The 55,405-nt window shown below is 40.8% G+C and overlaps 1 long non-coding RNA gene and 1 other non-coding gene across 2 annotated transcripts; one reads left to right on the forward strand and one right to left on the reverse strand.

The window, feature by feature from the left end:
• Nucleotides 1–7,503: 7,503 nt before the first annotated feature.
• LOC101801589 (uncharacterized) lies at nucleotides 7,504–42,368 on the forward strand. Its single transcript, XR_003495062.3, has 6 exons — nucleotides 7,504–8,553; nucleotides 9,085–9,213; nucleotides 17,829–18,088; nucleotides 18,795–18,872; nucleotides 20,914–21,007; nucleotides 38,674–42,368. It is a non-coding gene; the product is annotated as an uncharacterized lncRNA (long non-coding RNA).
• Nucleotides 20,831–20,936, reverse strand: LOC113842983 (U6 spliceosomal RNA). The gene has a single exon (XR_003495889.1). It is a non-coding gene; the product is annotated as a U6 spliceosomal RNA (small nuclear RNA).
• Nucleotides 42,369–55,405: the final 13,037 nt, after the last annotated feature.

The following is a 55,405-nucleotide window of genomic DNA, read 5'->3' on the forward strand; positions in this document are numbered from 1 at the left end:
CTTGACTTGTCTTGGTACCTACACAAAGGTCCCACCTATGGCTGAGGTATGAGGGGAAATACAGCACAGCCTGATTCCATTGTGATGGGCTCATGTGAAAATGGTACTGCCATTCTTTTGCAGGATTTGACAGAACGTGAGCTACAAGAAGGGGAAAGACACATGAGCTATAAAATCAGGATTTTTTCCACTTTTCGTATTTGGTAATGAAAGAAGATGGGACATTGGGAAATGGGGGAAGTATTATGCTGCGTCGCAAAGTCTGTTTCCCCCTATGTCTCAAATGCCTATGTTCCCATTTTCAGGTACCTACAGTAATTTCAAAATAAAGAGTTGTGGTAAAATACACTCATGATCAAAATACTGTGTCAGTCAAATCCATTCTGTGAGAGAGGCATCCACAAATCCTGTGATTTGTGGGCTCTTTTCCTTTTGTTTCATTCTATGACCAGTTCTTCCCTTGTCTTGGTTCTTCAATATCTATTGGAATTAGCTGTTGACTGCCAACAAACTGAGTTAACTTCAGGTTAACCTATACTATAAGGCCTTATTCTACTCTTTGGAGACTCAATAGAGGCATCTCCTCACTTTTGGAACCTCTAAAATTTCTGTTCTTTCATACAGAGTTGTTTTGAAGAAAAAGTAGTAGGTGTATTGAAAGCATTAGATGCTGCAAAGTATTTTATAATTCTTAAGGCTTTTTTTTCTTAGTCTCTCAGCCCTTAAAATATCTCATTTATGTTTTAAGCTTTACCTCGCTGTGAGGGCAGGGCATCCATTTCTTCAGTCTTGAAGTGTAGTTAGCACTCTAAAAATAATGTTAGTTTTCAATTTTTCCAATGAAAAATAAGTCTATAAACGTTGTGTGACCTGGTACGGTCATGACAGTGAGACTGGTCATTTATTACTTAGTCAAAATATCTCCAAGTGCATATCAATCTTTCAAATCTACACACCCCTTGTCTATGAGTAGTTTTCATGTTTATTGCATTGTGTGATGGGTGAAAGAGAAAGTTTAGGAAATGTTATTGCTTCATGCAATATCTTAATATACATCTACCACCCACTGTGCATATCTAATGCACTATCTACCACCTAGTAGAGACTGAAATTGCACCATAACAAAATTCAGCAGCAGTTTAGAAGAAAATAACTTCATTTTGTGAATAGGCCTAAATCTCCATGTCTCTGTTTGGCAAATCCACTGAAGTCCTACTTCCCCTGCCAACTCTGAAGTGTTCAGTGTTTAATTTATACTTGTGATTACTGGACTGATTCATTCAGATCATCTTTCCAGAGGTGATGCAAGGCATAGGTGTTTTTTTCCTTAAGTCAATTCCATTTCCTAGGCCTTAACTGAGTTCTACATAATAGTGTCTGTATGACTGAAAAGATGCTGCATGCAACTGGCAAAAATGAAATTAGTCTATGCAAACCAATCCATGCGATTAGACTTACTGTTTATGCTTACAGTTGCCCTTATAATCCATAGGTGTCAGTTTTTCCAAAATTAAGTATAACACTTTGCTCCAGGTAGCAATGTGATGTAAAAGGCTTGGCAGATGATTAGTTAATAATATTGCTTAATCTGTTTCTGTAATTTAATTATCAGCAGCTGAAAGTGCCTATTGCAAAGTAGCTGCTCTAAGGATGCTTAATCTCTTTGTAAAGTGCTTTTGAGATTTACTGATGAAAGTTAGGTGGTATTACCATTATTGTCATAAACCTGGGTGTATACTACAAAATATTTTTGAGTACTCACTTGAATTTGGATTTTAAATAGCCTGCTCTAGCCAACTTGTATTTCTTTCAAGCTTCTGCCAGCAAAATTTGTGAAAAGGAAAGTGTACAGGGTATATGCATTTAGCTTGAATTCTGCAAGCATTAGTACTGTGGGGTTGATAGTTGAGATATTGCTGGGTGGTTGTTGTTGTGAAGCAGCTAATGCCATGCAGAGTATGATCAGTCTTTACGCAGGGATGTGTAGGGGTGGATAAACACATCTGTTGAGCTTTCCAGTCAGAAACAAATGCAAGTCTATCTCCTAGGTTAAAGGTAGGTAAAAAAAGGTAGGCCTGACAATATTTGTTAGACTGCACCACTGATGGCTAAGGATTGTTATTCTTCCTGGCTCTCCCCTGCAATTTGTGTCCTCTGACAGGGAGTACTGTACATCTGGTGAAGAATATTTCAAGTACTGCACATGCGAGCAGGACAAAACATAATTAGTCACATATTTGAAATCTTTTGTTCTTACATGTATGTATCCAAGTCTGTGTGAAGAAACCACAAGGGCTTGGTCAGATCCAAATACCTGTGTTTACTGAATATACACAAGCACAGGAGGCCTAGAAATTTGTGCTGATACTCTAGCTGCTTTCTGGCACCTCCTGCAAAAGAAAAACAACTGTGGAGGACAGAGTACAAGAGTAAGGAAGTGTTATTTACAGGTTTAGTAACTTTTTTTCTTAAAACCCATAACAGGAGGATACCGATGTCACTTAGCAATATTTTAAAGTTGCTGTATGTTTCTAGAATGATCGTTATGAGACACCTTGCATGTACCCAGAGGTACTGACTTTGTTTTCAATGGAGAAGGTTGTTTCACTTTTTTTTTCTGCTACAGAAGAGCCAGTACATTCTCTGGTATTAGCAGTTTTCCTTCTCTGGTAATAGCTATCCTGACCCAAACCGCTCTAAATGGGCAGGGATACTGTGAACAATAGGACAGGTTTAATTGGATATGTATGGTTGGATGCAAGTCTCAGTTCATGGCTGGATCCAGGAGTGGGTCTTTCTGAGGTTGCTGAGACTACCTCATTGACAGGTAAGCCTTTACCTTTGCTTTATGTGATATAATTTGATTCCTCATACTTATCAGTAAAGAATATCCTTGCACTACAACAGTATTTGCATAAACAGCAGGATTAGCTTGCATTTTGACAATTCGACAAAGTAATGCCTTACTGTAATTGTACCAGTTGAACTGTCATGGGTAACCTGTGTTACTATGCTATTTGGGAAAGTGCTGAGGGTTAAGGAAGATGCTTGTGAAGTAATTGGGAACAACCACTTATCTTCAGCAGAAGAATTACTTCAGTGGTGCTACAGATACAGGATTACTTCTTGAACCACTTCATGTTGTCTTGTGACTCCAGGTTGGGTCTTGAGGATTAGTAACTATTTTTCAAAGGTCTATGATGACTGCCTGGAGGACAGCATGGCAATGCATAGGATGCAAAGCAAATCCACATGTCAGACTTCTGTGCAAGTTTACTGCTAAGCTTTGCTGTGGGGATGTATGTGGTAACAGGGCTCAGCCCCTTCCCTTTGTGAAGTAGCCCAGTGAAGTAGCTAACACTTGCTTAAGTGGGCCCAAGCTGACCTTGCTCCCCATGCAGCCCAGAAATCCTGTGCAGCCTGGCTGGATGTTGGTATGAGGAAGAGGCTTGGGTTGCACTGTGTAATACATCCCCAGGGAATGCTCTTTTTATCCACCATAATGCCTCACTAATGGAGGCAGGAGGGATATAGAGCTTGTAGCCCATACCCCACCCTGAGAATTCCCCCTGCCTCTCAGGCTCTTCTTTCTACAGACACTTTTGAAGCCTGCTGGTAATGGAAAATTTGATGTCTGTTAAGTCAAAATGAGAGGAACAACAAAGTAAAGAGGATGCCTTAGTGCTTACTTTCCTCTCAGTGGCTCTTCTGGGCTGCGGTTGACTGTGAAAGAGCCCTACTTCATTCCAGGGAACCAAATGATGTTTATGTGAGAGGAGAGAAAAATGTGCTATTAGAGGATTAAAGATTTAATAGTCAGAGATGCTCTGTAATGAACTACCAACACTAACTAGTTTCTGCTGTTTTGACAATCACCAGGTGTTCTGCAGTAGCATGATTTGCACCTGCCTGTGTTATTTCAGTAGTACAGAGGCTTTCCTCCCCACCAAGCTATGTTTGCTCTGCAAATCTCCCCTGAAAAGAATGGGAGCAGTTGATGTTTGGCATGTTGTCATGTTTTAACAAGGCCAAGTGCAAGGTCCTGCACATGGGCTGGGACAATCCCCAGACACACACTGGGGGATGAGTGGATTGAGAGCAGCCCTGCAGAGAAGGAGTTGGGGGTGTACTGATGGATGAAAAATTGGGTGTGAACTGGTAATACTCGCTTGCAGCCCAGAAAGTTAATGTATCCTGGGCTGCATCAAAAGCAGTGTGGACAGCAGGGCAAGGGGGGTGATTTGCCTCCATCTGCTCTGCTCTCCTGAGACCCCACCTGGAGTGCTGCATTCAGATCTGGGGTTTCCAGCATAGGAAGGACAGCGACCCATTAGAGCTGATCCAGCAGAAGGCCACAAATTATCGGAGGGCTGGAATGCCTCTACTTTTCAGAAAGGCTGAGTGTTGGTGGTGTTCAGTCTAGAGAAGTCTCCAGGAGACTTTATAGAATCATTTCAATGTATAGAGATACTTTATACCAGAGCCCGAGGTGACAGAACAAGTGGCAATAACTTAAAACTGAAAGAGTGTAGATTTAGATTGCGTTTAAGTGTAAGGCCACTCTTGCTGTGCAGGGGAGACTGCCCAAGCTCGATGTTTGGGAGACCTGGAGTGCACATGTGCCAGGTAGGCTCCCTGCAGACCTGTACCTTGGCCTGGTTTAATCTCTCCTCTAGAAAGCAATGCGCTCCCTCCAAGATGAATGTGCATGCTGAGCTCATGCTAGCAGTGGGTGTGCAGACTTGTTGGTCTCTACAGTATTCAGAGTTTGCAGCAGGTGTAGTGGCTTGCTGTTAGTACTACTGACTGGGTTTCAGGAGTGACTGTGGCTCACATTCAGGAGAATGGAGGTCTCTGAAAGACTCCTTTGTTCAGAAAATTAACAAAATTATCCTTTTGTTCTGCAGCTGACTTTTGCCTGCTAGAAGTCTGCTTCTGCTTTTGATGCATTCTGGGGTGCTTTTTCCCTTTTATTGCCAGTTCTGTTAAATATCACAACTCTGTTCCAAGGTGCTGGTCAATGTAGGGACATAGATAAGGAAAAAGAGGAAAGCAGCTGATGTTGAATTTGGGTTTGGCTGTTTGTGCAGCTATAACAGTAATGTCTTGCAAATTTCATCACCTGATTTGTTTTTCCTTGTGCCTAATGCTCCTGCTCCAAGCCTGATTCTTTCCACTTTCATGATAGACCACTGTATTTCAGTACACCAGCACCAACACCATCAAAGACTGGAGAATGTTATGAGAAGATCAGAGGAAGCAACAGTCATTCCTCCTATACTTTTTTTTTTTTTAGACACAGTTCCTAGAAGCCAAAGGTGTGGTCAGACAGCGGAGTGAGGCCAGTATTTGTCTTGCCATCAGTGTGGGTGCTGTCTGCCCCCATCCCTCCCAGTCCCAGCAGTGCTGTGCTAGCTCTGGTGCATCTGTTTGCACAGACTTGTTCAGCCTTCTAGTCTGTATATGGGTTGTTCCCCCCCCCGGCTTAGCTTCCTGGTGGGTTGCTGGCTTCAACAGGTTTATCAACATAAGCTGTGCGCCAGTGGGAGGGAGGGTTAGTTCAGGGAGGGGAGATGGATTGGGTTGGACCTGCTCTCCTGTGGCGTCTGTGAGCCTCTATCAGCCCTGCTGAGCATCGCACCACACCTTCAAACAGAAAAGCGAAGGACACTTCAAATATTCTTGAGATAGAGGTCTAGATAATAACAATAGACAATAAGAGCTGTGTACTGCTTGCAAGCATTTTTGGCAGATAGTTGCAATTTGGATATCAGTCTGAAGAGCAATGTTAGTTCCAGCTGTTACTGACACAGATATATCTAAGTGCTTTTTCTTTTTTTTGTCAGACTTCACCTCAATCGATAGAGCTTTATCTGTATTAATTGCATCTTATCATAAGCACAGTGGCCATTTTGTAACTGCTGATAATTACACTTCAGAAATATGATACTAGGATTGGCACATTGTTAAAATTACTGCTTCTCCCAACGTTGCATTTCAAAAATGTGTATTTGCTTCCATTTTTGGAATCATAGAATCATAGAATATCCTGAGTTGGAAGGGACCCTTAAGGATCATCAAGTCCAACTCTTGACACCGCACAGGTCTACCCAAAAGTTCAGACCATGTGACTAAGTGCACAGTCCAATCTCTTCTTAAATTCAGACAGGCTTGGTGCAGTGACCACTTCCCTGGGGAGCCTGTTCCAGTGTGCAACCACCCTCTCTGTGAAGAACCCCCTCCTGATGTCAAGCCTAAATTTCCCCTGCCTCAGCAGGTCCTGTCACTGGTGTTAATAGATTAAATCAGATTAATCTGTTCTTGAGTCTTGACATTAAACTCAGATGCACATGGTCTCATGTATTTTTGAAGAAATAAGCCTTTCTATTAAAAGCTTAGGTTATCCTTTTGCCCTCTTCTCTCTAAGCTGGATCAAATCCAGAATTTCAAAGTTATGGGTCTAAGTTAGCTTAAACTGAACTTCTATAAGCAATCACAGCAGTAGTTGGGAACATGGTTGTATCACAGTCTAAGTCTGCCTAGGTTTTGAAATGTTAAAACCCACAGATGTGACCAGTTCCTATTAAAATGTGTGAGCTGCAGCAACTCAGTCAATAAAAATTGGAGCCTCTCTAGTATCTGCACTGGCATTTTGAAGGCTAGACATGCTTTCTTGCTCAGTCTTTATTCAGAAAGCATTTAAATAAGTAATCCTATTCAGCAGAGCATTTAATTTGAGTGCCAAATTAAAAAGGTCCACTAGAGTTGAGTATGAAAGATTTCAAAGTGCAGATTAAAATGTTCTCCAGCTCTTAGCCACATTAAGGCCACTTGTAGGGTAAAATCTAAGGCCAAATTTGATTCTCTCGTTCAATCTTAATAGCTAAAGCTGAGCTCTTAAGACTGAAGCATTTATAGAATTTTATTCATGTTTTCACAGGTGCTGAGTACTTCTGTTCCTGGTAGAATTGAGTGGCACAGACACCCTGCAGCAAAACAAAAAGGGTTTTATAGCATATTCCTGGCAGTCAGCTACTGCTAGTGTATGGGCAGTTAGCCATCTCTCTTACAGCGTTTCTAGAGGGCTATGGTACAATATAATGAAGCTTGTTAATGAAGGGCTAAAGTCATGCTCTGATCTTTTTGAAAGCATGCCTGAATTGTCCACAGTCTTCTGTTTATCAGCTATTGCTAAAGTTCATTTATTTATAACCATGACAAATAACCCTCATGTACATTCCTCCAGTGATTTATTGTGCAATTGTTTTGCATTCCTCAAATGTAAAATAAACCATTGGAGTAAGACGTGATGCAAGATAATCGTTTGTAAGAAATAAATGGACAATTCCTTGAAATGAACAATGTAACAAACAAACCAGCTGCTCATACACTACTGATAAGATTCTAGCTGAGAAGTTATGATACTGATGACTTTACCCTGAGATGTAAGTTTTATTGCAGGAGAGATGATGACCATGTCACTTTGTCACATTGTCGCTTAGCTTTCCAATAATTCATAGTCCTGCCTTAAAAATGAGGCTGTTGTTGGGCAGCCTTGTTCTAGGGCCTGCCTCTCATTTTGACTTTTAGCTGCAGAAAGTGGTTTGTGCAACTTGATCTGGTTTCCATTATGTAAAAAGGGGGCCAGCTCAGGCATTCTGTGTGTGGTGTCAATGATCATGTTTGTCTGATCTCTACTTCTCCAACCCCCAGTCTAATAACAGTTCATGCACAAAGAAGGTGAGCTACACTTAAGACACCATAGGAAAGACGTGGAAGTCATGCATCTCCTGAAACCTTTGGAGGAGACAAGACTGGGACTGCATAACGAGCCGTTGTTATGCAAGGAGGTGGTGTTTCTCTGGCTTCACTGTCATCATCTGTCCCAATTAAACTCATGAGGCAAGAAAACACCTTAAAGTTTCTTGTTTATTTTTTATGTGAATAAGCACATTGCATTCCCTCATAAATTAATAGATGCCCAGTGTACTACTCAAAGGGATTAATCTAAGACAAAGTTGGGACCTTCACAAATATTAGTTTTGAAGATCTTTGAGGTAAAATGACTCCCTTAGCTAAAGGTATGTCAACTAATATGTTGTAGGAACTTTACAAGATATCCTATGGTTTGTACTGTCATGCTCTACTGGATAATCCAAGTCCTAACCATCAGAATAAGCATATGAGTGAGCATGTGATGCTGGCTGCATTATTGTTGATTTTTGCCACTGTTTTATTCAGCTCCAGCTGGATCCTGCTATCACCCTGCAGCAGAAAACAGGCATGCTGGGAAACCTGCTGAGGTTGCTGGGATCTTCCAATGATCCAGGGTGGCCCTTGAATGAAGCTTTTCTTGCTTGATTACATGAGCTCTATGGGGAGTTCACCCTGCACTCTCTTGCCTTGAGTGGGCTATTTTCTGAGGTATTTCTTCTACTTGCCTGTTTGCAGGCAAGTAATCCTTGTAACCTATGCCTCTGATAGATCAGACTGGCTGCGACTGACCAGTAGGTTCAAGAGCTACTAGAGAAGGACACACCCATATCTCTGCAGGTAAGTACCTATAAACACACCCATGTGAAAATACATGTGAACAAGTACATTATGATCACACCTGTTTTTTGTAGAAGCCAGTTAAATGGATCTGTTTGCCTGAATGCTGAGCGCCCACCCTTGCTATTAAGAGTACGCTCATTCTCTCAGGATCCTGAAAGTCTGTAGTGAAAGTGTCTCTTAGATAAGCTTAATACTGATTAACATTAATATAATCAAGCTTCGTTTCAGCAAGTGCTAAAACAATGTACAGAGCTCTAACATTACTGGAAATTTGTGAAATAAGCATGCTGTCTCTTGGTTGTTTTGTTCCTTTTAATATCAATTGTTTAGGAAAGAACTTTTCTGAAAAAGGAAATCAAGAGCATTTCTCCATCCCTACTGTTGCTGCAATAACAGGAAAGAAAATTCACATATGCAGAGCTCAGCAGATAAGGGCTGAATTGTAGTGTTTTTGTTGTTTGTTTTTTAAATAACTGGTGGGCAAGTGATCCAAAAGAAAACCAAATTGCTTACCTCTCTAATTCACAGTGAACTGAGCCCTCAATCTCCTGGGATCTACACAGGCACTGGGATGGAGAGCCCCATGGACAGGAGCTTCCGGAGACCACTCTCCTGAACCAGCAAAATGACTTCAAGCCAAGCAGCTCACAGCCATGGGTAGGCAGCTGTAGAACCATCAGCATAAAGTGACCCAGCCACTCAGGGAAGGCTAGGGTGGCTGTCTATGCCTCTTCCAGGAGCTTCTGTAATGCAGGGTCTGCAGCTTTTCAAATAAAATATCACGCTATCAGATGAAGGAAGTAATCCAGGTAGTCTGTATGCTCTTTGCCTTGATAGTAAGGTCAGCTGGTGGTAGTCTTTGTGCATGTGACAAAATTCAGCAGCATTTCAAACTCTGGAACTGGAGCTGCCTTGCAAAGCCTGTGGGATGGAAGTTAGTGCATTGAGAAGCTGAGGGCAGTGCTGCAGTATTTGGGGGTTTGGGTCAAACACAGTGGCTAAATAGTTTCTCAAATGTTATCAGCAGTGAAATAATCACTAGGCTTGACTATTTAAATGTCTTTCTTTTTGAGATGGTGGTAATGCTCAGAGTGGATTTTCACTATCTGTAGACTCACACTTCTCAGATGGTTTCAGGCTACTTGCAAAGTTGGATGCTCTTGATGTGTGCTGTGTTCACAATTTCCAGATTGTTTATAAATTTTGGATGAGAAAAATGAGGGCTTAAGGTGCTGTAACCATGTTTCTATGGCACACCAAGGGCAATGCTCCACAGCTCACCTTGTCAGGAGGTGTACTTAAACAGTACTTGGCTGTTTCCCTTTAGGTTTCTGCATTGTGTTGCTTCTCTAACACTTTCCATTTAGTTTCTTAGGTTAGTATGTAATGCTTTGTTCCACATTCATGTTTGAAGATCCTGTAATAATATCAGTGGATTTCATTTAATCCCTCCTTTTCACCTAGCTTGAGAGCTAATCCTACTTTCTGGCAGCCTCTTATTGCCTGCTAAAGCTGGCACTGCAAAGCATATGTTTTCTCAGTTGGGGCTTGCTCTGTGGCTGGTGTGATTTGGTATATGGGTATGATACTGTGTCAGTAAAAGAACTGCAAGAATCCATCTTCAGTAGTAAAAACTCAAGTGTTTTAAATGACAGAAATACCTGCTGACTACTGTGTCTTTTCTCAGGTTTGGGCTCAAGACACAAGCACTCGTTTCTGGGTTTGTAATGGTGGGGGGAGGATGTAGACTACCCTTCTGTAAACAAGGGCCTGTGGGAACTCAGGATTCCTGCTCTGAAGAATTTACTATTTAAGAAATAATGTGCTTCCATAGTGCATATGTCTCACCCAAAAGTCCAATCATGCAATTCTTGTTAAGGACAGAAATTAAGCTTGTTAAGGTAGCCTTATTAATCCATTTACACATTTTTTGCTTTTAGGCTGGGCTGCATTGCAGACATGTTTGCAGGCTTAAATGCTTTGAACCAGTTTGTCTTGACATAGCAGAGAAAGTATACTGTTAGTTTGTGTGCTTTTTTGTTTTGTTTTTCTTTTTCTAATGGGGTGGTGGTGGAATACTTTCAATGGCATCAGTCAGGCTGGGATTCCTGTATGAATTTTTCTATTGCTTAAAATGCCAAAGTAGAAAATCTGTCCGTACTAGTGACTGATAGCTTGCTGTCACTGGCCCTGATGCTTGCTTCTCTCCACTTGCCCACTGTCCTCCACAACATCTCCATCTGTTGTATTTCCTACTTGGGAATGTATCTCTTACCTATCTTTGTTTACATAAATTGTTTCAGAGAGGAAAAATGTTTTATAAAAACAAACAAGAGCTACTTAAGTATAAAGATAAAGCAACAGTTTTATCACTAATAATACTGATGCAGTAAATTTTTGGCTGCTTGTGAAATCATGGATGATGTTATGCTTAATACCTGTGATATCTGAATTTCCATCCATTGGGGTGTAACTTACAGAGCTGCTTGCTGCTGTGACATGTGGCTGAGCAATTTTTGTCACATCTTATCAGGGAAATACCTGCAGTACAGCCATTTTAGTGTTGTTGCTTTAACTTAACTGGGAAATGTCATCTTTAAATAACCTGGAGGAAGTAACTGACCTGGCAGCATTGTTTGTGGAAGGCAACTTCTGTAAATGTTTGGCATCTCCAGCACTTGTGTTGATTGTTTGCAAGTGGGTGGCAAGATGTAAAAATGAATATCAACTGCTAATGGTAGCACACAGGTTCACATGGTTGAGTTTCTAGATGTTCACTGCAAGTTCCTCAGAAAAGTTAGCCCAAATCCTCACCATGGCCCTTGGCACGCAGCTTCAGAGCAATGCCTCTTTACTAGTGAATCTTCTAGAATAATTAATTTATACTCATAATCAGGGACAATGGGTGCTCCCTGCTGTCTAGGGGCTAACTGTAAGCTTCAAATGACACCTTCACAGGGATGAGTGCAATTAAATTTTCCATTGTAGGTCTGAGTGGCTAAAATTCATTGGAACTTGGTCAGCACTAGTGTGGTGATGCACAAAATAGGCAAGACCCATTCTCACTTACCATAGTAGTGAGAAGCCTTAGCCAAAACCTCCAGGTGTTGGCAAGGCTGTGGAGAATGCTGGCTGCAAGTAACAAGCTCTATGAAAAAAAAAATCTTGATTAATAAATCATTGGAAGCTTTTTGTAATGCCCAGTTTAATAGAATTTAAAGATGAGAGAGGATTAACTGAGTAACAGGAAGCATCCTGCAAGAATTTCCCCCAAAGCACTGAAGGTGAGTGAGAGAAGGGAGAGACAGAGCATACACAAGTTTGCAGTTGTGTTATGCATGCCTCTGAGGGGTGGTGCACGGTCCCTGCCAGGGAAAACCCCACTCACTGCATCCCACACAAGCTCTGCTGGGAGAAACCCAGGCTCGCCAGGGAGCAGGTGGGCAAACCCTTCCTTTGCGTTCAGCTCATAAGTCAATGAGGCATGTTTCATTTCACACCATTCTCCTTTTCCCTTTTTCCTCAGCCCTGTAGTGAATCTCTCTGTCTCTCTGAAAGTAAGGCCCCTTTTGCTAGACAGCCCCTGCAAGGGGCAGGATTTTCAGAGCAATGCTCAGAAACTACATAACCCAACATTAAATATATTTTATGAAACAAACCATTTCCTGACCTCGTTGAAAGCAGTTTAGTGGCAGCACAGCTACCCATAGGAAAGATAATAATAAAACCTGTCTTTCTGCATCGGTATTTTTATTTGAACTATAAAACACTGATGAGAAAAAACAGCTGTAGGCATTAAAAGTAGTTAACCAGAGAAAATGAGTATTGCTTAAATAGGGGAGCTTGACAGAGAATAAGTTATCAAAGGCATGATGATGCTTGGAAAGTGCCATGAGAATGACAATGATTTTCTGCCACGGAAGTGGAAGTATGGTTCTCTTGAGCCACAGAATGTAATAATCTGGAATAAATAATTCCCTCCCTTCTCACACAAGTGCTTCTTACTGCCAAAAAGACAACTGTACTGTGGACAGGGGAAAAAATTATTCCATGAAACTCTGAATAGCACTTGGTCTCTAGATAGCAACTTAAAATTGACATATCAAAGAAAAGGCCTGCTAGCATCTCTTTAATTAATGTCCACAAATCTCGTGACCCTACTGATAGTGCCAAAACAAAAAATGTGTATTTTTCTCATTCCCAAGGTGAGATTGTTATGTGAGCAAGGCAGCAGCTATGTGAAAGGTCCCAGAGGAGCAGGAAAGAGCAAAATTGCCCTGCTGACTGTGGGCTGTAACTGGCATGGCAGGGGAAAAGGAAGGGGAAAGTGTTTGAATTTTCTTCCTAGCCTCTAAAATGCTGCAAAACAATGCCAATTCTCTATGTAGCATGATCCAAATTTGGAAGAAGCTCAGCTTGCAAAAGCAGCAGCAAAGTCCTTTTCTTTATCTAACTGTTGTTAGTGTATCAAACTATTTTTTTTTTTTATTTTTCAGCGTTTAGTCTTGAAATGCTCCGTAAGGGAGTGCTAGCCTCTAGAGTTAACAGGAAAGCCAGAGTCTAAAGAGTCATCTGAGGGGAAGGACTGATGGGATTGTGATGGAGCAGGTAGATGAACCCATACCTACCTCATCTCCAGCTACTGTCTTAGCCCTGAATCTTGTCCTCCTCCTTCCTCCACTTCTTTTTTTGGGCCAGCTTTCCTTTCTTTGTAGATACAAGAACTGATACTTAGCAACATTTCTGATTTTAACAGGCTCTGGGGAGAAAGTAGTGATCATACAGCTGGGGGGGGGGGGGGATATCTTCTATACATAAAACATGAATATTAAAATTTGTGTAATTTTTCATCATGTAAAAAAAAATATTCTTATGTTCATTGATATGCAAGAAAGGAGTAAAATGATAAATAATCGAAAAATCTGAGGTACTATAGTGGAAAAGCAAAATACCTCTCCAACAGCATGATTCAGTTCTGCAAAATGCAGCATGTGTTTCACACTCCCAGCTCTTCATCTCTACCATGACATTCCATTCTTCACTAGCAGTCATCTAGCATCCTGAGGAATGAAGGACAGCAAAGGGGGGAAGAAATCTGAGACATCTGAGTTAAAATACTGGCGTGGACTTAAAAGCATAGTACTTCATTAGGGAGATCCCATTTTTCCGAGGAGGAGGAGGTGAAATATTCTGCTTTTTAACCAAAGCTCCTTTGTCCAGTTTCAGGTGTAGAGATTTTCAGTAAAAAAAAGAACAATTTGCTATGGAAGATGGATTTGGGGGGGGGGGGGGTGGGTAACGGGTTAACACAACACTATATTTTTTGACTAAAACTTTAGTTTTTCTCCATCAGATAATGTTTGTTATCAGCTGAAAGGGAACTTCCTGTGAGCAATGTTCCAACTCAAAGGCAAGTTGATATCAATGTGAGGTTTTGTTTATTTGGAGATGCTAGGATCAGGCTTTAAGCCTGTAGAAAAAAGAGGCCCTGTTAATCTTTTACTTGTAAATGTACAACTGATGGGTGTTCAGCCTCCAGGATTTAAGATTATCAAGATAAGGTTTCAGATAAACATCCAAATGTTTAGATCTTTATCTAACCCAAAGCTCTGAACCTTTAAAGGATTACCTATCTCCAGGGATAATGCTGTAGTGATTTCAACACCTGTACTGAGTCAAAGTGAGTTCATAGTCTCCTGGCCATAAGAAATGATTCAAGCCCACCCTATCATTTGTTCTGGATAGCTTAAACAATGCATGTCAGATCTGAACAAGATTAGCTGGGCATTCTTATTTTAAATGACTCTGTCTGGGGATAACTCTAAACAGTCATCAATAGGATCACTTATTACTGCAGAAAAACAACTTGTGACATCATTCTTCTGTGGCCTACAGAGCAGATATGCCCTGGATGTTTTTATGGTGAATCAGATGCAATAAATATCCCCCAGTTTTATAAATAATTGAACGAACTGCTTTCCTGTCAGCATTTTGCTTTGGAAGCAGACTTTGCTGCCCTCTTTTGCAGTTATCTTGAAAACATGGCACACAGTAAATGCACACAGTAAAGCTCTGCTGTAGGTTAGGGCATTGTATCTGGGGATGCTATTTTTATGATCAGAGCATGATAAATCTGTTGAGTGGCCATTTCCATCTGTTATTGTAAATATATTTGACATACTGAGGAAAACATTTTTTGGTCCTGTTCCAGCATATGCGCAGTGTCAAGCCCATGGCAGGTTAGGTTTTACATTTCTTTTCCCAACTCAGCAGCAACTCCTCCAGGTGCCCTGAGGAGCAACTGGACTTTCAGCTTCTATCAAACTTCTCCCAAATGAAGCAGTAGCTCTTATTAGGGTTACTACAAGTCTTCCAACGAATCTAACATGATTCTGGGTTTAGTTTCATTCTGAGATTCTATGCTCATGCCTCACAAGCAACCAGGAAATGGGAAGAACTTAATTTCTTATGTGTGTATGACATAAAAGTACGTAGACACATTATTTTACCATGGATCTGAAAGAGCGTGGTCAGTTAACACATGTAATGCTACAAAAATCTCATTTCCTTATTAAAAATTAAAAATAAAGTTAAAAAGTCCAATAGGTATTATTCTGACAACAAAATTATAGACAGTACACAATCTTCCCTGTGGCCTTTAGGCAAATCCTTTAGCCTTCTTTGGGCTGAGTTGGCTTTTAGTCTGAAAGGAAGGCAGAGTTTGTTTTTTTTCTCTTTTTTTTTTTTTAATTGAAAGATTGCCCAGTAGACTCAACTGAGTTTTTCAACCTGAGCAAGAAAAAGAAAAGGACTTACTATTCCTTATTTGAGAAGTTCATCTGCTGTAAGTAAACAGATCTCTGGAACCAACTACTAGCTTTGACCACTCTCCTGACATAAAACAGTATTTAAGGAAAAGTTGATCTTATTTTAATCACTGGTTCTTTAGTTCACCTTTAATTAGAAAGAAAGCTTGCCTCAACAGTAGTCAGGTGGAATGCATTGGAAACATATGATTAAATGGTAAGCCTAAGTTAGCTTTTCACCTCCAGAAACCAAAACAAGTATTGGGTGCAAGAGACATTTGGAAGACCAAGTTAGTTAATAATGGCCTATATAGTAAACAAAGGATGAAATCACAGTGAATTAAAATCACTTGGCCTCTTGCTGTTGCATTCAATGGAGCTAGGCTTTTGATCTTCCATTTGAGAACTGTCTCCTCTACAGATTTGTTTTTACATTTATGGTGATGTAAGTTGCAGAGAAGTTTATCAATAAGGGAAAGAGATGGATGTGTTGTCTTATGCCAGCCCTGCCTGATCAGTTTGAACTAGAAGCTCCTCCCTGCCTTGTTTTGCATCCTACTGCTTGGTAACTTCAGACAAACGTTTTTAACAGTGTTCTGGTGATTACATTCTTCTTTATGTGTTGTAAATCCCTGGAAGTGGAGGAGGATGTCTTCCTGGAGAGAATAAACTTGTTTTTCCCTTTTAAATAAAGCTGTTCTCTAGTAACTATGTTGATCTGGCTACTGTCAAGCAGACCTCTACAAATGTATGTGTTAGTAATGCTTGGACTTGAGAAAAACTAAGATATGTTGTACCATAAAGCCTATGTATTGTGGTTTAACCTGGCTGGCAGCTAAGCATCACGCAGCTATTCGCTCACCCTCCCCCCCTCCCTCTCTGGGATGTGGGGAGAGAATCAGAAGGAAATGAAACCCTGTGGGTTGAGATAAAGACAGAATATTAGAACAGAAAAGAAAGGAAAATTATGATAGTAGTACTACTACTAGTAATGTGTACAAACAAGTGATGCACAGTGCAATTGCTCACCACCTGCTGACAGACGCGTAGCCTATACCCAAGCAGCTGGTCCTCCCACACCAGCCAGCCCCCCCATGTTAATTTTTCAGCATGACGTCAGATGGTATGAAATACCCCTCTGGCCAGTTCAGGTCAGCTATCCTGGGTCTGCCCCTACCAGTTCCTGCTGCACCCCCAGCCTGCCTGCTGGCAGGACAGAGTGAGAAGCTGCAAAGTCCTTGGCTTACTGTAAGCACTGCTCTGCAGCAATTAAAACATCAGTGTTTTATTTTTTTTAATTAATTAATTTTTTAAAATTATTTTTTTAATTTTAAATTTTTTAATGTTTTAAAACATTCTTCTCATCCTAAATCCCAAACACAGCACCATACCAGCTACTAGGAGGAAAATTAACTTTATCCTAGCCAAAATCAGGACACTACGTCTAACTTATGTAAAGATGATGGTCCAGGGAGTATTTTTCATGCACACTACTGGTATTATCATGTGTGGGATACCTGCTGTTTGTATTTCTTATTCATTGCTTATTTCCCCACTATACCCCAAAAAGGTTGATTCCTTGTAGGGATGTAGCAATAGAAATAGAAGTTACTGTGTGAACAGGTAAGGCTGCCTTCATTACATGGTGTACTAGGAAGCCAAAATAAAGCTAAGTGTTTCCAGGGTTTCCTGCAACTTCTTTAGCCAGTGCTTTCTGTACTTCTGTGATAGTCTCACCACCCTTGAATTTTATACCAGATTAAGTAAAATCTGTACAATTTGAAAAGTGCAAATTCTCAATTCTATTTTTAGAGATTGCATTGCTTCGTGCTTTCTTGTGTTTCTAACACTAGCTCAGAGGATCATCAGAAAAAAAGGCTATTTCCTAAATAGGGTTTTTAGAATATATACATAAAAAAATATGATGCACTTTTTTTTGAATCTGGCACATATTTGAGTCTGAAATATCTTCTTTCCCAACTAACAGGAATGAAACATACAGTCTCAGTTCTTACCTGTAGAAAATGATGGCTGGGCCATGATAGTGATCTCCAATGGAAAACCATTGGTAGGAAATCAAAATAGTAGATTTTTTCCCACCTCTTTTCAAAACCAGTTCACAGTAGAAAGTATAATTAACAACAAATCTCCTAAACAATTAATTTAGGCATTTGGCAGATCACTTGGAGTCTCCAAAGAGATTAAGAGAAAGTTTTAAAAGTTTCTTTAGCTCTGAAAGATATTCAGAACTAGAGGCAGAAGCTACTTTATTTGAGGGGAGAAATGAGGTAGATAGGAGACTGACCAGATATCTGGGGTTTAAACTCTAATGTAGATTAAGTTCAACTTGTCAAAATATTTCTATTTGTTTTCTTGATTTCAAACTTTGATGTTGATCTGGCAATTTCTTTTGAGTACAAGTATCGTGATAAGGAGCCACTTAATTCTTTCTATTTCCATTTGCAGAAAAGCTAAGTGGAGCACAAAATGTTCCAGGAGTGCCCAACTCCTAGAAAAAGGCAGCCAGTCTTTGCTAAGAGCAGCAGGCATGAGACTATGGCCTGGAAATTGAGGAAGAAAGAAATTGAAAGAGATATGGCCCACAGAAAGACCAAAAACAACTTCCCTCCTACCACCCCCACTGAGCCTTAAGAAGGGATTCTTCATTTTATTGTGTTCATCTAGCATCGCCGTGACTCTCATGAAATCATGATTTCAGATACAAGGTAACTTAGTGTGCATGTACTTGAAAATACCATGAAATAACACAGAATATGCATATTGTGGACCCTATATAACCAAGTGTTAGAGCACATAGTGAATAGTTTTGGATGATAAAGTAGCGTATTGTTCTTACATGGGTATTTTTTATCTGTTGAAACCTCTGTAGCTATTAATTGTATAGGAAAACACATTAAACTCACTGTTTGGCAGGGACCAACTGCCCCAGCCTTCCCTTTGGATGGTATTACTGCAAGATATTCTTCAAATGATATTTAATTGCTTTTTACAATTGATGCCTTTAGTCCTTGGCAATTTTCACTAAAACACTTCAATATCTAGAATATCATATTTTATTGATGAGTAAAAGGAGTCATGGTCTTGATTCTCCATTGTCCAAAGCTGAACAGCCAAAGCAAATCCAAATGCTATGTTTTTCCAAATGGGTGTTTGCAGAGCTTGCCTTGTTGAAATCTTTCCTTAATCATTTAAATGTAATATAGCAGCTTACACCTGGCCAATCACATATTTTTAGGGTACATATCAGACACCAATAAGCAAATAAAATTTTGAAAATGGGGGAGCACCTGTGAGTCTCTTTTACCTGACTGTTGAAGCCAGCAGTCCAGCCATCTCTGCTTCAGTATAACAATGCTCCCTCTTAGAGCTTCTCAGATTATGAATGGAATCTAAAATGTGTCTGCCTGACAGGGGAAAGTAAGAGAGGAAGACGAGGAAATGGACAGGAACGGGAGGAAAAGAAGAATAACAATGCAGTGCTTTGAAAAGGTAGGCTTGACTCCAGCTTAATTTCAAAAAAACGCCGAGCTGCATGGTAGCTCAGCAGCTGGAAGGTTTTCATAATGATATTGTGCATTGTGCTGTAGTGGCTTTTAGCATTGCGACCGAGCCACTCTGCAGAAGACTCTGGGGAATTACCTTGGTATTTAATTTGTTGTTATGAAAACAGTGAGTTTGACTGCAGTAAGAATAGTTTCTTCCCAAACAGTTACCAGAATCCTATTGTTGTCCTCCTTCTTGTTGACCTTTTTGCTGTTTTTGTGATTATAATAATGATTTTCCCGGCCTTGCTATCTTGAATTTGTTTGATTTATATTGTGCCAGGAATTCAGAAGGGGGAAAAAGCAGCCCATCTCAGGCAGAAGTTCTGCTGGATGAAGGATTTAAAAAAACATTTTTTTTCAATGGAATTGTGATGGGAAGAGCAAAATTTTCCTTTCTTTAGGCATTTTAATTGCATATGGCCATTACAAACAAACACGGGACCCATTTTCAGACCCTGCTGCTACCAAACAAGCTGTTAGTTTTTTTTTTTTTTTGTATTAAATTAAAAGTAAGTATTAGCTCTAAAAGAGTATAAAGAGGAAAAAAAGAACTCATAATGATATTTGCATCTATAAATTTTCTGAGTTCAGTTACTTCCTTACTTAGTTTTGTTCTTTTCTGAGGGTGCATACTGGGCTTTCTGTTCTAACTACCCCTCACATAAAATTCCTAAATGAAAAGCCCTGAAAGAGCAGTTCACAATTCTTCTTTGGATAGCTATAAGTATGCTTTCACAGAATCATCTAGGTAGGAAGAGACCTCCAAGATCACCTAGTCCAACCTGTGACCTAACACTAACAAGCCCTCCACTAAACCTTATCACTAAGCTCTACATCTAAACGTCTTTTAAAGACCTCCAGGGATGGTGACTCCACCGTTTCCCTGGGCAGCCCATTCCAATGCCTAACAACCCCTTCAGAAAAGGTCTTCCTAATATCCAACCTAAACCTCCCCTGGCATAACTTTAGCCCATTTGGCCCTGGTCCTGTCACCAGGCACGTGGGAGAATAGACCAACCCCCACTTTGCTACAGCCTTCTTTAAGGCCTATAGAGAGCAATAAGTTTGCCCCTGAGCCTCCTTTTCTCCAGGCTGATCAAACCCAGCTCCCTCAGCCACTCCTCATAAGCCTTGTTCTCCAGACCCCTCACCAACTTTGTTGCCCTTCTCTGGACTCACTCGAGCACCTCGCTGTCCTTCTTGTAGCAAGGAGCCCAAAACTGAACACAGTACTCGAGGTGCAGCCTCACCAGAGCTGAGTACAGGGGGACAATCACTTCCCTACCCCTGCTGGCCACGCTGCTTCTTATACAAGCCAGGATGCTGTTGGCTTTCTTGGCCACCTGAGCACGCTGCTGGCTTATATTCAGCCAACTATCAACCAATACTCCCAGGTCCTTCTCTGCCAGGCAGTTTTCCAACCACTCATCTCCCAGCCTGTAGCTCTGCTTGGGGTTGTTGTGCCCCAGGTGGAGGACCCGGCACTTGGCCTTGTTGAACTTCATGCAGTTGACCTCAGCCTATCCAGATCCTCCTGCAGAGCCTTCCTACCCTAAAGCAGATCGACACACATACCTAACTTGATGTCGTCTGCAAACTTACTGAGGGTGCACTCAATACCCTCATCCAGATCATTGGTAAAGATATTAAAGAGAACTGGCCCTAGTACTGAGCCCTGGGGGACTCCACTAGTGACCTGCCTCCAACTGGATTTAACTCCATTCACCACAACTCTCTGGGCCTGGCTATCCAGCCAGTTTCTAACCCAATGAAGCGTATGCCAGTCCAAGCCAAGAGCAGCCAGTTTCTTAAGGAGAATGCTGTGGGAAACAGTGTCAAAAGCCTTACTGAAATCAAGGTAGACCACATCCACAGCCTTTCCCTCGTCCACCCAGCATCTAAAAAAATATGGAATGCTTAACAAATTTGTGTGTCACCCTTGCACAGGGGCCGTGCTAATCTTCTCTGTATCATTCCAATTTTAGTACACATGCTCCCGAAGTGATATTTCCTCAAGATCCTGTTTGCAGCACCTCCATGTACAACCTCTCGTTAACCTTCCATGAAGGTAAGGATCAGGTAAGTCCAGTTTAGGTCATGCTTTACCAGTGTGTGTCAAGGGGGACAACAGCATGACAAAATTACTTCCAGGTTTAATTTCTCAAAGTGCCTAAGATGGTGGCAATACTAGGAATGTGTTGTGTTGCCTGGCACAGAAACTGCATTCTTGTAAAATTATCTGGCTATGAAATAAATTGGAAGAGCAGCTGGATGAAGTCCCCTTTGCTCTCTGGTAATGACCCAAGACACTAGCACTAGGGAGTGTGTAACCATGCCTCTGTCTCTGTTCATTCCATGTTCCCCTTTGTATTTTAACAGATCTTGTATGATATCCAACATAAAGCAGCAAACTAAAAGCTAGTGATAGCAAGTGTCTGTTAACTTAGACACAGATATGTGTAAATTTATGATGCTGTTTTGAAATTCAGTTGTAGTAACTAAATAATATAAAATGTTTTTCTTTTTCCTGCCCTGAATACTCTGTATTGTAGATATCATTGACTATATTTGAGGTAACATTTGCATACAAAACCATGTACCACGATGATAACATAACATAGTCATTATGTTATTTACTGTGCTTATACAGCATGCTGATTCAGTTCCTGCACATTACTTTTCATTTAGTACTTATGGCTGTGTTTAAAAAACACAACATAACAAAACAATTTTTTTTGTGGAATTTGTGTATGAAACTTATCTGTGCTCTGCAAAGCTTGCATTTTAATTGACATTTATTATCTTCCAGGACAAACTTTTCAACAGTCAGGGCAATGTGTCATAAGCTGCTTATGAAGGTCCTACTGGGAGACAATTATTGTAATTATTATATATATCAACATTAGAGTAATGTTAAAAGAATTCTATCCACCTAAGGAACACAAAATAGACTTTTCCATCCTACACCCAGTTCTCATCAAGATAGCTTGTAGTCCACAGACACAAAACTAGCAAGAAACGACCATAAAAGAATGCAGGAGGTGGGAGATCAAAGTGTTTTTTGTGGACTTTCTTAAAAAGAAAAAACACAAGTAGATTGAATACATTTTATTAGGGCCTAGATGAACAAACTATAGAACTATGCTGTGTACTGTATATATTTTGTTCTTAAATTTAATTAATAAAAATGAAAGAAGGCAAACTTGAATTGCTGGTTTGCCACCAACTTTTTCAGCAATGTTGTAATTTTGACAACTTTCTTTTTTTTTTTTTTTTTCCAGAGCTTTTTGTTGTTGTTGTTTTGGTTTTGTTTTTGTTTTGCAAACTTATTTCTTTCATTTTCAGTGGAGTAGTCATACGTTAAGAGAGTTCAAGAATTTCTAAGCCTTGTCCCCACAGAATATATGAAGACCGATACTATTTGTACTATTGGCTGTCTATTGGACTTTTTTTTTTGTTTTAAGCAAAGATACCACCAGATCACATTAGACTTGTTTCGTTTTCCAGTTTTGTACAAAGTTATTTGCATGGATATGTGCAGTAGTAGATTTTAGCACAAGGGAGACAAATAATTCAAGGAGAGCAAAGTGCTGCTGTTGAATGAAAGAAACTTGGTATAAACAGCCCACTGAACTTCACTCTCTCTCACTTGTTATTTTGCTCCATTTTTCCTCATCAGCACCAGCTAATATTTGTCCTCATGGAGCAGAAGGAAAAGACTCAATAAATCTCCACCTGGGTAGTATCAAAACATAAACAGAGTTGAAATACTGCTGAAACAGAGGGAGAGAGACATACTTAAGAAAAGATCAGGAGAACGAGTCTGGTGCTGGAATACAGTTAGCATGCCGGTCTTCCTCCCTGTCCCTTGACCTCCCCTTGGCTGCCTTAAGCTCACATAGAACATGGATGTTCACATACTTCAGACTCTTGGAATTTGTTAGTGTACTGGAAAGTGGGAATTAGTTTATGGAGAAATGACTTATCCCAAGGCACAGAAGAAAATACTTTTACCAACATTCTGGCCTAGCTCAAAGTCCATTTCTCAAGGGCAGTCTTGCAATCAATGGCTTTGGGAAAACATTTGGATCCCTGCTGCCAGATCCAGACAGGTGGACACTGACCTAACCAGACCTCTTCAGGCAAATAACTCCATCCTGCAAAACCACTGAGGCCTCAGATCTTGACACGGTAAATGGTGAAACTAAACCAAGCAGCATCCTTGCTAATGGACTTCTGGATGCTGTCCTCAAGCACTAAGAAAGGGCCCAAAATATTCTGGGAGCAGATGGCTGCTCTGCATCTGTTGCCAAGTAAAACTGTTTTCAGGACTCTGGTAAGATTTCTGGGAAAAGATTTTCTTCACAGAAAGCTCTTAATACTTTGCAGAGTGATCATCAGGCAGGTGACTGTTTGGATATTTGTGTTTGTCAACATTATTTCTCTGTCTGCCCACTGGAACATGAAGAAAGCCACAGCTACTCAGATACAGATGATATGCTTAAATCCCAGATACCAGAATATGAATCAATTAGGAGATGCAATGCTCTGCTGTTCAGCTGGGTTTTCTGCACAGTGGTGCCCAAGTTAAGTGCGAGAGGAGAAAGCCATTTGTTTGAGACTGTGCACAGGTAAGGAAGGGAGGCCAGCTCCTAGACTGTAGCCCAGCCTCCAGTTGATGGTTTCCTCCTCATGTGCCAGCTCTTAATTCAGTTATACATTTCAAGGCAGGAGTTATCTTTCAGTTCTGTTTGTACAGCACCTAACACAGTGAAGCCCTTCTCCTTAGCTGCAGCTTAGAGACATTATCACAACACATGTAGTAAATAATAATCAGGTCAAAGATAGCACTGAATTAAACCAGAGCAAAATGTCTACTGGAGGCCAAATGGTACACAGTGCCAGCTCAGAAAACTGGCTCTCAAAACTGAAAGAGAACATTCCTCTGCAGTAAAATAAACACTACTTCTTTTTTTCTCAAGATAGATAAAGTGTTGTGTGTTTCTGATAAATCCATATGGTTTGCTTGCTTGCAGAGGAAAGCATGAAGAACAACAATTCCCCAGATTTCTTCCTCAGAAGTTGCATTATCAATAAATGCCTGTGATATCAGTTGGGTTCTTTAACCCACACATCCGGCCAGTATCTTAATTGCAATAACTTCACATCCCAAGAAGTCAATGCAGTGATATACAATGGACCTGATTCCAACCCCTAACCTCCCAGAGCCCGGAAAGTCTTTCGGCATTCCTGCAAACTTACATAAGACAGGAGGAGCAGATAACATTGTATGCTTGCAGTTAAAAATGCAGAATGCTGATGTTCTCTTGCAGAAAGGAGTGAAAGAATAGCCTTTTAGGAAGTGCTTCTGAATTAGAAAATGGTTTTAGAACTGAAGAATTTGGAGTGCAAAACCAACGACCTTTGGGATTGCCCAAATTGTTTTTTTAACTCTCTGGAATGACTTAATTGCACTATTTTTTTAATCTAAAACAACCCAAAACCTACTGATTAAACAGAAAAAAATACTATACGTGGTCCTTTATACATATTGAACTAGGCTTCACCAGTGACATCATATGAAATGGATAGAGAAGAGGACTTATTCTTAAGTGCAGAAGGAAATTTTATTGATTTAAAATACTTCCTTTATCTAATTTACCTTTAGAATTAGGAACTATGGATTAGTACTGGGAAGTCAGACCAGTCTGACTTCCATCCATGGCTTCATCTATGGCTTCACATATCTCTTAGGAAAGAATCAGCTTTTGAGAAGGGAATGGCTGTCTTTGGTCTCTAGGAGGGTGCCAATAACTCTCAAGTGAAAGGAATCCAATCGGCACAATGCATCTGAATTTTCAAATGCTTTTTTAAAAGGTTCCACACCAAAGGCCGTTGAAAACAGATGGCCAGAGGATTACAGTCAGCAGCAAAGAGTCCCACAGGGACTGTTGCTATTTCTTTATTCATAATGAAGAGGAGAGAAGGAATTGAATGGTAAAATCTCCAAGTCTACGGATAGGTAGTTTTGCATAGGCAAATGATGTGCCAGGTTCAGAAGGACCAAAGGAGTGAAAAAAGTTGGCATATGAAGTCCAGACAGGCAAATGAAAGGTAATGTATTTTTGAAAAAATAATCCAGACTATGCCTTTATGATGCTGAACTCAGGCAGCTACAGCTCAAGAAAGAGACCTCGGTATCATCAGTGATAGTTCTCTGAGGTCATGTGCTTAGTATGTAGTGGATGTTGAAAGAGTCACTGGCCATCACAAGGAAAGGAATGGATAAGGAGACAGTACCATTTTCAGAAACCTGCTTCAGAAAACTGTTGCAGTAATAACACCTTGAGTATTTCCTGCAGTTCTGCATCTAGAGAAGGATTTAGTGGAGCTATAAAAGGTCCAGAGAAGGGCAAGTAAAACATCTGAAAGACTGCCAGTTGAAAAATCTTACAAAAAGAAATTAAAAAGACTGCTTCAATTTGGAGAGAAGAAAGCTAGTAGTATGAGGGGGAGATGGTAAAATCTTGCAGAATGATAAAGGTGGTGGATTAGGTGAAGGTAGAATAGTTAACTATGAAATTCAATAATGGTGAAACTGGGAGACATTTGCTGAAACTCTCAAGAAAGAAGTTTAAAACAGATAAAAAGTCTACTTCTTTTATGTGGATGGCAGTAGGTTCTTGAACTTGTTGCCACAGAAAGTTGCAGGCAGATAGTGTTTACAGATTCAAAGAGAGATGGGACAGCTTCAGACAATAGTTCTCACAGGTGAAGAAAACTGGCAGAGAATATCCCCTAACGTCTCTAGTATGGTGGATCTTGAAGAATAATGAACAGACACCAGAAAACGTGGCCAGGCCCATATACTCTACTTAAATAGCATGACCTATTCATTGCTACTGTCTGAGATGTAATACTGTGCTAGATGGACTGCTGGTCTGATCCCATATGTCTCTGAAGTAAAGACAAGTGGAGATTTTCAAAACCATGGAGGATAAACAGATATATATTTCACTGGTATTTTATTTAGTAGGCAAGTAGGAGAAGTGCTGTGTAATGTATGAGTTTGTACCAAAGATTTTGTCTCTAGGAGCAATGAGGGAGAGAGTGCTGCTGTACTCAGGCTTTGTTTTGATTATGTCCTCTTCTAAATTACTGTTTAATGCGTTAATGTCACTGAATTTCATGGGTATATGAAAGTAAGTAAGTGAGGTAGCATTGAGGTAGTTCAATTAGTAATGAAAGTAGTTAATTAAGTACATAATGTAAAAGTAAGCAATTCACATTTGAGAAATTTGGGGAAGGGGTCAGGGAGAAAGTGATCTCATGGATTTTGGTGAGCCAAGGGTCTAACTATCCTTGAGTTTGGTAAATGGTAATGCTGTCTTCCTGACCTAAAAGATCATATTGGCCTTTTCCTTAAGATATTATTTCTGCTCTCTTGTCATCTTTGAGATCCTTATTAACACCAAAAAAAAATAGGACTACCAGGAAAGATATCCCTCCTCCCTACTTCTGTTGCCCTGCTAGGATATTCTTTGGATGAGTGGAACAACCAGTACCTTACAATGTGACTCCTCAATGCCAGTGCCATCCCCATGAAAGGATGGGGATGGGGATAAAATGATGTTAGAGAAGCTCTGGCACAGATGGAGGAAAACCTCTGTGTTATTTCAATGGAACAAAGAACGCATATCTAATTTTGATCATTATATACTTATTGTTAATAAATGGAAGCATTGCCAGTTCTACAAGGCTGTGATTCATTTTGTGAAATCTCAGTTCAACAGAAGGTGGTTGCAGTGTAGTCAGATCACATCCTGAAGTCTGTATTTTTTACTCAGTTTCCAAACAAAAGAGATTTTCTTATTTGTTGTTTAGATGACATGGTTTTTACGGTAATGAAATATTGTTACAGAAGAAGGAAGCAATTCTTGAATTTAAACATGCCAGAACTTTCCAATAATTTTGGTTTGATCTAGATTAGTGTCAAGAGCTAGTTAGCTCTAGTTAGAATGAGTTGAGATATATTAAAAATCTCCCCTTATGTGATTTATTACTGTTATGAGTTGGACCCTGTTACCACTGAGTACTATGCAAATTGTTAAAAAATATAAATACTTGCCCAAAATAGTTCAAACTCTTGTTCAAAGACATATGAGTAAGGTATCTAGGTCACATCTATGGATGTCAGACAAAACATAAGATGCCTGGTCAGTTCCAAGTGTTTGCACAGAGTACAGGAAAGCAAACATGGGGGTTGCACTAGGTTTTAATTTGCATATTTCTGAAAATTTAAGCAACACTTCAGTAGTTAAGAAGGAATCTGCTTCTTCCTGGCACCTATTGTGATGTATCAGGTGTGTGTGGTCTCTTTCCATTCTGAAATTGCCCTTTTGTTCTGACTTTAGCTTTAGAAGAAGGAAAAAAAAAAAAAAAGCAACTGGACAGCTTTAGTCAGTTAAATAGTCCACATTACTTTCACAGCTACTCTCTTCACTGACCCTTAACAGTTTAGTAGCCATGAGAATTAAGAGGCTCAGTCTTAATCTTCTGTCTTCAAAGGAGTGGGAGCTGCTGCAGAATGTGTCCTTTTGATTGTGTCTTTCCCTGAATTTTAGAAACCCACCTTTGTCAGCTTTGTTATCTGGATGCTGACAAAGGTAAAACTAACGTAATTTATACCGACTTGTCTAATGGCTTTCATTGCTCCTTGATACTTTGTTCTCTTCCTGGAACAAGCTCGTGCTAAATAGCGAACTGTTACCTAAGGAACAAAATGTTCAGAATTGTTGGATGAGCAGCCCAGAGGAAATATGTTTACCAAATATTCTCTGGCTCATGAGTAAAGCTTTCATATCATTACTCTAAACTCAAGAAAGGTGGCATACAAATGATGTGATGAATTGATGATAAAACTGTCTCCACATGTGGTTTCAGAGACTGCCTTTCTGTAAACTGCACAGATGTCAAGACTGGGCCCAAGGAAGCTTGTTACTTAGGGAAAATAGTCATTTTCAGCAAGATGGGGGTCTGGGCTGGTGTTCTCAGCAGATTTTTTTTCTGCTGATAGTAGTGTTCTCCCATAGTTTCACACAGTTACTGTTTGCCATTTCTTACTCTCCTTGATCTCTTTGGGGCAATGTGCTCTGGGCAATAAGTACAGAGAGCAACTGTGGACATGGTCGTGAACCTTGGCTGTTTTAAAGAACATGTTCAGAATTGGCATTTAAGGCATTGGAATTAGATCCTTTCCTACCGCTCCAAGATGCACGTGGCTTCCCATGCAGCAGGCAGAGACTTGTGTGCCTGCTCTGTGTAAGAGGTTAGTACCACAGAGAAAATACCTTTCTATGGGGATAGATGCATCTAAAGAAAGCAAAAATTGAAAGAAGGAGAGCCAGAAGGGAGAAAGGATTCCATTGTACAATGGATTTCCTTGCAGTATCTAACTCATGATCAGTAGATTTGTAGACAGAGGTGCTAACTATTGGCAACTGCTCTGCAACCACATATTGCAGCGCTCCTGCTTTCACCAGCAATGCATGTGGACCTGCTGGCTTCCTAGGCACAAACACTGATGGCTGATGTTGGGGAAGGCTTGATTAAGATGCAAGGGCCTGTGTAGGATTTCTGTATGTTCACAGAATCACAGAATTTCTAGGTTAGAAGAGACCTCAAGATCATCGAGTCCAACCTCTGACCTAACGCTAACAGTCCCCACTAAACCATATCCCTAAGCTCTACATCTAAACATCTTTTAAAGACTTCCAGGGATGGTGACTCCACCACTTCCCTGGGCAGCCTGTTCCAGTGTCTAACAACCCTTTCGGTAAAGAAGTTCTTCCTAACATCTAACCTAAAACTCCCCTGGCGCAACTTAAGCCCATTCCCCCTCGTCCTGTCACCAGGCACGTGGGAGAACAGGCCAACCCCCACCTCGCTACAGCCTCCTTTAAGGTATCTGTAGAGAGAAATAAGGTTCAAAAGCCTTGACTTCATTGTGCGACATTCCTTCATATCCTGTCCTCTCTTGCTGACCTTTCTTCCTTGTTTTCCATGTGACTGACAGCCCTGTAAAGCACAAAGCAACAGGATAGTGTCAGATGGTGGGAGGAAACATTGTCATCGGTTTGGGATATCATTATTGAAACAGCTTCAAGTTATCAACAGCTTCAAGGGGGAAAAATGCTGATATTTGTTTTTGCCTTGCATACTATTCCCCATTCTTTAATTGGTTTCTTGACTCTCTGACCCACTTTCCTGCAGTAATAGTTCTATGGAAAATCCAATATTTCTTGCCCCAATGCCTGTATTACTTTCTCCGCATCCTGGTCTCTTTAATTTCACCATTCTAACTTGGTGCCACAAGAGCTTCTGTTTTTAGTAATGTAATTACTAGCCTTGTTTTACCATTGTATAAACTGATATGCAAAGAGATAGCATTTAGTTGGGCAGCAACCTAATGTAATGTATGTGGTAGGGAGAGAAAACAGGCTCCTTCAATTCTATTTTGACAACTAAGGTAATTTTGCTTTTTGATTCTCTAAGTTCATCTAGGGTCTTCCCTAGCACTTCCCTATGGCAATAGGACAGAAATTAATGAAAGCTGTGGAGATGCAGTGGGTGGTCAAAAAGAAACTTCCTTTCTTTTTCATTTTTTCCCCTCTTCCCAAGAGCTAAGTCTGAATGTTAACCAATGACAAATTTCTCATGAAAAAGGTGTTAGGAGTTGAGCTGCAATGGAAATTAAGAAAGCTTTAAAAGTTGCCAAGATTATAGGGAATAAGTAGTTGTGAACAGTCCTGATGCTAAAGAAAAACTAGCTTTAGGGACGTGGAGCAGCGGAGAGAGCAGCTAACCCAGGACCTTCACTGTGTAACAAATGGTGTGGTAAATGTTTTGTAATTTCCATAGCTAGAGTCATAGTCTGCTAGAGAGCTACACAGGTGAGCTATTTATAATTAATAAGCTTGGTCTACTTTGAAGATCAGAGAATTCACCCAATGTAACCTCTGATAGATGATACAGGCCATGGATAGTTCTGCCCTGAGGCCAGTAACCAGTGGTGTAGTTTCATATTTGCTGTTGCCAGTATGAGGCCACCATGTTCCTGATTGCTCTCTCCTTCCAGTAAATCCCTGCCCTTGTTCTCACGCTTTATCCCTTATACCAGCTGTAGTGGTCATGAGGCTAACTTAAAACTACTGAAAGAAGTGATGTTTTCAGCTAGATCTGTAACTGCAAAGTATTTGGAACTATACAAACAGCGGGTGGGATGACACAGCCAGAGGCTGAGAAGGCTGCCCTTGGCTTGAGTGTGTGAAAGCACCAGACTATAATCGGGATTGTCTATAAAGTATTGCTTACTCTTCCTATCTGGTCCTGAAGCAGAAATGTTGACATTAGAAAACTCCCATCGTTGACTTTTATTTTGTACCTTGGGTGAATTAGAATATTCAGGAATGCAGAACAACCTTCAGCTATGTCGCAAGACCCTGTACTTTGTCAGAAATTAGATTTATTTTTTTTATTTGTTATTACTTCTGTTGGTCATATTGGAGGCTGAAAACCTTGAAGAACACCTTAACTTCGTGCAATATTCAGTAAAAGTCATGGGTCTAGCTAGAATTTATTATGGAAAAGAATTTATTATGAAAATAATAGAATTTATTTATTTATTATTTTTAAATAATAGAATTTATTATGCAGCAACCTCAGTGTTCGAATAACAGAAGCATGCAATAAGTTAAAAATAATACTCAAATTCTAGTCGCTAATGGGTGCTGTTCAAGTGGTGAGGGTAAGGAAGGGAGTTATTTGCTAAGGTGTGATTTATATATTGGAGGATTAGAAAAAGGAAATAATGTAATAATGTGGAAGTAACACTTATTATTTTTAATAATAATAATAAATATATATATATATATATATAAAACAGAAAAAAATATATATAACAAAAAAAATAAAAAGATGCCCAGAAGTCTTGTCTTTTACTGAATGAAAATTTTCTGGATGTTGACTTTTAGTAGGATTCTGGCTTGTGCCTATTTTCTGCTACTACTCCCAGCTGTTTTTTGGACTCTCTCCCATCTGATTTCTTATGAAAGGCCAACTCTTCTCACACAGCTCCTCAGAGCCATCAGCACTTCTGCCCAGTGGGTGCCATGCAGCTCTGTGCAAGGTGTTTCCCAGAGGTGAGCGATTGTTTCTGTCTCCTGTGGGCATTAATGTAGACAGGGCTTGTGAGATGGGACCATTTGGGATGAAAAGGCAGTGATGTTATCTACTCCGGGGTCTCTGAGCTTTCTCAGAGGAAGGTTTGTACCTAAAGACAAAGTCTGGTGTTTCCCTTGCTGCTTAGGCTGTGTTGGGGAATCATGCCTTCACTCTTAATGTAACCACAGAGTGAAGGTAAGCCTTTTCGCTCAGCCCTGCCCACTCTTTAAGCTCACAGACCTATGCAGACTTTGGCCATAATCTTGTCCTATATGTTTTTTTAGTCTTACAGTTAAGATAACAAACAAGATGTTGAAGGCAAAAAAATAATTTAAAGGATTCAAAGACAGTGATAATACTAACACAAAGTACAGATTTATTAGCTTCTTCTATTGACAAACTGGATGGGAGCTTCCAAAAACCTACACAGAAGCTGAAACCCTCATAGTGGTAAATAAGCCACTGGGAAAGCCTTGGAAGAGAAGCCAAGAAGACAGCACAAGTATGCTGGAATAAAGAGTGAATTGGTCAGGAGCTCTTGGAAAATGTTAGTCTGAGGGGTGATGACATGATGATAACAATATCAATAAGTGAAAAGAAATACTTAGAAAGAAAGGAAGAGGGTTATCTAGAAAGTAGTGTTGAACAGAGTTTAGCCTAAAATTAAAAATGGAAGAAGAATCAGGCTAGACATTAGGAAAAAAATATATATATAACCTTGAGCATGACTGGAATAAACTGTCAGACTGTAACGGTTGTGGGTGGGTGAGACTAGGTAGGGTAAGACAATAGCAAGAATAAAGTAAGGAAATAATCTTTGTAGCGTGGGTGACTGGAGTGGATGACCCAACTCATGTTTTTCCAGGCCTGGCTGTCTATATATAGTTCAAGAGAGACAATACAAAGTTTGTGCACTTGTCAGTGGAGGCTGGCTGCAATGGCATGCGATGATAAGCTTCCTGTGCCTCAGCATGGTTTCATGGAAATGTGGTAGTGATGGAGGATCACCAGCCCAACACTTGGCTGAGGTCAGGCTGCACCAAGTACAATGACATGAAAAAGAGAGAAATCATCAATCAAGACTGTGGCTTTCAAATCTTCCAAGCTTTGGTAATTTCAAACTGCAACTGGAACAGTTGCCTTGGATGCTGAACTGCACAAGTTTGGTTTTCACAGGTCTGTCATCCTTGCTCCAGCTTCTTAATTTTCATGTCTGCCATCTCTAAACAAAACCCCTTCATCTCACTCCATCTCTGATGTGGTGACACAGACTGTGGACTACACCAGATATTATTAATACCAAGGATCCTACAGCTCTCCCATCAGATTTGAACAACAACAACGACAAAAAAAAAAAAAACAACAAAAAAACAAAAAACCACAGTTCTGTGTCTATTTCTGTTTTGTTTTATATTCTATATGGTGGAATGAGATAGAATGATACAAAAAATCAAGGGAATGAGAGGCATGAATTTGCTATGCTGCTTTTTGTTTTATACATGATGTCAGGGTTTGGGAATTACTTTTATTTTTCTTTATTTTTTTCCCTAAAATGTGTGTTAATGCAGCCTCAATTCCCTTTTGAAGAAGGGTGTCAAAGGAAACCATCCATCAGAATACCTTTTGGCCATTTCTGTTTGTTCTTGTTTGATTTTGTAATGATAGGCCCATACTAAGTGACAAATAAACCTTTAAAGATAGCAAGCCTAAATGTGCCTTAAGGTCTAGTCTCTCGGACCAGACATAAGCAGAAGAGAGAGGTTGAAAATCTCCTTCTTGCTAAGAGAAGGGGTCTGTCTGCATTTCTAACCTAACAAGTCATTTTCCCCATACTTGGCGTTCAGTAAGTTCCTAAGAGAGTTGCAGTTATATGCCAGAGACATACCAAAAGGGAAGAAGCAAGATTTTGGAGTACTGCCAAATACTGTACACTGTTACACACCAGTGTGCTCTCTGCACACCCTTTAGGTTATTGGTATGTAAATATTCAGGTAGCAATCATTTTAAATTTACATCACACTCTACGTGAAAAATATTGATCCTGTGTCCCCCTCCCCTCCAGTACCTTAAGGCAATAGTGTTTCTGCTGGTGATTTGCTACCCAGAACACATGCTGCAGGTTTAGAGGAACTTTTTAGGAGATTAAAGAAAAATGAGGTCTGCTTTTGTAACCTGAAGAGGAGAGAAGCTGGGAAGGTGGCAACCATTTCCTTAAAGTCAGAAAGTAAGAAGACTGAATGTACTGACACTGGGTCAAAAGTGGCTGTTCTTGGGTGGCAAGAGAGGGAGGAAATGCTCCAGGCTTGAATGAGGGAGGGCAAAATCTGTTTTCCAAGTTTTCTGCAAAAGGGGATTTCCACACACGCACGAAAAAAAAAAAAAAAAAAAAAACATGTTCAGGAAAACTTTAAATCTCATTTTTGGGGGTGATCTAAGCTTCAAGTCCTCAGGAGAAGCCAGAGTTCCTGGGGCCTTTGGTTTTCTACCTTTTGATCAGCCCAGGGATGTCCTACCCTGGAGAAGGAATGCTAACATCTCTCCATTCCCCACTGTCAGATCAGGTAACCTAGCAGAAAATCACTTTGGTCTCACATGTGCTTTATCAGAAGATTGTCAAACAAACATTTCCTAAAGACACTGTCACTCTGAATTGTCCTTTTCCAATTTATTGGAAATTAGGAATGCCTATAGAAATAGGTAATTCCTATTGTAGTAGGTAATGCCTACTTCACTGTTAATTCCTGACATACCCTAGCAGCTATCCAAGGATCCTAGAAGAAACTTAAAGGTAGCAAGCTGAGAAAATGAACTATTTTTTCCCTGTGCTAAATAATTCAACTATGCAACCCATTAAGTCGGTCTGTTTCTGAGGCCTGGAACATAGCAAGATTCAGAAAGGACTGGGAATGTATGTTGATGGTGAGCATATTTGCAATTTTGTTAAGTAATGCTGTAAAAGTAGGTTTGGAAAGGGCTGTAAGAACTATTAAGTTAGGACATAAGCTTGTGTCCTACCATAGTTTATGATGAGGCCTTTATTGATCTCATATTTTAATGTGCTGAAGTGTAACCCTATTACGTATAGATGTATATTGCAGAGGGAGTTTTTTGTGGTTCTCCTGTATGTACAACCAATGAGTCTTGATGCTGATCATTATCAGAGTGACTGAACTCACTTATTGGGATCTCATCCAGTTTTGATGGGAGAGGCTTAAACGCAAGATTTTGTATTAAATATTAAACCTTATCTTTGATGTATTAAAGATGTAAAAATCTGAGGGACTTTTTGCTTGATATCCAGAGTTGCTGTAACTCCCATTGGAAATAGAGGAAAAGAAGCTATTTCTCTTCAAAGGGGTTTGAGGCCCTGTTGTTGTGACAAAGGAGAGTTGGAAATGGGGAATGGACAGCAAAGACTTGTGGGGTGTCAAATCTGCACACAGCCATTGTGGGTGCAATAGGTCACAGAATGGGAGGGGAGATTGAAAGCGGAACTGAATTTTTGGCAGTTGACACTAAGATTCCTGAACAGCAAAGACAGGGGCAAAGTTTATACTGAGACATTGCTGCCTCAAAGATTTTGCCAGGTGGGTAATGTCAGTATTTTTGTCATAGAAAATCACTTTTGAATATGACTCACCTCACTTAGTTTCAGCTGTTTAAGATGAAGTCTAGTCATCTAGAGTCCCTGTATCCTCAGCAGAGAGAAGCCTGTCTATAGGATGATTCATCTTTCTTGCCTCAGATATCTGTTACAAAATGGATTGAATCATCCTGCGAAGAGCTCATCTCTTTCCTCTGACTTTAAAGGGTTCCGAGATGCATGAGTTTATGCTAGACATCTAATGCTCAGACAGCTCATGTGAGGTGAGAAATCTTCCTACCTGGGTAACTGTGCTCATACCAGAAATAACAAAAAACACAAATAAATCTATTTGTTTTAATCACCTCCTGTGCTCACTGAAATGACAACATGATGTAAATTGTATGTGTACTGGGGAGAGAAGGTTGCCTTCAGAGTTGTCAGCAAGGTACCCAGCCATGTTTCTCCTCCTTTTATCTCTTAGGCTTTAATCCATAACTGTCAAATTCTCTACTTCTTTGAGAGGTGATGTTACACGGAGCTGAGAAAAATTAAGAACAGAGTGTATCAGCACTGGTGTGCATCAAAGCTTGTTTGTTTTTGTCTCCTGCTATACCTGTTTGTCTATTGAAAGATATTAATTCTGTCCATAAACTTTGCCTCCTATTCTTACACCATCAAGGCAGCTACAAAATCATCCTTACCTTGCCCTCAGTTGATCTCTGGTGAACACATGTTAAACCAGTAGTGAAATAAACCCGTGCTTTTAAAACATGCACTTGTCTATTGGTACCTATAGCCAGCAGAACTGCTTACATATTTTTTTTAAATCAGAACATGCTTAAGCATCTCATAATGATGAGGTAGTTTTGTCATCGCTTTTATCTGTAGTTGGCAACATTTGTGCCTTCTTCACTTAAGAATTTAGGAGGCTATGTGCCTGTGAAAGAGGGATTATGTGTGTTTTATTGCAGAAAGTAAGTCCACTTTCAGAACTCCAGAAGTTTCTCTGATAAAAAAATCAGAAGTAGCAGAAATGAATGACAAAAAAGTATACATGGAACTAAGTTACTCATACAGTAACTCTGTTTCTTAGAGGAGGAAAAAAATCACCTAGAAAGCCTCAGAGGAGAAGCATGCAGGGAATTTCAGTATTTCGCAAATCCCTCATTTTGGGTGCATGTGTAATAGTCCTTACCATCTGGGAGGTTTCTCCCACAGCCGTGCTTCAGTAGCCACTCATTGTCCTTCTAGGGGAATGTACAGGAAGTTGTGCAAATAGGGGCCATGAGGAGACTTCCATCTCCCTCTGATGAGGAATGAGGGTGTGGATAGTGCCCAGCCCCTCTGGGGCACTGCCCTTAGGTGGCCCAGAGTACAATTACCACAGGGAAGTGTTAAGAGACTGTGAAGGGGAGGGTGTGAGGGAAGAAAAGTCCTGGTGTTGACTTTAACGTGCATTGCACAGTGCTATTTCTGGGGATAAATGATGTGTGCGTAAGTTGATGTGCTGTCTTTGTTCACCTGTCTGGGATGCTAGCAGAAGTAGATGGCTGATGTTACAGCATGGATGGTAGAGGTGGCCTGGGTGTCTCCCAAAGGTGACTTGCTCTTGGGTGGGCTGTGCCAGCTCCCCCTTTCACTAGGTGGGACCTCTCCCAGCTGCCAGAGAGGAACATCCTGCAACTGCTGCCCCTTAGGATGCACGTGGTAGAGAGACTGAGGAATTGGTAGTGGCAGAAGCCCAATAACATCCCAAAATAATTAGTTTCGTGTTTACCACTATCTGTTTTGCTATCCCACTTTCTTGGACTTCAAGTGTATCATGGCGACTAAGTGCTGCAGCTCATTTTTGTGTTGTGTGGGGCTGGCGTGCATGTATCCCACCCACATCGAGGAGAGCACGTATTCCCCAGGGAGTGGTTTGGAGCAAGCAGCTCCTGCGAAAGCTTCTTGCATAACATCACCTCCTTGCTGGCAACGTCTACATCCAGACGTTGCTTTCTTAAACACATCTTTAAAAATGTGCTTGTCCTGAATTTCCTGTGTGCTCAACAAAAAATCAAAAAAACCCAAATCTTTAAAAATCAGTGCTGGGAAGCCCTTGTAGAGGAACCACTGTAATAACCCCACCTGCAATGCAACATGTGAGCCATGTCATACTTCTGGCACAGCCATCGGGCATGGGCAGCCTTCTCAGATGACCATGCCACTAACAGAGGCTGTGACTGCTCATCACAGTTACTGCAACAAAAACACCAGCTGGTTTGGTCAGGGGGTCCGTATTACCAGCAGTAACAAAGGAGGGAGACATAGCTAGCCAGAAGGGATCCATGGGTGCGAAGGTTAAATGATGCTGCTAATCAGCATTAAGAGCAGGTAGCCTGCCCTGGTCCTTACTGCCATGCTTGGTAACTGATGCCAGTAGCAGGTTTAATATTTTCAGGTGTTAGCTGCTGCTGATTGCAGCAGCTGGTGTTGTAACCTTTGAAAAATCAGGACAGTTGTTCAGCTGTTGTTATCTGGAAGAAAATAGCTGCCTGTAGGCACCCATGTTTGAAAGTATCTGACTTTTGACAAATGTCCCTCAGCTGCTGCTACTACTACAAAAAAAAAAAAAAAGTTTTTTTTTTTTTAAACTCCAATTTCCCCAAAACCAAATGCAGTGGAAGCAAGCAAACTCTGATCACCTTTAGCTCTGGTTCTTTACTTCTTCCCTCAACAAACGCAGTATGAATAAAGCCAATTGCCAGGGTAAATTTTCCGAACTACCAATCCTTTGTGATCCACAGCAAGCTGTATCTCAAGTATGATTTGGGATATGGATATGGTTTAGTGGGGACTGTTAGCGTTAGGTCAGAGGTTGGACTCAATGATCTTGAGGTCTCTTCCAACCTAGAAATTCTGTGATTCTGCGATTTCTGTAGTTTTCTTGTTAATGTGTACTGTATTTAAAAATGTGTAATGCAGAGGCTTGCTGTAGACAGTCTGAAAAATTACATCTAAAGAAAAAAATATTGGAAGAGGATGGACTGCAGGGAGCTGATGTTATTTGATTTATTATAGCTGTTGTAAGCCTGTAAATGCAGGGTAAGGAGTGACAGTTCACAGCATTATCTTCTTGCATGCTAAACCTCTATTTGGTTGGTAAACTTGGGAGGGGGGAATTATTAGCTATGCCCAAGATCATTCTGTTTCACCCATCAAATCTAGTAAGTATTACTGAACATAGAAATAAATAGAGAACACTGCTCTTGGAGCATTGGCTTGAGTTACAAAGTTTAGGAACACATGTAGGAGGGATTTCTGGAGCACAGCTTAGGTTTCAGTGTCTGCTTCTCATACCTGGGACTGCCTGAGCCTCCCTGGCAGAAGAAGAACTTGGCTGCATGTTTTTCCCCAGCTAGAGTCTGGATTACATGCTCAAAGCCATCTTCATGGGGAAAAAGAGACAAGATGGGCTGGTCAAAAAATGTGAAGATATAGCATTCAGAATTTCACATTTTTAGAAGGAATGTACATTTCAGCTAGCTCCAATAAGAAATTAGATTTTGCGTTCCTGGTTTCACCTTGGATATGGAGGAGGTGGGAGCAGGGGCTTGGAAGAGTGTCTCAGCTCACCTGAGGAGGATGTCTGTTCTGAGGTAGACAAAGCTACATCACCAGGGCTCTGTGGCATGGACGCATGCTGCCAAATCATGCCTTCCCCCTGACCCCACCCCTTCTTCACCCTTCCCTTCCTTCCTTCATTTCTCAAGCTCTTTGGGATTCAGTGTTTTGTCTTAGTCTGCTTGCTGGCTTTACCCAGCATCTTTGCCTTGGACTCCCTTGATCCTGTTTTCTTTTCCCAAGCTCAAATGCAGTGAGAGTTCTGAGAGAGAGTCAGGCAACAAAACATTGCCCCCGGACCTGTATATTTATTTAACACTTGCTTTTTCAGGTATGCAAGCTGCTGACGCCCTTCAAAGTGAGTGACTGCATTTCTCCAGCACTGGCAGCCTGTAAAGAAGACATCTTGCCTCAGGGGATGCCCGTGGCTCTGAGTGACAGGCATCAGTGTGGCAATTAATCTGCCAGCCGGCTTGGGCAGCTGGGCTGGAATTCAGGACAAACACATCAACACCCGCTCTCAGTGGGGAAAGGGGCTCTTGTGGGACATGGTGGTCCTTTATTTCTGCTTGTGGTATTTGTGAGGGGCATGGGATGAGACCTTAGTTCCAAGGAGATGGGGCTTGGCTTGGTCAAGGGAGATCCAAGAAGCAAGCAGCCAACCGAAGTGCTTCCTTTCTCATAAAATATTCAAAATCCATGGGATCATCACTGATGGCTAGAGCTTAGCGTAGGCATGAAAAGGTAGCCTCGGGCCAAATGAAATCACAGCTCAGATGTTGTTACGCAGCCAGCACTGCTAGACTCTGCCAATTAAGTCAGGCTGTTCTCTTGTTTGTGTGTTTGCTTGCTTGCATGTTTATATCTAAAATGTTGTTGTATCTTGGAGATGTAATTTGATTTGTCCTGGCTTTTAATGTGCTGTCGAGACAAGCTGAGTGGAAATTCCAGTTAGAAGTTTTCATTTGTTCCCCATGCAGGTTACGGGAACAGAGCAGTGGGCCCGTTGGCCTACATGTCATTAATCTTCTGGGAACAATGAAAACAGAGCATTTGAATGTGTCTTGTGTTTTCCGTCAGGCTCTGTCTGAAGGACTTTTCATTTGTGTAGTGAGAAGAATGAGGAATCCTTGAGAGGAGAGCATTTGTGTCCATGGATGTCCATCAGCTTCACTAGACGAGGGCCGCATCCAAATAGCAGGAATGAAAGCAAGGTGGGGAATAGGGCTCCCATTCAGAGGTTCAGAACCCAAAATTTTGAGTAGATACAGCTTTTGACAAAGAGCTGTGGTTGTAGACAACCATGCCTCTCCCCTAAAAGTTTCCTGAAGGCAAAGCAGATGACTGGTATCTGCAAACAAATAGGTTGACCTCCTTGTGGCTCTTGCTGAAGAGTGACTGTTGACATTGCATGTGGCACTTTTTTTGTTATTCTGTAATATTCTGATGTTTTTTGTCACCTGTATTCCTTATTCACTGTCCTCACTGCTGCTCACTTGTCACACTTACCTCTCATAGGCTCTGTGGTGCGGAGCTGTTGTTTATTTCATTAAAGTTACTGTACTAAATGTATCCCCATACTCCAACCAGGAGTTTCAAAGCAGTATGTGCCAACATCTGACTGCAGGTACTTACATTTTAGTTCATTGTTTGGTCTAAGGACTTCCAGACTTGCTGGTAAAATGGGTGTCTGAGGAAAACCTCAGCATTTTGATTATAGGGCTGGGCAGGCAACTAGAATTCCATTTTGCAAAATATTTCAAGGTGTTGACACTTATGTCAAAGTGGAATGAAACCAAGACTCTCCCAACTGTTTTTGCCAAAAAAATAAAAAAAGGCGGGGAGGTAGGGAGCAGGGTGGAATATACATGACATGATAGCCAACAGCTCACACATGCCAATATTCACTTGAGAAGTGGACTGTAATCTGGAAGAGGAAGAGCACTCTTACCACCAGGCTACTCACTGCACTGGGGTGTGCCTCCCTAGGCTAGGGAGCCTTCTCTGCACCCAAGCAAAAAATGTTTCCTGTATTCCTCACTGAAAAACAAGTAAAAACAATAGGTCTCCAAGGACAGTTTCAGTTTTAAGCTACTGCCCTTTCCAAGGAAACACCCCCTCCCTTTTTTTTTTTTTTTTTTTTTTTTAAATTATTTAATCTCCCCTTCCATCTCCAATTATAGCTTTCCTTTTGTGTGTTCTCCACTCTGGAAAGGGTTATGGTTGATCCAATGCTATTGGAATTGCTTATCTTTTTCCTATAAAAGCAAAAATAATCAGAATTTCAGAGTATACTAAGAATATTTTGTTGTTCAGCTTCCTAGTAAGACATATTTTGGTTTAGAATGTTAAATTTCTGCTAATCCTGCAGTGGATTAGTAATGAACTGCAATCCAATATCCTTGCCTTTCTGGAAAACTGTGGGGGGGGGGAGGGGAGGCAAAATAACCCCTAATGACAGGTGACTCTAAGGCAAAAAGAGCAAGTTTGCTCTCCCTTTGGGAGAAAGCCCCAGGTGTTGCCAGGAACTCTCTTCAATGCCCTTACAAAGCTTTTTGGTTTTGAAAGCCAAGAAAAGAAGGGGCGTTTTCTGCCCCTTCACAGCTTGGAAATGGTCTGTAAGACAACATCGAACAAGCTCATGTATTGTTGCAGCCTGGGTGTTCTGGCACTGTATTTACTCTAGAATAAAATAGTTAATGTTACTGATAAGGAAATAACTAATACTTGGCAGAGATTTAATTGTGTTATTGGAATTTTCAGCAATGAAACAATTAAAGAATCATGCCTTACAAACTGAAGCTGCCTGTCTGAATGGTATGTGAGAAATTATGTTTAGAGGAGAACTGATGGGAAAAACAAACAAACAAACAAAAAAAAACAACAAACAAACAAACAAACAAAAAAATTATGTGCCAGCAGAAAAGCTGGAAAACATGAGTGCCTTTAAAATAAAAAAAGAATGGCTTGACAGAAATGGGTATTTTAAGAAAACAGTAATTTATACGATCTGCAGTTTTAATGATAAATGATAGGATTTTCACAATCAGAATTAAAACTTTGCAGCATCACAGACAGAAATCCAATTTGTGGAACAGCATATGTGAGAGTTCAGAGTGAAAGGGTAACTGGCTGGAATAAACTGTTTTATTTCAGCATATCCATAGAAAGCTAAGAAAACCCAAGTATTTCTTAAATTCAATTTGAATATTTATAGAAAGTGATCTCAAAAGTATTGCTGTTAAAAGCATTCTCAAGAAAACTGGTAATTTTTGTTTGTATCAAGAAACAAAAGCAAAGAATCACCCAATCATTGATATCAACTCTTGCACAGGAGACAGTTTGTGGTTGGAAAATGAAGCCTCTTTACCTTGAATATTTCCCTCTCCTTTCACCATTTCCCAGTGAAAGAAGGAGATCTCAGAACAGGGCCAGCCCAGAGGATGGGCTGGTGGCAACCACCATCAACAAGGGACATGTGGGGCTTGTCTTCCCCGGCAGAGACCTTGAAAGGCAGAAGCCACTGATAGATCTAGGTCTGGGATAAGCTTAGCTGCAAAAAGTGTGGCTGACCCGAACAATTCCCAGGCCTCAAACTGCAATCTCCACTCTGTATGTTTTTACTTTTTTATTTTATTTATAATTTTTATTTATTTATTTATGGGGTGTTTAAAAAATCATCCAGACTCACCTCGACCTTTTATTCTGTTGTAGCTCCAGGTTCAAGACTGTCAGCTCTGCAAGTGAGAGTTTGGAGCGCAGCCTGCTAGTGGCAACACGAGCACCCAGTGCTTGATTTTCTGGGCACATGGGCTTCCCTCAGAACTCTCTCTCTTCTACTCCCCAAATCTGAAGGCATAGATAACCACTTCTCATCCCATTTCACAAGCAGCTTCTTAAAAGCTAAAATTCATCTCCAAGCAGCAGCATTACTCAGATAACAGGGCAACCTCATTCACTGTTTCCTTTTGTTCTTCCCTGCTTGTGGTATCCACCTGTGGTATTTCATCTTGCACTCAGTTTGGAAAGATTTATGCAGAACTCCTTTGTTTGTTGTATGTTTGCAGGCATAGCATGGAGTGGGAAGACCTGAGTCATGACTGATACTCCTAAGGAAAGATACTCCTAAAGAAAAAAACACTACGCACACTCAAAGAGCAGCAGATAGGGCTTTCTCAGTACTTGAGCTATCCTCAGCATCCCCGTGCAGTCATGAGCCACATGCGAATAGATTTCAGTCCTGTGGGGCAAGGGAGGAGGATATCTACCTTTGGAGAACTCCATTAAAGCTCAGTATGTCTCAGCTCCCCAAAGGTGTCCTGTTCCTCCCTTGTGAACTCTTTTGCTGCTTGTGGTGATGGAGATCACCATACGTTAGCTGAGTCAAGGTGCAGTGAGGTTAACTCAGAGATGTACTAGAAACTAAATGTAATGGTCTTGGTGATGTAAGACAAGGTAAACTAGCCATTCAAGTCTTAGAGGAATATATCAGCTCATGGCATGTGTGTATTATACACTGTTTTGAATGAATTACGAAGATGTGCATATATATACTTTATTGATGTGATTTTTCTCTCTCTTTCACTGACCTTGTGTTTTTCTTGTATTTACAATGCATGAGGAAATCATTCCATTCTGTAAAGCAGGCTTTTACTTCCTTTGTATTATCAGAGGAAGGCAGGATGGTTTGAAAGAAATGCAGCAGCTTAGAAAGAAAAAAATAATGCTTTTATTTTTCACAGGTGTCAGTGTTCATAGGGGAATAGTTACTAGCAAGAATCTTTGGAATAAATTAACACCTACCAGAAATACCTTGGGCCTCAGACCAACAAAGCAATTAAGCATGTGCTCAACTTGGAACTCTGCCTATTTTGCAAGGCACTTATGTGGATAATGTTAAGCAGAGGCTTAATTACTCTGCAAGATCATACAAAAGCAGGATTGGAGGGGACCTCAAGGGATGACCTAGAGCAACCCTGGCTGCTGTTTCTCTAACCTTCTCTATTGGTAAGATTTGTACAGCCTCTTCTGGAAGATTGTTCCAACTGCTGAGCTATTCCTCAAATGAGAAAGATACATTACTTCCCCCCGCCAAACAGCTATGTTAAATCTTTGTGTAAAATGAACCAAATTCTCTCTTGATGCAGAGAACAAGAACATTTTTGATATTCTGGTAATGTCGTGTTTCCATGCTAGAAGACTAATAGCATCTCTCCTTCTCTTTTGTTCTCCCGCTGCTTCTGTTTCTCTACTGAACAATTTCCCCAGCCTTTGCTTGTTTAACATTTCTTACATCACATGCTAATCCCCACTGCTCTCTTCTGAAATCTCGCTTATGTGCTGATCTCACTTCAAGAAGGAACCAAACTGATGCCCCACCAGCATCACACAGAGCAAGCTGATTGCCTTGGGTCTCACATCCTACCCTCCTAAAGGCTCAGCTTTTAGGAGGCTCAGCTTTTCTTCCTCTTTTTTCCTACAGAGCTTTTGGTCCTCTGTAACCCCAAGATCACTTCTTGGTGTGCTGCCACTCCTCTGTTCATTCAATCTAATTTACTTGTGTGGTCAAAAATGCTCCATCTTCATTGGGTTTATTTCTGCTAATTTGAAACCCACACTTTGTATCACTAACTAGTATAAGCGCTCTCCTCGCTGTCAGTCCATGTCTTTAATAAATAAGGTAAGTGGAACAGACTAGGATAAATGTATGAAGGACTTCCTTAAATGTCATGTTTCTCAGACAGTAAATGACTAATAACTAAACTCTCACTGCATTTTTTTTCTCTCTCGGTGGTACATTGAAGTGAATGCAACTTCACCAATACCATGTTTTTTGATTTTTTTCTTCTCAGAATTTAGTGTAGGAAAATGACATCCTGCCTCTTAGTTTCTGGGCTACTTACTCTGTAAAAGAATTTGTCTGGCATGACTTGTTTTAAAAAATAAATAAAAATCCACACTGGCTGATATTTGTCAACATATTGTTCTCTTGGGGATTATAACTTGGTTATTTAATTATGTGTTCTATTATCTTTCCATTTATCAAAGTTAGGCAGATTAGTTTTGAATTCCCTGGCTCCTCCTTTTTCCTCTCTGCAAATTTAGGTCCTCTCTCTGCCATTTTCCAGCCCTCTGGGACATCCCCTTTAATCCTTGAATTCTTGCAGATAATGGCTAATAGATCAGACTGCTTTGATTAGTTCCTTAATTACGCTAGTGTGAGTTCCATCAGCCCTCATGAACATGAAAGCATTTATCTTATCTAAAAATTGTTTGAGCAATTCTTTTTTTCTATCTTGGTCTTTATACTATCACCTGTTAAATCAATCTCTCTCTCTCTTTTTTTTTTTTTTTCAAGTCTTCTCTGTTTTGGCTATTATTTTTCTGTTTTATCCAGTAGTAACAGGTTTTCCTGTGTTGTCCAATTGCTTCTGGATGTCTGGGAAGCCATTTACACCCCTTACTAGTTGCTATTCATTTTTGTACTTACATGCTCGTGTTATTTCTGTATGTTCATTCATCAATGTAAGTCTGCACTTCCACTTTTAGGGATTTCTTTGACACAGCAGATTTTCACAATCTCCCAGTGCTGTCCTACTGATTTTCAACATTACTTCCTTTATTCCTCTGCAACTCAGACTGCTTTGAGGCTGTCCAAATACAGTTGTGTATAGTCACTTTTCTGTACTTTGCTCCTCTGCAGTTTATTCTTATGAGATGTGACTTAACCACTTCCATGATGCTGCTGAAGTTTGCATTCCAGAAAGAGGAATTTGTTTTATATATTTTACTCCTTTCATGTATGTGACTGCTTTGTTACCACTGACATCCTCCTTGCTTTCCATTTTAAAATTTAAAGTTCATGCCTATTCAGTAACACCACAATTAAAGTATGCACTCCTTCCCCAAACAAACAGCCTTCTTTCTTGGAAACAATTTTTATTTTTTGGCATAGTATTCTAAGAACATGATGAAATATGTCCTACCCTTTTTAGTTAGTTATCTGAAATTTCACCATCACCAATTCTTTATTTGTGAAATTTACAGAATTTCAGGCTAATTCACATTCTGCAGGTGCTGCCTTGTATGCTCAGATCAGGCCTGGTGCTGTTGGTTTAATCACAAGGTGCAGAGGTCAGTGAATTACTCCTGCTATGGAGTGATATCATCTCCAATATCTTATTGACCCAGCTACCTTTCTGTCTTAAACAGGGTATTGCTGATACTTCAGCTCACAAATCCACTGAAGACTGCAAAACATTCAGGTATCTGATAGCAGCCAAGTGCTTGATGGTCACCCCACTATATATGCATTGTTCTTTAAATATATAATTGCATGCACTTACTTAGACTTCTCTGTAAAAATTTAATATTGAAAAGGTTTGGGCAGGTGGTGCCTTTGCATTGTCTGAAAACCTCATACCCCTAGGGAAACTTCTTTTAAAAAACAAAACAATACAAAACAAACAAAAACAACAAAACAAAACAAAACAAAACAACAACAAAAAAACATAAACAGAACAATTAGGGAGCCCATAGTAATTTCATCCATAGTATAAACTGGTCATACTGATGAGGATCCACCTTCAATTGCACCGTTGATCTGAAGCAGCATCTCTGTATAATGTTTCTTATTTTTCTGTCTGCAATGAAGGATTGAGGGGCACCTGGGGCAGAGATGGACAGAGGCAGAGGTGTAATGCTCCCCTGTTTTCTGCACCTCCCTCTGACCTGCTCTCGCATCATGCAGATGCTGCAGTGAACTCATCTCTCATCTTGCACACAGGGTTCGTGCCTGTTGCCTCCAGGCTCTCACGAATGTGTAGACCCCCGGGCAGGGGTAAAGGCTTTCCCAAAGGAGTGCTGAAGGATGGGGGGAGGGAGAGTGCCCCCTGTGGTCCTACCATCTTTCCTGTCTTAAATGTGTCTGACTACTCCTTTACTAAGTGGCTATTCTCAAGGTACATCTTGTAATGCTTATTGTTTCAGCTTCTGAAGCAGCATCTGGTACCCACTGCCTTACCCTGCCCAGTCAAGGCTTCTGGCTCTGTGCAAATCCTTGGAGTCCTAGATGGCTTTATCAGAAGTCTCCCTGCTCCTGTTTAATGAGTGCCATGGTTACAAGCACCACTAGACTGATGATATTCACATGCAGGAAACAATGCAGGGAAAACAGGATTTGCACGGCTCCGGCTGCACTGCCCCAAGAATTGCAGGAAACGATTGTACTTTATGAAACCGCCTGTGCTCCACTAGATTGTCTATAGCTTTTAAGGTCAAGCCATAGCACGCTGAGTTTGAAATGCCCTTTGTAATAATGAAGACTGTTTATGAACCAGAGTACAGGCTGTATTGTTTACCCTAGGCTTTGGTTAAAAGGTGCTATATTTCAATCTGTTTTGCAGGATGGCACAGGGAATCTATCATGGGCCTTTCTGGCATGGGTCAGGCCTCAGTTCAAAGGGGGAATGTCCATCATGTCAAGTCAAGTATCCCCCCGCATGCAGAAAGTCACGCAGCCAGTGCCGCCACTGCACAGAGTGAACAAAAGAGCTGGGAGAGAGGGAAATGGCGAGGCCCCATCAGGGTGCCAGAGAGAGGTTCTGCAGCAGCCGAGCTGCTCCCTTGGAGATGTGCACAACCCCAGGAGGAACAATCCCTGCCACAGCCCCTGCCAGCCATTCAAGGGATTCCTGGGAAGCAGCCATAAATTCCGGGTCCCTCCCCAACTAATTCCCCACTCGTTTGCATCACACCAGCACTGGCTGGTGTCAACACAGGTCCGTGCAACAGGGTGAGAGCAATGGGTTTCTAACCCAGTCATGTTCCGCAGAAATGCTTACACTTCCTGGTGAGGATTTAACAATTTGTTGATTAATGAGCATAGTGCTCAAAGCTCCAGCAACAAATTCTGTGTGGCTGCAGCTTGCCCCAAGGGGGGGTGGGAGGATAGAGGGGAGGGGAGAGGGAGGGGGGGAGTTGCCCTGCAGATCTCCTGCTTTATATTGTATTGAAGGCACCAAACCAAAAACATCACTTCTAAGCCCCCTTGGGGCCACAAGCGTTGCTTTTTGAAAGTGGGCTGCTTCTGCAGCTTGCCAGTTCTGCAGAAAAGCTGGTTTCAAAATGAACTGGTGCTTCTTGCATCTCAGCAGCAAAGGTGACGCTTGCAAGCTTGCAATCCTGGTGTGAGGAGAGTGACAGGCTCAGAGCCTTTCGATGTGGCCAATGGTGACCACATGGATGGGTCAGGGATATCATGGACTGCCTGAAAGGTATCCTAAGCTAGGTAGTCTGCTCTTGGTCCTGTTCAGTTTGCTGTCTCTGCACCACAGAGGAAGATCTCCTGGCCTCAGAACAAGATAGGTACTTTGTCTAGGTAGGCAAAATCTCCTCCTTGACCAGGACTGAATCAAGGCACAAAATTGTTTTCTAACAAATAGCATATAAGAATGGCAGTTAAGGGAAGATATAATTAATATTTACTGCAGATGCTGAAGGGTGAAACACTTGCATTTGATAGATCAAAGGAGCAATGGGATGTGAGACTTATTTTTCTGTTTTATCAACCTGTTGAATCTTGACATGAATTAGAAACTTAGGGAGCCCAGAGCAGAAACTCAGCTTGGATTGCATACTTAAGCAGAAGCATGATTACTGAGCTGTAGCTGGGCCTCCCCATGGTCCTTGCAACAACCCTTCTGGCTCCTGCTATGAGGAAGACAGGCAGGGGAAGGCACCTGTCCCAGGCGCCACCAGCTCAGAACCACCAGCTCAGATACCAGTTTGGCAAAATCTTTTGGTGCAGGGAATATTCCACAGCAGAGAGAGCAGCTGGCCTCAGCTGCACCTTTTGCACACCTCCTTCCACCCACCCTCTCCAAGTCTTTCTGTACCAGTCTTGGTGTCCAAAAACAAAAGCTCTATCTAAATCCTAGTATCTTGTGGCACCAAAACTTTTGAGGAGCCTCACCAGCAGTCCATATATGTTGAGAAGAAGGGGCAACAGAACTCAATACCAGCAGATATGATAACACCCAGGTGGTGGCATGTGGGAACTCCAAGGAACCTAGGGACAGACAGCATGAGGTCTGGGAGAGGAGAGTTGTATCAGGTTAACAAAAAGTAGAAAACAGTAGTTTCTCAAAGCATTATTCACTGTCAAAAAATCTTGGCACAGTTATATCTTGTGTGAGCAAGCACAAAGATCTGAGCTTATTTTAATTACTAAGTGCCTAATTGTGGTTAAAACATTAGACTCTGTTCAGACACACTGTGCCATACCCTCTAGGGTATCTAAAAACAGAAAAGTGAAGAGGTGGTCAAAGCAAACCTTGAAAATAACATTGACTTGACTAAGTCCACTCATACATCTAAGATTAGTCATGAACGAGCCTCAGCAGACAAAGGACAAATGCTCAGCTCTGGGAAGAGCCTGTTTCTATTAACATACTGGTCTTCTCGGTGTGTTTTGAAAAGCTGTGACACCACTGTATAGTTCCTTACAGAACGTCTCAGATGGTTATTCACAGTTCATCCAATTACTTGCTCGGTTTCTTCTGGTTTTTCTTCCTGGAAAACAGGAAGCATGTACCCAAGAAGATGATGACTACATTCCTAGAGCAAATACCTGAAACTTCTGAGGTTGAGAAATATTTCCTTGCGTGCTACATATGTGAATAATGAGAATGACCTCATGAAAGCAGCAAAGCACCTTTATTTCAGATTTGATTCTCAGACCTTCTCTTTCTTCATTTGGTCACTTTTGTGTGTCTGGTAGGCCAGACAGGCACATAGGATATGGACATATGAAAATATTATACACTCCCACCATAAGGACAGAGGTGTGTTTTTTGTTTTGTTTTCTGGGAAAAGACTGCAGTGCTGGACTAGGAGAACTGATGCAAAACATAGATACACAGCCCAGTAACCTAGGAATTTGCAGCTTAAGGAGGAAATATATCAGAAGACATTTAAAGACTTAGAATGAGTAAATGAGAAAACAATGAAAAAGAATAAAGAACTAGAAAACACTTGTTGGAGGAGCATTTGGAAAAAAAAAATGAACTTCATAATTTAGAGCTAAATTAAACCCCTTTGCAGGGAGAAATGTTTTTATCTGTTAGGAGAGAGGGGTGATAAAGCTGCCAAGGAATAACAGGGCTGTAGGACAGAGCCTGTGCACAACACGAAGAAGTACAGAGCAGGCATCAGGGGCTCCTAAGTGCCTTTCTGGAGCACCCATGGAAAAGGAGCAGAAAGCATATGGAAGCTGTAGATGCTATTCTCAAGATGAAGAGAAAACTTTTTAAAGTGCATGACAACCCTCTGTTCCAGCATTCTGCAGCTAGGGTTTAAAAAATGAGAGCCTTGCATGGGTGTTTGCAGCCTTTGTGACAAAGGTAGGTGTAGCCAGTATTTTTATAATAAATCTCAAGTCTCAGATTTAGGGGCATAGTCACAAACTAGCAGCACGCAAGCATCACCGTGATTACTTGTATGGTTGTCTACCTGCAGGCTACTCTGACCTTTTGCTCTGTTTCTCCCCTTGTCCTGTACGTAAGGTGAGAAAATTGCAGGGCATCCCTTTCACCACCCTTCCCTGTGACCATCCCAGGTGCTCAGTGTGGGAACATCTGAAGCTGATGAGTAGGTCCCACAGGATTACCTGTAGTTCCCACCCACCACCGGGACACAGCTCTCTGGTTAACATAAAAATAAACTTTAAAAAAATATATACAAAAATTTGACAGGAAACTCTTGACCAGTTTGGCTCCCTGCTTCTAACAGCTTTTATAAGAGCTTTGCTTTACTTGTGATCAAGAGTAATTCCAAGGTCAGCAGATCATAACCCTTTATCAAATGATAAATATTTGTCTTTATAACCTCAGCACAGCCCATGCAACTGGGGCAGGAAATTAACTTCCACCAAAATATTTTTTTGTTTGTTTGTTTATAACAAGTATCCAACATTGGCACCAGACTCAGTACTGAGATACCTAACTGCATGGCTTGGTAATGCACTTGGTAAGTGCAATGTAATGTACTTTGCTGGCAAAAGAAGAACTGGTTGCCTCTGATCATCAACCTCTGCTTGTAAATCACTTACCTAATTCAAGAGCTTCAGTCTATATTACAGTATTTTTTAAATCCTCTTTTATATTATTATTATTTTCTTACAGTATTCCAAGTAATTTGCACAGTTCTAAAGAACAAAATTCAAAGAAAATCAGCATTTATAACTTCAGTCTGTTCCCAAGTATTTCTTATCTATTGCTTTTAATTTTTATTATTGTTTCTTGTTGCTAATTGTTTGCTTTCAATCAACACTTTAAAGCATCTAGGACATTATGCAAACACATTTTTACTGACCTCAGAAGTTCACAAATTTTCAGTGCCTTAAAAACTTCATTGCCTTTGTTTTATATGTTATAGAGAATCTGAGATTTTCATTACTCCTGTTCTGACTTTTCAGCCTCTTGGAGGCATTTAGGTGGCACTTTCAAGCTTTTCCCTACAGCTGTGCAGACATTCTTTCTCTAAGGGGATGCTGAATGGCACACAGTCCCAAGAGCCCAGAAACTGGGGTTTTAATTGGGCTATTGCCCAAATCATGGTAAAGTTGGAAACATTGCAGACAATTCAGAAGAGATCAAACCAAGGTATAATCAAAAGAACAGGCTGTAGAGTTGAGACAGATATTTGCATTTAGACTGTTCTGCAAAGTGTTTGGCTGCTCAGCACAATGCTTAAAATAAATAAATAGAGGACCGGTATGTTTAGAACCCAGCTGGAGTGAAAGTGCTTTTCTCCTTTACGTTAAAAGTATGCACAGCAGGGAAAAAAAAAAAAAAAAAAAAAAAAGCCCTGGGTGTAGGGGACAACACAACCCCACAACCCAAAAACGGCTGCTAAAACAGACATTTACCTAGCACTCTTGCAACATGAAAGAAGCCCATGAGGAGTTTTAGTTTTTTGTATGCATTTTTAGTTAAAGTGTGTAGACAGTTTCAAATGAACTTGAAAGGCTGAAATCCTCTGCCACAACTATATATCCATCTGGCTTAAGAAGAAAATCCCTAAATTATGTTTGTTGACAGACTAGTAACAATTGTAGAGTTAATACTGTTATTTACCCCTCATTCTTTTCTTTTCTTCTACCTTTTTCCCCTTGATGCTCTCAGAAGCTTTGTCTATGTGTATTTCATTTTTCATTGATTCAGATCAGCTCTGTTTTAATCCAGAACAACAAGAATAAATGAGGCCTGGATTTTTTTATTATTATTTCTAATTATTTTTTATTATTATGATTACTCTTTTTTGTAGGTACTCTTTGTTTGGAGATTAGGGATGCCTGGGGAAAAAGGGGCATTTAAAGCATGTCTCCTAGCATGCCTTATTAAAGGATGGCAGTTTCTTATCACTTTTCATCACACAGCTGTGGCCTCTTAATTCCTGTTGTTTCTCAATATACATTCTTTAAGCATTTCCATGTTGACAGTGATATAATTTGTGGCATGTCCTCCCCTCCTTTCCATTTCTGTTTTCCTCTTATCTGATTTGTTGTTGCATTATTTTTTGTTTTGGGGTTTTTCTCTGAACTTGTAGGGAGCTATTTTTAACTTTCACAAGGTTTTAAAACAGAAGAGAAAAATAAAAATGATATCTGGTTGGAAGAATAAGCTGCAAATTTTGGGAATGCTAGCAGGCAAGAACACCATGGACTCTGGCTGCTTTTCAAAGAGCATGGCCTGGTCTTTAACTGCTGCTTTTAAGAGTGAAATGTGGTGCATGTGCTAGAGTAGTCCTGAGCATCTCTGAGAACTGGAGGTGATGAGGTTGCATTAATTAACTATGAAATGTATGAAGTAGAAGCTCAGAGAACAGGCCACAGGAGTAGCAAGCAGTTCCAGGGCAGCAGGGCTCAGATTTCCTTGGAGAGCAAAGCCTAATTAGGTGACAAACTGGCTGGCAAACCATGGCAGAGAACAGGAGAATCACCAGAAGGACTAAAGTGCTCCTATTTGACACAAACTGCAATATTTTCTCAGTGTGTGGCTGAACCAGAGTCTCATACTGGAGTAGAGCCCTCATTTAACTGGAAAGGGTGTATCTGAAGAAGTAGAAGTCATAGCCAACGCACATTGTTCTGCTTGGTCTAGAGAATCCACAACGAGCTCCTTGCTCTCTTTCACCTGCACTCAAAATTGCCATTTTGATTTGCAGGGGAGGCCAAGAGGTGAGCACTGGAGGGTATTGCTTCATGGTCAAGACCCAACGTCCAGTGTCAAGAGTTTAGCCTAGCTGCAACTTTGTGTTAGTGGAAGACAGCCACAGAAAGAACAGCAATACTACAAAACATTTTAGAACAAGGTAGGAGGACAGGACTGGGAGATTTGTTCCCTCTGGTACTCCAGTAGGCAATGGGGAATAGGCATGCTCAGGAGAAAACATCCCACCTCCTTATGTGGGCCTACTTTGCCTCAGTTCCAGAGCTCGAGGCAGTTTGAACTTGGAGCTGGGGGTCACACACAACCCCTCAAACTCCTCACCAACACCAGTGGGACCCTTTGGAAGACACGGCAACATCCTGGAATGGTTACTGGACATTTAGTTTCCCTTTCTCAGTAACCATGGATTTAGGCACTTTGTGTTACCTCTTTTTTAAGAACAGTAAGAAAAGAAGAGAAGGGAATCACTAGGAATATAACAGCTCAGTGACTAATTAGTTATTGTTACGAAATTTGTAACTACAAAAAAAATAAAATCCTCTCCCCCCCCAAATTACCTGATGTTCCTGTCAGCCAGCTCATAAACTGAATATAAATTAAATAACAATCTGTAACACAGCCAGTAAAATTGCTAAAGAAAGCACGCACAGAACATTTCAGACATAATAAGGAAGAGTTTTCAATGGCCAAGACATTACAGCACCATCTGAAATTCCCTAATATTTCTGTCCTTAGAAGGTCAACATGGAGATTTATCGAGCAACGCAAAAAAAAGATCTGCACAATAGAAACAAATAGGCATGCAGAGAAAGGGAGCGACTCGGTGCTTTTGCATTGTGTACCCACAGTGTACCCATTTTCCTTGGCTTTGCTGTTGATTTCCTTCCTTCTAGGCATTGCTACTCAAGTTTTCTTGTCACTGCTGTTGCAAAAGCGGAGCAGTCGTCCTCTTTACGCGTCTGGGCTTTCTTCTCACATTGCAGCGTAATTCTGTTCTCTAGTCTTAATTCTCTTTGGAGAATTGAAGGCAATGGACAGAAGCAGGGGAAATTGTATCCTGTACATTGAGAATTCTGAGAGGAGTGTGGCAACTCAAATGTGTTTAGTGACATTCAGACCAAAATACAAGTCTCTGTTTCATTTTAGATATGGGGTGTTTTTTTTTTTTTTTTTGCTTGGTTGTTTTTGTTTAATTTTGGTTTTGTAAGAATTTTCCACCTGAGGGAAAAAAAAAAAAAAAAAAAAAAAAGAGAGAGAGAATAAACTATCAGACTTTTTTTTTTTTTTTTTTCTCTTTTTTCCTTGCTGTAATTCTAGACAGATTTCTAAACTTGGGATTTCAGACAATCATACAAAGTTACCTGGGAAGAGGGTTTCAGAAGGTCATCTACTTCATCCCTCTGGAATGAGGTATTTTTCCATGTTATCCCACATAGTGGATTTCTGTACCAGTTTTCAATATTCCTTGACGTTTTTTTAATTAAGGCTAAAAACACTGCACCTTGGCTGCACCTCAGAGGTCTTATTTATCAGGCTTTTGCCATTCCTCTTGCCCCACTCTGGGCTCAGCCCAACTCCCCTATCTCCTCCCTGGAGTGCAGCCCCCAGAACCTGAGGGAGTGTCCAAGCTGAGGCCTCAGCAACACTTGGCGGAGGACAGACAGCCTGCTCCCCTGCCTCCCAAACAACACTCTAGGTAGGCAAATAAGTGTTTTGAGGAAATTAACATGAGTATGATGAGAAGTTGAGGGCTTCCCTGGGAGACTAGTGCTGCTGCTCCCCCCTTGGTATTGAGGCCTTGCCTCCTGCTTTGGAGATAAGTTCCCCAGGCTTGTTAATCATGCAGAGACTCAGCCACCAGGATGCTCTTCTAGAGTCATAGCCAACCACTGCTACTCATAAAATGCCAACTAACCTTATAAACATCTATATATCTACTTTTTTTCTTTTTCTTTTTTTTTTTTTTCCTTTCTTTTTTTTCTTAATGCCGTTTGGGGAAATGCCGTTTCCGTTGGGGAAGTTTGTTTTTTACTCACATCCACCTTGATCTGACGATACAGGTCTCCTGTATGATCTCCTGTGCAGATCTCACACCTCAGCCTTGCCAAGACTTGCAGAATGAGCACTGCCCTGTGTCACTCTACATGTTGAAAAATGGTTTAATTGTGCCCCTTTGGTTGTCCTTTTCTCTGCACTTTTCATATTTCTCCTCTTATTTTCCAATCCTTTTATTGTCAATATATGAGGCATAGATCAATCCTCTCTCCCAAAAGTACCTTTTAGACCAAACAAAGACACAGCAGTGTAAACGGTACTCCAGTACCACAGTACGGTGTGATACTCCAGTGCCCCAGACACTGGATCAGGTTCTGCCCCTGCACAAAGTTGTTTTCTCTGTGTGCCAGTCAGTGCTTTAATCACCATGCTGTTTGGTCCTTCACAGTCACCAGCCCCTTCAGTCAAATCATGCAAAGATCAGCTTTTTCATGAATGTTTTAGCTGAAATCCAAAAGAAAGGCTGTTGCTGCCAAGCCTGGTTAAAAAGCAATGTTTGTTAAAAAGCAATGTCCTTGAGGGAGCAAAGCTGAGACTGTGTAGTTTTGAATGATTAAACAACATTGTTATCTTGCTGGCTTCGGGAGAGCCTGTTTTTAGGCACTGAGTTTTGAGCACCACAATATTTTAGGTCAGAGCTGTTTTTTTAGGGCTCAGTATCAACAAGTGTGCTAGGAGGTTAGACCAGCAGTGAGTCCTGAACTGGCCTGGTCAGGCTGGCTTAGGAATAGCAGAACTCATGGGGACAGGAGGGTGGCATAGGCTTTCCTGCCACTG

This window comes from Anas platyrhynchos, chromosome 2 (assembly GCF_047663525.1).
Source record: "Anas platyrhynchos isolate ZD024472 breed Pekin duck chromosome 2, IASCAAS_PekinDuck_T2T, whole genome shotgun sequence".
In the NCBI taxonomy this organism is placed as follows: domain Eukaryota; kingdom Metazoa; phylum Chordata; class Aves; order Anseriformes; family Anatidae; genus Anas; species Anas platyrhynchos.